General features: G+C 37.8%; 5 protein-coding genes across 5 annotated transcripts in view; 3 read left to right on the plus strand and 2 right to left on the minus strand.

The window, feature by feature from the left end:
• Positions 1 to 7,769: 7,769 nt before the first annotated feature.
• psmb5 (proteasome 20S subunit beta 5) lies at positions 7,770 to 19,355 on the minus strand. Its single transcript, XM_065267516.1, has 3 exons — positions 19,115 to 19,355; positions 16,257 to 16,563; positions 7,770 to 8,476 (listed from the first exon to the last, which is right to left on the minus strand). The coding sequence occupies exons 1-3, from the start codon at positions 19,328 to 19,330 to the stop codon at positions 8,190 to 8,192; spliced, it is 810 nt and encodes a 269-aa protein (XP_065123588.1). The 5' UTR covers positions 19,331 to 19,355; the 3' UTR covers positions 7,770 to 8,189.
• A 476-nt stretch (positions 19,356 to 19,831) lies between these two features.
• Positions 19,832 to 20,986, minus strand: psmb11a (proteasome 20S subunit beta 11a). The gene has a single exon (XM_065265902.1). The coding sequence runs from the start codon at positions 20,984 to 20,986 to the stop codon at positions 19,841 to 19,843; it is 1,146 nt and encodes a 381-aa protein (XP_065121974.1). The 3' UTR covers positions 19,832 to 19,840.
• Positions 20,987 to 34,152: 13,166 nt separating this feature from the next.
• prmt5 (protein arginine methyltransferase 5) lies at positions 34,153 to 48,390 on the plus strand. Its single transcript, XM_065267527.1, has 16 exons — positions 34,153 to 34,311; positions 34,987 to 35,105; positions 35,283 to 35,368; positions 38,931 to 39,065; positions 39,525 to 39,637; positions 39,787 to 39,836; positions 44,588 to 44,751; positions 44,827 to 44,988; positions 45,076 to 45,153; positions 45,232 to 45,290; positions 45,400 to 45,522; positions 46,567 to 46,742; positions 46,825 to 47,028; positions 47,158 to 47,268; positions 47,356 to 47,420; positions 47,723 to 48,390. The coding sequence occupies exons 1-16, from the start codon at positions 34,214 to 34,216 to the stop codon at positions 47,873 to 47,875; spliced, it is 1,896 nt and encodes a 631-aa protein (XP_065123599.1). The 5' UTR covers positions 34,153 to 34,213; the 3' UTR covers positions 47,876 to 48,390.
• Positions 48,391 to 60,539: 12,149 nt separating this feature from the next.
• On the plus strand, positions 60,540 to 67,835 carry pik3r3a (phosphoinositide-3-kinase, regulatory subunit 3a (gamma)). The gene is made up of 8 exons (XM_065267528.2): positions 60,540 to 60,958; positions 62,089 to 62,176; positions 62,309 to 62,407; positions 62,497 to 62,677; positions 62,767 to 62,889; positions 62,993 to 63,114; positions 65,586 to 65,762; positions 66,738 to 67,835. Exons 1-8 carry the CDS (start codon positions 60,895 to 60,897, stop codon positions 66,937 to 66,939), a joined length of 1,056 nt encoding a protein of 351 aa, XP_065123600.1. The 5' UTR covers positions 60,540 to 60,894; the 3' UTR covers positions 66,940 to 67,835.
• A 2,752-nt stretch (positions 67,836 to 70,587) lies between these two features.
• LOC135747872 (NACHT, LRR and PYD domains-containing protein 3-like) overlaps positions 70,588 to 72,089 on the plus strand; it is a 13,488-nt gene continuing 11,986 nt past the window's right edge. Inside the window, exons 1-4 of the mRNA XM_073815105.1 lie at positions 70,588 to 70,652; positions 70,756 to 70,940; positions 71,248 to 71,355; positions 71,439 to 72,089. The exon at positions 71,439 to 72,089 is cut by the window's right edge and continues 1,065 nt beyond it. Coding sequence (XP_073671206.1) covers positions 70,795 to 70,940; positions 71,248 to 71,355; positions 71,439 to 72,089 — 905 coding nt within the window. The 5' untranslated portion in view covers positions 70,588 to 70,652; positions 70,756 to 70,794. The remainder of the gene's footprint in view (positions 70,653 to 70,755; positions 70,941 to 71,247; positions 71,356 to 71,438) is intronic.

The raw sequence follows: 72,089 nt of genomic DNA on the forward strand, positions 1-72,089 counted from the left end.
GCACTACCACAAAAGGAAAGTGACCACAGCCGCAAACATCAGTCTTAAACGCTGCCTCTCTGACAACAGTGCTGCCTGATGCCATGTTCCCTCCGCACACTTTAAATAGAGACATGCTGACAACAAAACAAACAACACCTGTACAATAAAATGTCATGAAGGACATTAAAAGCTTGTGTCTTATTAGCCCCTAGGAAGACAGGTGATGCTAAATGGATATTTTGGCACCTCATCATGGTTTAAAACCTGCAGCATCTAAGACAATATCAAAGGCATTAAGCTTGGACAATGACAGCCATGTGTTTACTAATGTCTGCTAAAGTGCATGGTGTTACCAGAGGTCTGATTGTGAAAAATCAGCCCTTTACAAAACTGTAAGACGTGTTGTTCTATATCTGCATGTTTTGCTTTGATAGTTTAATCTTGATCAAATCTTATTTCTCTGATAGGTCCTTCAGGTTGTCATGGAGGGGCACGCTGTCCACAGCTCAACAGATGGTCACTGGGGTCCCTCAGGGATCAGTGCTTGGTCCACTCCTTTTTTCCGTCTACACTACATACTAAGGACCTATCATACAGGCACATGGCTTCTCTTACCACTGCTATGCTGAAGATCTCAAGTCTTTTAGCCTCCATCTCTGCTTGGACGAAGAAACATCACCTCCAGCTGAACCTCGCCAAGACAGAGCTGTTTGTATTTCCGGAATAACCCAAGATACAGCATGACCTATCCATTCAACTTGCCAACAAAACCACTACTCTTTCCAAAACTGCCAGAAATCTCAATGTAGTCTTTGATGACGAACTGTCCTTCACTTTGGAAAGACATTAAATTGCAAAGACAGTGCATTATACAAAATCTGAATGATACGGCCATTCCTTACAGAGCAAGCTGCACAACTCCTGATGCTGGTAATATCTAAGCTGGACTACTGCTATGCTCTCCTTGCTGGCTTTCCAGCACTGTCTATCAAACCACTCCAACTAGTTCAAAACGCAGCAGCTCGGCTCATCTTCCAGGTAACCCGCTCTTCATCTCTCTCCACTGGCTAATGATTGAAGTCTGTATCAGGTATAAGTCACTACTGCTCACCTACAGAACTTTTGATGGCACTGCACCGGCATACGTTCACACTTTCCTGCATTCCTACTTTATGTTCAGCAAATGAGCGGCACCTCTTCATACTTTCAAAAAAAAAAGGACACTAAATCACATTCCTGCTCATTTTTCTTCCCTATTCCCTGTTGGTGGAATGATCTTCCTATAGGAGTCCGGTCAGCCACATCTCTTGCAACATTAAAAAAACAACTAAAAACTCATTTATTTCAGAATTACTTAAAAAATCGATGGGGACTGCATTCCCACCTCTTCTATCTTGAATAAAAGAAAAAATGCTAACTTTCTTTGTCAACAGGTATTGTTCCGGAACAGTAAAAACTTGAAACTTGATATAAGCACTTTTTGTATTATTGCCTCCCTATGACAAATCGCTTTGTTTCCTAATCTTTGTAAGTCGCTTTGGATAAAAGTGTCTGATAAATGCCTGTAATGTAAATGTTAAAGACACACTAAAATTTCTTATCGCACAGCTTTGTTTGATGCATCACAGTAACTTCAACTCAAATGGGAGGTCAGGGTTAAGGATTCTGGGTAGAGGGAATACAGCTACGACCAAATCTCGCAAGATGTTGGGTTTAGAGTTAGGTTTGGGCATTTGCAGCCGGTGACTTTTTTTTGGAGGGCGCACAATGTGACGCTCATCAAAACATGCATTTAGCCCGCCTTGTGTGGCTTTTCATGTCTAAAATGTGTGTTCAATAAAACACAGAGATACTGTGTTTTAAAGGGCACCTATATGGGCTGATGTTTTTGGTGTGTAAGTGTGTATTAGTACATGTTAACAATATGCAGAAGGTACATACACTAAAGTCAATGATGACGCGAGTTATCGTTAACATAAATCTTATTTCTTGCACTACAACAAACACACGGATTGTACGCAACAGTTTTATTCCTGGGATTGGTGATGTAAAGAAGACGGATATTATCATAATTCCCCACACTGTGGACTCAGCCTGTAAGTTAACTCCTTTTAGCATTGCATTGTGAGCAAATCTTTTAAACATGGTAAGGAGCGTCATATGTCCGGCTGACATCAGAGGTATTCAGGCCAATCACAACGTACAGATTAGCTGGCCAATCAGGGACACAAAATTAGTGTGTTTAAGGAAGAGAGTGAAATCTGGAGCTACATAAATGTACGGTATGTGGAAAATAATGTGTTTTTTTACCATAAACCACGCAAACACATTATATTATACCAACCAAATACAGAAAATAATGTTGTTTTAGCAATGAAATAGGTGCACTTTAAATACTTATCTTTTAAATGCTAATTTTGTTCATGTTTTAAAGCTCATGCATATCTATAAGTCCAACAAGAAGCTAAAAAATAACACATTTTAATTTCATGGGGACTTTAAAATGTACAGCTGATAGTCAGTTGACGAATATTGGACTTAGCCAGATTAGGTATGTTTGTAATTTCACACCCATTTAGAGAGGAACAGAGAAGTGCAGCGTGCGTCTGCAATGCGTTCTGATTGGCTAAACAAAGAATCCCACTTTCCCTGCGGTCTATTTTTTTTAAGTTTGTAGCCTTGTGTTGCTGCTACAGAGGCAGGACACCTAAATCTGTGATATCCTCCAGGTAAAAGAATCATTTCTGCATGCCATTTCATTGAAATTAATTAAAGATATGACCATTCCTGACTGCAAAAAAAAATTGGATTAAACCTCTTGCATTGCCAACGTTGCGTTTGTCAGGTTTGGGGTGACATCCAAAACTGTTGAGTGTTGAGGATTGTCCTATAACAAGGTTGAAAACAGAAACAGGTACTCGGAGGATGGCATGCGACGGACACAATCTTCTCATTCGCGTGCAGGTAAACCCAGCGAGAGGCTGACAGCCATCGACATTTACCGCCCAGAAAGTGCGAAGGACGCGCGCGCTCATGGACTGTGAAACATACGGAGCCTTTAGATAAACAGTTGGCTCGTGGACTGCTTTCTTATAATAATCTGACTCGTTTGCTTTTGTTCTGACAACATCAGCCGAAATGGAAAAACCGATTTTATTCTCTTGTATTCAAACGCGACCACAGGCTTCCAACACGCGCCTGTATTTATTTACCCCTTTGATCTGTGCTTACATCTTACAAAAGGAACAAAGAGGATCTCGAAACAAATTATTTCGTGAGAGACAGCCCTGACTATAATGTGACATTTATATTCAAATCAGACAAGAGTAAAGCAAGAGTTTTATCGTGTATGCCGTGGCCACCTGACAGATGGTTGCACGTGGGTGCATATATGGGTTATTTTTTGACATTGTGAAAATCATCTCGCTGGCACCTAACAAACGAACCAGCTGGCCTCTCTCACAATCCTATTCTTCAGTTAGTTTTGGCCACGATATAGTCTCACTATCCAAATTACTACAGACGTAGACTTTATTACGTTTTTCTATCACAGAAAATAGTTACGATAATGCATAAATACCACGGTCAAGCAATCACCTCCCTTTGTGTTAAAACTTCAAGCTGCCCACTTTTTTAGATGTTGATGTGGTTTACTTGTGAGACACAAATGGTCAGTAAGGGTCACCTCGTGCTTCTCCTAAAACATTTTGCTTTAATTCATGGATTAATGTTACCAATTGCATTTCCAAAAGCTAACATAATAATGAAGGTTAATAGTATTCAACGATCTTTCACAATTTCACAAATATTTGTTTTATGCTGCGGGTTATTTGGGACCAAATTACTTAAAAAACAATTAGCAAATTTGATTTGTATCGATGTTGTTAGCAACTCTCATCTCTTCATCTTATCCGAGCAAAGTAATGGAGTAGAACCCCTCATTTACGTTTATTGAAATCCCATTAACTTTCCATCTGCTAACTAGCCACCTGTAAAACTAGTTTTAACAATCACTGGGCCCGGGCCACTGCATCGTCCAGCAGCCTTTATGAGAGTTTATACTCTGCAATAAAACTACCGAGAAGGCCACAACAGAGACTTACATTGTAAAACAAAGTGACAGAGCATGGCATCACTTTTGGGGTTGGAAAACTAGGTGCATTGAAATAAAAATAAGAAATAAATTCTCCCTCTAATTAAAAAAAAAGAAACCAAGGACTGAGTTCAGGAACCAAGGAAGCCTGAGGACAGTTGCAGAACAGCACAAAAATACTATTACAATTTTCCATGTCAGTTTTAAGGTGTTAGACATCGTTGTTTAGTTCGCTCCAGCAAGCACGGGCACTTATAGCTTGCAAGACAGATGCAGACAGAGATACAATGCACTGTTTGCATCTTAAAAGACTATTATGAAGCAGTAAGAGCAAGAGGAACGAAAATATAAGGCACTCAATTCAAGGCCGCGGGGGAAATTGATAAAGAAAATATTCAGAGTTTTTGTGCTAATGGAGACAAATGGGCAAGATGGCTAAAAAGAATCCCATTAAGAATAGTAGGAATATAAAAAATTGCTGTCAAAATTGATACAGTGGACCCAAGAAAGTATTTGAACGCTGCAGATACACACAAGATGTGAATGACTATGTATTAACAATATCAACTCAGGTGGCTTTTTTTTAATAAAAGTGAGCAAACTTTTCACAAAAAGATGATTTTACTTGTTTGCAGTTAAAACCTCAAAAAGTGCTAAACACTCAGGTTTTTCCAACTACAAAGAACAGCTAAGATTACCCAATTTTAACTACTTGGTGAATACATCTATGAACTGCAATGGTGCAAGTAAACTTGACCAACTCGTCACATAGTTGGCAAAAATAGTCAAAAATATTAATGTCCAGCATAAATGTGAAAATCCAGTTAAATTTACTGTTCTTTAAATAAAATTATCCTAAATAATGTAAAAAACATTTAGTGAAAATATATAATTATCTTTAAAGGGGACAGAGCATGAAAAACCATTTTTATCTTGTCTTTGTTGAATAAGGGTAGTCTACCCGCATTCACAAACATACAAAAAGTGCTAGACATGCTAAACATCTCAGTCTCATAGAAATTCCTCTTTTAGAAATGTCAGCCAGAAAACGGCCCAATCTGAAAAACTGATGCTTATGACATCACAGGCATCTCACTGCATAGATATGTATATAAAGGCTAGATGGCTCAAGGCGGAGTCAGCTGTGTCGTCACATGGCGGCCATCTTAGGTCAGTGCTGCCATAGTGCTGCTCCCTGCTGCTGTGGACGGAAGGTGAGTGACATACGCAAACTAAAATGCTCGTAACTTGCTGAATTCTTGACGGATTTACAAACGGTTTGGTTTTTTACAAACGTTATTAACGTGGCTATAATTCTGGATGCTTTAACATGTTTCATGAATTTTTTATTTATTTTTAGTATACGTATTCAGTGTCATAGGTACATCTTTGACGTTTATAACAAACCAATCCGTTTGAAAATCGGTAAAAAATTAAGCAAGTTATGGTCATTTAAAAGTACCTGCATCATTAAAACTCAATGCTACGAGTGAGCGAGCGCCCTGTCGTAAGATGGCCGCCAAAATGCGGACGTTCCACTCAATTGGCCATCAGCGCGGACGAGCCATCTAGCCTTTATATACATATCTATGTCTAACTGCCCCTCCACTTTAAAATAATTGGCTACATTTTTTGAGTGGCAGCAAAGTCAGCCAATCAGTAATGAGATTGCAAGTTAAGCCAGTAGGGGGAGCCAAATAGGTGCAAAACCACTTGTTTAAAATCCCCCCCATAATAGAGCTGTCTGAGAGAGGTTTTTAGGAAGCTTCTAAGGCATTACAGACCCAAACAAAAAAAAATGTGTCTACATGTAACATCACAGAACAAGGATAAATACCCCATTCAATCATTCTATGTCACCTTTAATATTGACTGAGTAAGGCCAAAAAATTTAAATCAAAGTGACATCAATGACTCCCATCCACTGCTCCCATCTCATAATTCGATTGAGACTTTAGCCTGGATTTCATACATAATTTATTTCTAGATGCCACATAGCTTGATTTTTTGTTACCTAATGGAAAACAATGACATTTAAACTTTATATGTCTCAAATCCATAAATATACTGCAAAAAATGACTTTCTTTCTTAGTATTTTTGTCTTGTTTTCAGTAGAGATATCTGAAAATTCTTAAATCAGGATCTATTTTCTTGCAGAGCAAAATGACCTAAGAAAATAAGTCTAGTTTTAAGACAAAACATAAACAATTTAAGTACATTTATGCTTAAAACAAGCAAAACTATCTGCCATTGGGGTAAGAAAACTTTGATTAAATTAAGAGGTTAAGAAAAAAACTTATTTTAAGATTTCTTTCTTACCCCAATGGCAGATATTTTTGCTTGCTTTAAACACAAATTCACTGAAATTGTATACTTTTTGTCTATAAACTAGACTTATTTTCTTAGGTCATTTTGCTTATCAAGAAAAAGCATCTTAATTTAAGAATTTTTAGATATTTCTAAAAATATCTGACATTGGGGTGAGAAAATTTAGCTTGAATTAAGTGTTTAAGAAAGCTTATTTTAAGATTTTTTTCTCACCACATTGTCAGATATTTTTGTTTGTTTTCAGAACAAATTTACTGAAATTGTATATGTTTTTTCCAAAAACTAGACTTATTTTCTTAGGTCATTTAGCTAGATATATGGTTATCTATTTGAAAACAATGACATTTAAACTTTATACATGTTTCGAATCCATAAATACACTGCAAAAAAAATGACTTGGTATTTTGTCTTCTTTTCAGTTGAAATATCTAAATATTCTTAAATCAAGATATATTTTGCAAAATGACCTAAGAAAATAAGTCTACTTTTTAGACAAAAAAAAACAATTCAAGTAAATTTATGAGTAAAACAAGCAAAAATATCTGCCATTGGGGTATGAAAACATTGCTTTAATTAAGGGGTTAAGAAAAAAAGAAAACTTATTTTAAGATTTTTTTTCTCACCCCATTGGCAGATATTTTTGCTTGCTTTAAACACAAATTCACTGCAATTGTATACTTTTTGTCTATAAACTAGACTTAATAAGTTATTTTCTTAGGTCATTTTTCAAGAAAAAGCATCTTAATTGAAGAGTTTTTAGATATTTCTACTGAAAACAAGACAAAAATACTAAGAAAGTCATTTTTTGCAGTGTAATTTGATTGAGACTTAAGGGTCACAATTTATTTCTAGATGCAACACACCTCTACATATGGTTATCTAATGGAAAACAATGACATTTAAACTTTATATATGTCTCAAATCCATAAATACGCTGCAAAAAATGACTTTTTGTATTTTTGTCTTGTTTTTAGTAGAAATATCTAAATATTCTTAAATCAAGTTGTGTTTTCTTGGTGAGAAAAATGACATATGCAAATAAGTTTAGTTTTTAAAAATAAACCATCTAAGTAAATTTATGCTTAAAACAAGCAAAAATATCTGCCATTGGGATGAGAAACTTTTGCTTAAATTAAGGAACCCCATTGGCAGATATTTTTTTCTATAAAATAGACTTATTTTCTTAGGTCCTTTTGCTCATCAAGAAAAAGCATTTTAATTTAAGAATTTTTAGATATCTCTACTGAAAACAAGACAAAAATACTAAGAAAGTCATTTTTTGCAGTGCATCATGCATGCAATGACATTCAGGTCTCTGAATTACCACTTGCTACATAAGGATTAAAAAAATACAAGACAAACCGCTTAGCAAAAATCCAAGGTTTATTGAGAGTAGGTTTAGTGTGCAGATACATGTGTGATGAGAACAGAAGCCCACTCCCACTCAACAAGAGCCGGCCAACTGGAGTTTTGGCCCGTCACGTGTCCACTGGGATACAGCGCCCCCTTACTTTCACAAAGAATTTCTTACATTTCAGACCAATGGCTACAACTGTAATACTATTGAAACTGTGGTTGATAACTAACAAATAACATACATGAGGAAAAATAACAGAAACTGATCTATTCTGTTATGTAACAGAGTAAAAATGAACCAGCTTTCACACAAAAGCTTTCCATAACTTCCACTGGAGGTCGTTATTCTGCCAATTTGATGTTTGAGAAGTGCCTTTAACCCCTCTCTACTCTTATCAAACCCCAACCCTATTTACTCAGCTCCTCCCTTTATGCCTTCTCGCTCTGATATTTATGGTGCAGTAGAAGCACGTCGTCCTGAGAGACCCTCTTCCATCCATCACTATGGACGTGGTACAGGTTGACTTGGCCTCCGCTGTAGGCGTCACGATAGGTGGCTTGGTAGATGGCGCGGCGGCCCAGGTCGCAAGCTTCCTCTACGGTCATGTCGTAGCGAAGGCCGCTGTCAACCACGCCATAGGCGTACATGGAGCCCGAGCCCACCGCAAAGAGATCTCCGCACACACGGTTACCCTCGGAGTCCACATAGTAGAGCCCTGCAATGAGAAAACAACACAATCAGCAGTGCTTTATGTCCTGTTGTGTTAAAAAGAGTTGGTGCCGCCAAGAACGATGAAGGCATTTAAAAAAAGCAAAACCCTTAAGAGAGAATTCAGTAGATGGATCGATGTTATGACCACAAGGTTGTAAATAATGATCTAACAATACAAGCTTGATCCTTCTCCAAGGGTACATGTGTGAAAAGGGATCATGGGAAACATTCAGTAGTCTATTTTTTCCTGACACCCAGATATTCAATAGCTGAAGCTTGATCTGGGGTCACCTGAGGGCTGCGGCATGAAAGGCAAAAAAGGAAAAATGAAAGGAAGCCGTTACTACCACCTTGCCCATATTAAGCAAGCTAAATGTAAGCCTGCATTGAACGCGGCATTCACCCCGAGACGGTGCTCCAGGCGCTATTGATTGCTCCAAAAACATCCAAATTAATTATTGATCTACACCTGAAGTCCTGACCTCTCACCCAAACATGATGGATGACGTAGCTCAAATTCAGTGGACTGCAGGGCTACTGCCTGCTCCAGCAATGGATCACCTTTGCCAGACACGTTTCAAAAGTGTGTGCCATGGGGTGGGGTATGACGAAACACCCCTACCGTAAGTATAACCCAATAGCGGTGACTAGGTCCCATCTGCACTCCGGCAAAACCAGGCTGCAGACGGACCCTAAAGAGTGAGTGGGTCAGACCAATCCAGATTCACGAAGATCATCACTCCTACAAACTGATACACACTTTTTATCATCCTGGAGTTAGACTGCTTGAAAACTTTTACTTAAAGTTCAAGGACCCTAAATTGGCTCACAGAGACATTTTAAGGACAGTCTATCTGAAACTAAGGCTAGGAACGTACGATCGTTTCCACAAGTAAATTACATCCTCTGTACGCGTCATTAGCTCGACCTGATAATCGTTGCTGCTCCCTGAATATGCAGGGTAATTTGGCATTTTTAGAGTCAAGTGCAAAGACTAAAAACAGGGTGAAATGCAGCATCGAGTCTCATTCACCCCAAATGCATCGGTTCTCATTGAGAGCTTTGGGTTTTTATTTTTTTTACACACAACACCTGGATTTGCCATGATGATAACAGACACGGGTGAAAAGGGAAAAGAAGGTGACACCAAAAGGAAACGAGGCACTTGAATTTCCGAGACCTCGTAAAGCCGAGGCGACGATGCAGTTGCGATCCCGCAAAACGTTACGATCGCACTCCATCACAAAGGTGACAGGCAGTTAGACGTGACAGACTAAAAGTGTGACTGCCTGCACGTGAACGCTAACATCAAGAAATACACACAGGTGATTGGCTGACTGCTCTTCTGATTGTCACCCAGCTATGCTTGGTTACGAGTGCCATTGATGAGCGCGGCTGCTCGGAAAGCAAAGCATCTCGGTGTGTCGACTCGTGTCTGAGTCTTCTATGCATTCATGCACACGAATATAGGAAACAGCAGTTGAAAGAGTCATCATCATATGTTGTGAAGTTAGTAGCCCAACTGTGCCGCTGACATGTGCAGTTCCTGACAGCACAGAAGTTGTCTACACTTTCACAGCAAGCTTTTAGTATTACTTCCTGTAATTAACATTACAATAAAGCCTGGAGTGGTATAGTCTGTTTTTACATGTGTGCAAATGTACGCACACAATCGGACACAAAGCCTTGCAAAGTATTGTTTTTTTTTTACGTTAGCAGACGTTTGACGCATGTGCATTGCGACAAAATGCAATGCATCTCCTGGCCTACATACTACACTCTAGGGATGTGTTAATTGTTTTGTGTTATCCTATTTAACACATTATGTGTCATTTCGTGTTGATTTTGATTTCAAATAAATAAAAGTGACAACAGAGCTAGGGCTGGGCAAAAAAAATAGATTTTTGTATTAATCATTGTTATTTTTGTACGTGATCGATTCAAAATCGATTCTCAAAGGCCACAAATCGATTTTTTTTTTATGAAATAGCCTGATCCTGTTTGATCAAGGAAAGCGACTGTTGTGACTTTTTTCAGCATACAGTTTTCATCTTGCATCAAAATTGTATTATATGTAACATAATTGTATGCTTTTGAAAATTAGAGATGGGTTCTGTTTTAATGTACCCAAGTGTACCTAAAATTTCTAAAAAAAATCCAGATAATTTACTCACCACCATGTCATCCAAAATGTTGATGTCTTTCTTTGTTCAGTCGTGAAGAATTTATGTTTTTTAAGTAAAACATTCCAGGATTTTTCTCATTTTAATGGACTTTAATAGACCCCAACACTCAACACTTAACTCAACACTTAACAGTTTTTTCAACGGAGTTTCAAAGGACTCTAAATGGTCCCAAACGAGGCATAAGGGTCTTATCTAGTGGAACGATTGTCATTTTTGACATTAAAAATAAAAAATATGCACTTTTAAACCACAACATGTCATCTATGTTCGGTCCTGTGACGCCACAGCGCGACCTCACGTAATTACGTAGTGACATAGAAAGGTCACGTGTTACATATCTGAAACGCACATTTGCGGACCATTTTAAACAATAAACTGACACAAAGACATTAATTAGTATCATTTGACATACAACAACGTCGGAACGGTCCTCTTTCTCCACACTTGTAAACACTGGGGCGTAGTTTCGCATACATCATCCGTGACCTCTTGACGTGATGACGTTTTGCGTGAGGTCGCACTGGCGCATCACAGGACCAGATATAGATGAGAAGTTGTGGTTTAAAAGTTGATATTTTTATTTTTCGTGTCAAAAATGACAATCATTTCGCTAGATAAGACCCTTATGCCTCGTGTGAAATCGTTTAGAGTCCTTTGAAACTCCGTTGAAAAAAAGTGTTGCGTTAAGTGTTAAGTGTTGGGGTCCATTAAAGTCCATTAAAATGAGAAAAATCCTGGAATGTTTTCATCAAAAAACATAATTTCCTCTGGACTGAACAAAGAAAGACATCAACATTTTGGATGACATGGTGGTAAGTAAATTATCTGGATTTTGTTAAGAAAATGGACTAATCCTTTAATATACAGGTTTGTGGCTCTTAATTTCTTTTTATTAATTACCCACTTGTAACCTTATGTCCACTGTTATTTTTTATAAATATAGTGTTTGTATTAAATATATATTTACTAAGTTGAATTGAGAATCGAGTATAAAAATCGCTTTGAGAATCGGAATCGAATTGATAGATAAATTGAATCAATCTTGAACATCTGAATTGATACCCAGCCTTATCCTTAACTGGACACGTATGTTTTCTTGTACACACATCGTTACAAAAAACTGGCAACCCTCGCCTATGCATAAAAACGGGACTATACTTCTAGCTTAAGTTAAAGCAATGTTAGTTACTAGATACTACACTTTAAAAAAAGGTTAAAAGCTGTCAAATGGGCAGCGCTTTTTTTAAAAGTACACATTTGTATCTAAAGAGTGTACCTCAATTGCATATTTTGGTACACCAAAGGTAACACATCTGTACCTTAATGGTACAGTGCAAATTGTTTTTGACAGTGTATCTGACTGCATTACTACATGATCTGCCCTTAAATTAAAATAAATCAGAAAAATATATTTTCATGTCTACAGTAACTTATTTTAGCATCTTGATGCCATCGTAGGCTGGCTTTGATGTATCGATCCAAAGTTCAGAAATGCAATTCAAATCGACACTAGGGATGTCAAAAGTAGATGGCATGATGAAAAAGATGTCAAAGATGTCGATGCTATAATTAAAAAGATGCCTTTCTGCAGCATCAGCATTGCCAACTTAAAGTCAAAAATAAAAATTGTCATTTTTAATCACCCTCAAGTTGTTCAAACCACTACGGCTTTCCTTGTTCCTAAAAACCAAAATGCTTATTTTTCAAAAAAGCCATAGGGGATTTGAACTAGGACTGCATAACAACAACTAATCACAACTTTTTGCAAAAGTTTTTGTTTACATCATATGTGTATTGTGTATAATAATTATGTATATATAAATACACACATGATGCATGTACATATTTAAGAAATATTTACATGTGTTTATACATTTTTATATTCACATATAATTTATATTATTCATAAATATGAATGCTTAATATATACAAATATTTTTTTCTTAACATTTTACATGCATATGTGTGTATTTATATATACACAATTATTATGCACAGTACACACACATATATATATATATGATGTAAACAAAAATTTTATTCTGCAAGCGATTAGTTGTTATGCAGCCCTAATTTGAACAATTTGAGGGTATGCAAAAAAATGGGAATTTTTTTTTAGGATGAACTAATACTTTCTGTTTGATCGACAGACGGGCTGCTTTATCTTTGTGTATGGACTATTACAATGCAGTGCTGTGTTTTAAATTTTCAAATTGGGCAATGGCTCCAAAACCAACATCCCATCGATGAAAAGGGTTTCAATGAGATCTCAAATAGGTCACTTTTACTCTTCAGACAGCCTGAACCAGACATGGCAGTAACAGATTCATAAAACAAATACAACAACAATACAAACACTAAAGCTCTAGGGTCCCTACAGTCTCTCTAAAAGCAGTTGCACTGCATAAAATTTTATTATCCCCATCTTTGCCTATACCTCAGTACAGTCCTTTATTAAATTTATCCTTTGCAGCAAAAAGGCACTTCATCACAGATATAAGTGTGCCAAATATTGCTCGGCTTATTTGCACAACATTTACCTCTCTATTAAATCAAACGCATTGTAATACCCGACACTGCTATTAAACTTTTAACAGCAGTCATTATTCACAAATTAACTGTGAAATTTCCCATCTCATTTTGTTTGCCATCTACGCAAAGGTTTTTTGGGGGCCATGCTACCTTGTGTCATTCTCTGCATAAACGCCAGATGACTGAACTGATGGGATTTTGCATGCGACTCGATCGCCCTGGCTGAGCGCAGCAGCGTCTATCATAGTGTTGCTCTCTCTTGGCCCACAGTCACCAGCATATTGATTTTCCATTACTGTGTCACTGCGCAGGTCCTCTTTAAACACATCGGGCGTGATGTAGAGCCCGTTACAGCACCTCAGTGTCTGAAATTGAGGGATGCGGCACTCACAGATAGTCTCATAGCACTTGCGCCATCTGGTGGATGTGTGGTGAATTAACTCAACCTAAAGCAAATTTTGCAGTGGCAATTTTTCTTTTAGAAGCTTCAGCTGGGCTTTATTTAAAATTGTGCTCTGTGTTGGAGTGATACAAAATGAACTGTAAATGGGCAAACGCTTGCCATTAAGACAATTAGATTAAAAGCCTCTTAGACATCTGAACGCATAGCCCAATTAACAAAAATGGACATCAATCACGGCCTAGAAAAGCAAAGGTCCTGAAAGTCCATTAACGTGCAGTTTGTGGTTCATCTCCAAGACAAAGTTATGGTGCTGCATATTAAAATAACATTCCCACTGGTGGAGACTGGCAGGAAATTATGGTGATAGAGCTATTTTTACAAAGCTATTTCAGCAGAAAGCCTGGGTCAAATCAGCACAGAAAGTAATCGCCTAATTTGTCCCCATGCCAACTGCAGCAATCACTCAAAACATAAATGGGAAAATTCTGGTCCCTTCAGACAATCTTTTACATCGCAATGCTATTTCAGATAGCAAACAGATCACAGCTGTTAGGTTTCTGCTTAACGCCTTTGATGAGAGCACTGCAGCAAACCACCTTGAATTTAAATACATTGCTATAACAAATCTATAATTTTATCAAATTCCTCAGTCCTAGTGCACAAAAGATAATATTATATAAGAATACTTCATATATCTGATGTACAAACTTTCCGATTAAATTATCTCACTTAAAATCTCAAATCATTTGTTTCAGTAGCGATAACAATATAAATGTGTAATTACTGCAGTTTTTCAATATAAATAATATATCAAGAACATGTTTGTAATTAGTGCTAGCAACAGTATAACATTTTCAGTATCGACTAGTCAGAGGTTAGTCAATAAATCAAGTAGTCAACTAATCATTAGAAAATGTAATACTACATTTTATACAATTGGTTTCCGGTTTACAAGATCCCAATCAACAATGTTGCCTTGGGGTGGGGATTTATTATACCAAAAAATATTGCTGCTTTTAGAAACAAACTACTAGTAATAACATTGAGGGGAATACAGTGTTCTGGAGACAAGTTTTTGAGTGTTTGGCTATTTTTAAGATGATGCACTGTCTAAAAACAACGCAGCGCAAGACAGCCAAAGATGTCCATCTGAAGACGTATGGCTGTGGCTGCAGCGCCTTAAAAGTAATAAAGCAAGACACATTTTTGCTGAACACAGTCAGAAAGCCAATATATAATCTCCAGAATAGCTGAACTACAAAATGTCATAAAACATCTGAAATCACTAGAACATCATAACCCACCCCAAGTAGAAGGGGTGGGCGGGGCAAAAACTAACGTGGGGTTAGATGTAACACGGACGGTTTACATTGTTGCACAAGGTTGAGCGTTTTGTTTTTGCTGTATTTTTTTCACGCTGCCAAAAGACGATCTCCCGCAAATTATTGGAAATGTATAACGTTTTCCCAGAGAGTTATTGATGAACGAGTGTTTTAGGTGGCATGTAAGTCAATTTTTCATCACATGTATATTTCGGTTTCTAAGATGGGTGTGTAAGATACCAAATCCAATGCTAAGTCATATTAATCAGTGTCTTGTTGACTACAACACAGTATCGTTTTGAAATATGTCTGCAGCTCTTGGCAACTTTTTTAGTGGCTTTGAAAATATTTTGATCCTGCGGGGTTAATTGTTACGCTGTGTTACAACTAACCCCTCAGCACTTACGATATGAAAACCGCTAATGTTAGCGTAATTCTTGCCGTTGTTTTAAATAGACTATGCATGAATGATTGCTGGCTGCCAAACAAAATAAATGTGCCTGTCTTATAAAAAATCGTGTGTCAAATGTATTTTTGTTCGTATCTGTAATATTGATTGAATAAGGTCACAAAGATTGAAATCATAATGAAACAAATGGCTAAAATCAGACTTTGATGCTCATTATCTCAGAATTTGATTTTGAAACTATAGTATGGTTATTATAGACTGGGTCACGTATAAAAAAAATGTTTTGTAATAATTGTGCTGATTTTGCTCACATATTTAGACATTTGTATCCATTTATAATTGAACTACTGTTAGACAAGGGCTGGATGAATAAATACAGTGTGGATACCCGTCTATTATAGACAGATATATAAACAATATCCACTTCAAGTATATAGACAAAATAGTATTGAAAGATTTGCTCGCAAACTTAATTTTTGGTAAGTGTTACAACTAACCCCCTGCCTGTTACAATTAACCCCACCTATGGGGTAAGTTGTAACGTTTGCACTTCTGTCACGTTTGGTGTAATTGTCCAAGAATGGTAAGTACTAGAAACAAACTTCAAATGTTAATTTGTAGCAGAGATGTGTGTGTTGCTTTTGTAAAAATATAATTAATCAAACTCAATTATTTTTTGAATGATTGAGCCAAAACCAAAAAGCGTTAGGTTGTGCCCCGCTCTCCCCTACTTACCTAATAAAACAAGCAATTACAAAAAGTGTAGCTGAATCAAATAAGCACTTACTAGCATTGCTTGTTACATAAAAAGGCCAGGAAGACCCAATAGATATTTTTTGCGTAAAAGTCAAACCTTTAATGTACTGAAATGCATTAGATATTCACAAACAGCTAAAACTAGTTGTTATTCAAGAAATGCATGTGATATTTACCTGGCCCTCTCTTGTCCCAGCCGCACACCATTGTCCCCATACTGAGGCCCATTCCTTTGTACTGATAGACCATGTTGGCCAATAACTTGGATGCAGCTGCCACTGAAATGCGCTCTTTGTTGCGCAGCTCGTAGATGCGGCACTGCCTGGCCAGCAGTCGCTCCCAGAAACTGCAGTCTGCGGCTCCACCTGCCATTGTGCCAAGCAGGTACGGGTTGATCTCAATTACCTTCTTTACCGTCTGCGATGCGATGTAGGAGCCGGCGGTCGCTCTGGAATCCACAGCCACAATAACGCCATGCTCAAACTGAAGAGACAAAAGACATGTTACAGTATATTATAGTATACATTATAGTCAACATTTGACGTGGATCATTAACTCTTTCACCGCCAGCGTTTTAAAAAAAAGTTGCCAGCCAGCGCCAGCGTTTTTCATGATTTTCACCAAAGTTTAATGCCTTCCAGAAAATGTTCTTCTTTAAATATATAAACATACAATATACCAAATGAAAGAACAGACCCTCTGCTTTCAAACAAAAAAAAAACATTTCATCCTATCTTTAGTGGTTCTTTTGCAATCAGCTTTTGAATATGGATAATAGCGGTATTGCGGAAAGACTGAAAATCTCGTCATTGGCGGGGAAGCGTTTTCTCTTAATTGACGAGATATCTCGTCAATGGCGGGGAAAGAGTTAAAGCTCAAAGTTGCCCTAAGACAAAGAACAGGTATTGTTCAAAATTTTAAGACGGCTTTCATGAAAGAGTTTGATCCACTTCAAATGTTGACTGGTGTATATTAAACATACTATACACAGACAAAGAAAGGTACTTTTTTAGAACAAAGTATATATTGATCTAGAAAAACTGATTTGTTCAAGATGATTAAACAAGATTTTATAAAGAAAATACAAAACTTTTTCACATATTTTGAAACTAAATGTAATGTTAAAAGTAAACAACGTATGCAAGATGTTTCTACTTTGTTGTTTTAATAAAAAAAGAAAGCTTCATATACAAGTATTATGCAATCTAAGAAAAAGAATAAAAGCAATCCTCTTAAAATGTTTCAAGTATCTAACAGGCTAAAATTATCTTAAAGGGATAGTTGTTCACCCAAAAATAAATATTCATAATTTTCTCATCCTCATGTTCTTCTTAACCTGTATGAGTTTTTTTATTTGTTGAACACAAAAGAAGATATTTTGATAAATGATGGTAAGCAGCACACAGCTGACTGTATTCATTGACTTCCATAGTAGGAAAAACAAATAAAATGGAATTCAATGGGTACCATCAACTGTGTGTTTACCATCATTTATCAAAATATCTTCTTCAACATTTATCACAACACTTCCATTATATTTGTTTTCCTTCTATTGAAGTCAATGGTTACAGCCGCTGTGTGCTTACAATCATTTATCAAAATATCTTTTTTCGTGTTCATCAGAAAAAAAAATATTTATACAGGTTTATACAGCAATTTTTGCGTGAGCATATCAGTGAACACCCCTGACCACTCGGTGAGTTTCACGTCTTTGTAAAAGAAAGTTTAATGCATTTTAGGAAGGATTGTTCCAGTGCACCTATGCACCCATTGTAGAAGTGGGAGGTGAAACAACAAACACCCGAAAATTCTCGGGGCAGCCGCGAAATTTCAGTCAAAACCACTCTATTTCATCATAAACACTCTGAAAACAGGGCTTTAAGTGTAAAATACCGAACTTGTCCTTTAAGTGCAGAATGATGTAATAAAAAAATCACAGATTTATACTGGTTTATGTGGGAGACTCTTAGTTAAGTTTAATCCTAAATAAAAATTTTCTTAAATGTTTTAAAGCACAATGGTTTACATATTCATACTAAAAGCCAAAAGAGTCAATTTTGATGTAAATGTTGTCAGCTACTTACGGGTGAGGTTTCCTAGACCGGGCTTATCCTAGTCCCAGACTAAAATGCATGTCTTAACATATATCAGTGACATTGTTTTGTCTCAAGATGCATAACAGTAGTGATTTTTGGTAGGCATGTTGTGAAAACTACTTAAATGTCCTAAGCATACAGATGCTTCATAAGCTTATAGTGGTACTGTATATTAAAAGTTGGCTTTTCTGTATGTAATGATTAATATAACTAAAGCCTAGTCCTGGATTAACTTAAACCATGTCTGGGAAACTGCCCCAAAATGTATTACTTTACTCTTTAAGCTTCATAAGCCTATAGTGGTACTGTATATTAAAGTTGGCGTTTCTGATTAGACAAACCACCGTAGGCCACAATGAACACGCACATAAGATGCTGCGTCATCTTGCGTCACATGTATTATAACTTTACGGTTATTGATATATTTTTCCTTCTTATTAACTATTAAAAAAATGTATAGCCAATTTAATCACGCATTTAAAATGTGAAATTGCAGCAAGCGAGCTTAGAATAAAAACAAAGTTATAGATAGGCAGGTGTTGTGGACGCTGGGCCTTTATTGAGGCTGAAAAAATAAAAGGGGGCGCTGTTTGTGACAAATTGGAAATTATAGACAAACTGAACCTCGACCATATTTATAAACACGTGTGCATATTATTTTACATAATTTACAGAGGTTAAACAGTAACAACCAAGTACAACAAGCAAAAACAAAAAATAGTCTAGTTTGACACTGGTCTACTTAACTGTTTAAAATGAACAGGCTTCTGTTTTAGTCAGTCTAGTGCATTTGTTAATATGTGCAATAAATTCAGGCCACGGGATCAAGTCGATTTAAATACTGGTTTAAAAAAATAATTTGTTAAGTTCTAGATGATCAGTGGCCGTATATAGGTTTCAAACAAGACAGATGCTCTACTGTAGGCTAATGAACTCACTTTGAAAGCTAAGGTGGTCGTTCCGTGAAGAAACTCAATCTTTCTCTCCACTTCATCCTCTCCACCCAGCGGCTTCACGGCGAAGTTAGCGCTGTCTCCAAGCGCGGCTCCAAAGCCGAGATCCGTCTGACCGAGCCCGCAGCTGTGAGCGAAAGGCCGGTCAAACTGATCAGAGAAATTCGCAGACTCACTCCTCAATACACTAGACAGCGCCATGTTTTAGTTAATGATGCTACAGAAGCGCCCTACTTCCTTCCTTTAGTGAAATGTTTAGAATGGAGGATTATATAGCGCCATCTACTGCGCCGGATGACCGCTTAAACTAGCAATGGACTGGCTTTTACGTATTCACATATTTATTTTTATGTATCTTTTTTTCTTAAATTATTACTGGCACAAACACCTTCTCAAAGGAGACAACATGGCATTCGCACAGGCAAATGGATCAAAATTTCTGGACTCATAATTTGTTCACCTTGAATCCTATATGTATACTTAAAATACACAAAGATGTTTTTATTATTTATGACATGTTTTACATCAAATGAAAAGCATGTGCATTAAATTTGAGTGAATAATGAAATAAATAATTAGCATGGCTTTTATATATAATTTTAATTAATTAGTCTTAAATTTGTCCTCTCAGTGTCCTCTTATAATGGTTCTTTCTGTCATTAAGTTAATGACAGAATCCTTCTGCTGTTGAAAATATTAAGTAATTACTTTTCATTTTTGTGCCTCTTCTCTTCCTATTCTCGGTGTAATGATTTTATCATATCCATCTTCATCCAGCTCAACCTCATCTTTTTTCTGTCTCTCTTTCTCCCTCTCTTTGATTTTCTCCTTTATTCTCTCTTTCTCTCTGTAATACTCCTCCTTCAGGTCCTCTCTGTCTCTGCGCCTGCAGCCACGGGCAGTGATGTGGAAAAGATCCACATTATTCCCAGAGTAAGCATCCCAGCGTGTGGCTCTAAAAACAGCCTCCCGTGCCAGTGCCACAGCTTCATCCACACTCATTCCCCATCTCCAACCATCATCAAGGACAGCATATGCATATGGTGACCCAGAGCCCACTGAGATGATATCTCCTTTTAGTTGCAAGCCATCACTGCACACATAGCACACCCTGGGACCAAGCTGTCCTGCGGTAGTTGAAATCGTGCTTTCTGGATTTTGATCTGACACTGATGGATGTGGCACATTAGCATCTTTTAGGATCTCCTGCTGATTTGTTGTGGACATTGTCTCACTGTTTAGTCTATCAGCTGAAATAGATAAATGCCAGTTGTGTTTCTTAACATCTGCTTTCGTGCTGGTCTGAAGAGTTTCCGGTGTTATCTGGGCATCTTCTCCATCCCATCCACATAAAGTTGCCGCCACGCATACTTCAGTGCCTTTGAATGGATGAAGCATCATGGAGAGAAGCTTTGCAGCACCATTGACTGTTAATCTCCTGCGATGACGAAGCTGGTAGAGCCTCATTTCACGGGTGAGGATTCGCTCCCATAGCATGCAGTCTGCACCGCTACCTGAAGTTGTGACAACCAGGTGAGAATGGATGGGTAAAATTTTCTGACTTATTGGGCAGCAGATTAGTCCCTTACAGCTGGCACGCGTGTCCGCAGCAGCTATTACGCCACCTTGAAATGTAAAGCCCAGAGTGGTGGTGCCATGTGATAACTGGAAAGGTCGTTGATGGGGTGACAGAGATGGAACTCCGTGGGTTCTGCTGTTCTGTTGAGGGAGGAAAAGAAAATGAAAAGGAGTCTCAAACTCTGATTGTGGCATCCAATGAGTTCCCATCTCATTTGGAGTGCATGGGCTGATGTCATCAAAGGTGTCTGCAAAACCACACACATCCTGAAGAGCCATTTTCCCTCTAGGAACTAGTAAGTTGGAGCCACACTACCAAAAAGGTCCCCTTTGAAGGCAGGGATTTATATATGAGGTAAAGTGAAACATACACACATATCCTTGAGAGAATATGTGTTGTCTCAGCAAGAATCATAGTTTTTATATCTGATATTACGCTTGTGTGGTCGCCATTCAGGCACAACAGTGAAGCGACTCTTCAGCTCGTAACTTATGAAAAGTGCTGAGACTTTATAAGTTCCGCTTGGCTAACTCATTCACTTACCCCCATATTAGATAACATACACAGAGATTTACTTGATACAAGGTTTTCTGTTAGATTGCAGTTTAAAACAGACTAAAAATGCAAACCCCACAAAATATTCTCATCAAATATTGATGAACAATGGAAAAACCCTGCTGTGAATAAGGAAACTGAATTCAGTTGAAATGCTAATTACCCATGTAGTTGAATTGTGTGTGTTGATGGAAGTATTATGGCAAGAAACAATTTAACACTTTGATAGGTTGTGATTGTTTATATTGCTAAATTCTGAAACCATGGTTTTTTTCTATAATTGGTGTTTTACACTAATCACAAATAGGCTTTTTAATTAGCCTACCTTATAATAAACTGTAATGGTATGGTATCTTAATTATGTTGGCTTGACAAAGCCAACATACTGATATTGTATTTAAACTTATTATGTTGGCTTGAAAAAGCCAACATACTGTTATTGCTTTTAAACTTATTATGTTGGCTTGAAAAAGCCAATATATTGTTATTGCTATTAAACTTATATCTTATTATTCTACCCCAAAATTTCTGACACTAACTCGTCCTAGGGCTTTCAAGCTACATGCACCAAATTTTCCACAGACCTTCAGACTGGTCTGACTTAGTGTGCTATATCTTTTCTAACTGATGGGACCTTCCGAATTCCTAAACGGGGGTCTCGAACACCCCAAAATTTCCATTGACTTTACATTGAGACAAACTTTGACGGGTCATAGCTGTGAGTGAGAAACTTGTAGAAACTTGTGGCTTACCACATTTAAGGTGGCTGACAGGCTCTGTAAGAACATACATCACAATGGGGTGTAAGCTATACCCCTGGGGTGTAAGAGGCCCCCAAAATTTCCCATTGACTTATAATGGGGCAGGAAACATGCCCCTATAAGGGAATAAAAGCGTCCCAGATGGAATATCTTTACTTTAGAGTGTCGTAGAGACATGGGGGTGGGCTCATTTTACTCAGTCATCCAATCAGTCTCTTAGGATCGCCCCAAAGCTATTTAGCCACGCCCCTAGCAACAATTTTGGGTACCCTAGCAACATCTCCCATAGACTACCATTATAAAAAGCCCAGATGGATATCTTTACACCAGAGTGTCATAGAGACATAGGGGTGGGCTCATTTTACTCAGGCATCCAATCAGTCTCTTAGGATTCCTACTGAGGTATTAAACCACGCCCCTAGCAACCAATTTGAGCACCCTAGCAACATAATAAACAAAGCCTTATATCTCTGGATCTGAACATCTTAGAGACATGGGGGTTGGGTCTTTGGGTCATGTTAGCTTCATGCTAGCTCCATGCTAAGTCATACTAGCTTCATGCTAGTTTCATGCTAGCTTTATGCTAATTTCATAATAAATCTTGCTAACTTCATGCTAAATCATGCTAACTTCATGTTAAATCTTGTTAGCTGCACGCTAAATAGTGCTAGCTTAATGCTAATCATGCTAGCATCATGCTAATCATGCTAGCTTCACGTTAAATCATGCTAGCTTCATGCTAATCATGCTATTCTCATGCTAACTTCATGTTAATCATGCAAGCCTCGTGCTAGCTTCATGCTAGCTTCATGCTAATCTTGCTAGTTTCATGCTAGCTTCATGCTAATCATGCTAGCATCATGCTAGCTTCATGCTAATCATGCTAGAATCATGCTAGTTTCATGCTAATCATGCTAGCATCATGCTAGCTTCATGCTAATCATGCTAGCATCATGCTAGCTTCATGCTAATCATGCTAGCTTCATGCTAATCATGCTAGCTTCATGCTAGCTTCATGCTAGCTACATGCTAATCATGCTAACATCATGCTAGCTTCATGCTAATCATGCTAGCTTCATGCTAATCATGCTAGCATCATGCTAGCTTCATGCTAGCTTCATGCTAATCATGCTAGCTTCATGCTAATCATGCTAGCATCATGCTAGCTTCATGCTAATCATGCTAGCATCATGCTAGCTTCATGCTAGCTACATGCTAATCATGCTAGCATCATGCTAGCTTCATGCTAATCATGCTAGCATCATGCTAGCTTCATGCTAATCATGCTAGCATCATGCTAGCTTCATGCTAACATCATGCTAGCTTCATGCTAATCATGCTAGCTTCATGCTAGCTACATGCTAATCATGCTAGCATCATGCTAGCTACATGCTAATCATGCTAGCTTCATGCTAATCATGCTAGCATCATGCTAGCTTCATGCTAATCATGCTAACATCATGCTAGCTTCATGCTAGCTACATACTAATCATGCTAGCATCATGCTAGCTTCATGCTAATCATGCTAGCATCATGCCAATCATGCTAGCATCATGCTAGCTTCATGCTAATCATGCTAGCTTCATGCTAGCATCATGGTAGCTTCATGCTAATCATGCTAGCATCATGGTAGCTTCATGCTAATCATGCTAGCATCATGCTAACTTCATGCTAATCATGCTAGCATCATGCTAGCTTCATGCTAATCATGCTAGCATCATGCTAGCTTCATGCTAATCATGTTAGCTTCATGCTAGCTTCATGCTAATCATGTTAGCTTCATACTTAAACATACTAACTGCCAGATAGCCTACTAAACTAAACTTCTGTCAATCCGTTTTAAACGTTCAGGCTACGCTTTTTCAAGCCAACATAAAGTTTGTCTTCAAACTTTAATATCTAGTTATTATTATTCTTCTTAGCACCCCAAAATTTCTGACACTAACTCGTCCTAGAGCTTTCAAGCTACATGCACCAAATTTTCCACGGACCTTAAGACTGGTCTGACTTAGTGTGCTATATCTTTTCTAACTGATGGGACCTTCCAAATTCCTAAACGGGGCGCTCAAAGTCCCCAAAACTCCCATTTACTTAACATGGAGACAAACTTTGACGGGTCATAGCTGCGAGTGAGAAACTTGTAGAAACTTGTGGCTTACCACATTTAAGGAGGCGGACAGGCTCTGTAAGAACATACATCAAAATGGGGTGTAAGATGTACCCCTGGGGTGTAAGAGGCCCCCAAAATTTCCCATTGACTTATAATGGGGCAGGAAACATGCCCATATAAAGGAATAAAAGCGTCCCAGATGGAATATCTTAACTTTAGAGTGTCGTAGAGACATGGGGGTTGGACCGTTTTACTTGTGGCTTGAAGGTTGATCATTATGGGATGCCATTTCTCTCCCTAGCAACCAAACTTAGTACCCTAGCAACGGAATAAACAAAGCCTTATTTCTCCGCTTCAGAACATCATAGAGACACGGGGGTTGGACCGTTTTACTTGTGGCTTGAAGGTTGATCATTATGGGATGCCATTTTTCTCCCTAGCAACCAAACTTAGTACCCTAGCAACGGAATAAACAAAGCCTTATTTCTCCGCTTCAGAACATCATAGAGACACGGGGGTTGGACCGTTTTACTTGTGGCTTGAAGGTTGATCATTATGGGATGCCATTTTTCTCCCTAGCAACCAAACTTAGTACCCTAGCAACGGAATAAACAAAGCCTTATTTCTCCGCTTCAGAACATCTTAGAGACACGGGGGTTGGACCGTTTTACTTGTGGCTTGAAGGTTGATTATTATGGGATGCCAATTTCCTCCCTAGCAACCAAACTTAGTACCCTAGCAACGGAATAAACAAAGCCTTATATCTCCGCTTCAGAACATCATAGAGACACGGGGGTTGGACCGTTTTACTTGTGGCTTGAAGGTTGATCATTATGGGATGCCATTTTTCTCCCTAGCAACCAAACTTAGTACCCTAGCAACGGAATAAACAAAGCCTTATTTCTCCGCTTCAGAACATCTTAGAGACACGGGGGTTGGACCGTTTTACTTGTGGCTTGAAGGTTGATTATTATGGGATGCCAATTTCCTCCCTAGCAACCAAACTTAGTACCCTAGCAACGGAATAAACAAAGCCTTATATCTCAGCATCAGAACATTGTAGAGACACGGGGGTTGGACCGTTTTACTTGTGGTTTGAAGGTTGATCATTATGGGATGCCAATTTTCTCCCTAGCAACCAAACTTAGTACCCTAGCAACGGAATAAACAAAGCCTTATATCTCCGCTTCAGAACATCATAGAGACATGGGGGTTGGACCGTTTTACTTGTGGCTTGAAGGTTGATCATTATGGGATGCCATTTTTCTCCCTAGCAACCAAACTTAGTACCCTAGCAACGGAATAAACAAAGCCTTATTTCTCCGCTTCAGAACATCTTAGAGACACGGGGTTGGACCGTTTTACTTGTGGCTTGAAGGTTGATTATTATGGGATGCCAATTTCCTCCCTAGCAACCAAACTTAGTACCCTAGCAACGGAATAAACAAAGCCTTATATCTCAGCATCAGAACATTGTAGAGACATGGGGGTTGGACCGTTTTACTTGTGGCTTGAAGGTTGATCATTATGGGATGCCAATTTTCTCCCTAGCAACCAAACTTAGTACCCTAGCAACGGAATAAACAAAGCCTTATATCTCTGCTTCAGAACATCATAGAGACATGGGGGTTGGACCGTTTTACTTGTGGCTTGAAGGTTGATCATTATGGGATGCCAATTTTCTCCCTAGCAACCAAACTTAGTACCCTAGCAACGGAATAAACAAAGCCTTTTATCTCCGCTTCAGAACATCTTAGAGACACGGGGGTTTGACCGTTTTACTTGTGGCTTGAAGGTTGATCATTATGGGATGCCAATTTTCTCCCTAGCAACCAAACTTAGTACCCTAGCAACGGAATAAACAAAGCCTTATATCTCCGCTTCAGAACATCATAGAGACACGGGGGTTGGACCGTTTTACTTGTGGCTTGAAGGTTGATCATTATGGGATGCCAATTTTCTCCCTAGCAACCAAAGTTAGTACCCTAGCAACGGAATAAACAAAGCCTTATATCTTCGCTTCAGAACATCATAGAGACATGGGGGTTGGACCGTTTTATTTGTGGCTTGAAGGTTGATCATTATGGGATGCCAATTTTCTCCCTAGCAACCAAACTTAGTACCCTAGCAACGGAATAAACAAAGCCTTATATCTCCGCTTCAGAACATCATACAGACACGGGGGTTGGACCGTTTTACTTGTGGCTTGAAGGTTGATCATTATGGGATGCCAATTTTCTCCCTAACAACCAAACTTAGTACCCTAGCAACGGAATAAATGTTAGCTTCATTCTAGCTTCATGCTAATCATGTTAGCTTCATGCTAGCTTCATACTGATCATGCTAACATCATGCTAGCTTCATGCTAATCATGCTAGCTTCATGCTAATCATGCTAACTTCATGCTAATAATGCTAACAGCCAGATAGCCTACTAAAATAAACTTCTGTCAAACCATTTTAAATGTTCAGGCTACGCTTTTCAAGCCAACATAAAGTTTGTCCTCAAACTTTAATATCTAGTTATTATTATTCTTTCTTCTCCTCCCAAAATTTCTGACACTAACTCGTCCTAGAGCTTTCAAGCTACATGCACCAAATTTTCCACAGACCTTCAGACTGGTCTGACTTAGTGTGCTATATCTTTTCTAACTGATGGGACCTTCCGAATTCCTAAACGGGGGGCTCGAACACCCCAAAATTTCCATTGACTTAACATTGAGACAAACTTTGACGGGTCATAGCTGTGAGTGAGAAACTTGTAGAAACTTGTGGCTTACCACATTTAAGGTGGCTGACAGGCTCTGTAAGAACATACATCACAATGGGGTGTAAGCTATACCCCTGGGGTGTAAGAGGCCCCCAAAATTTCCCATTGACTTATAATGGGGCAGGAAACATGCCCATATAAGGGAATAAAAGCGTCCCAGATGGAATATCTTTACTTTAGAGTGTCGTAGAGACATGGGGGTGGGCTCATTTTACTCAGTCATCCAATCAGTCTCTTAGGATCGCCCCAAAGCTATTTAGCCACGCCCCTAGCAACAATTTTGGGTACCCTAGCAACATCTCCCATAGACTACCATTATAAAAAGCCCAGATGGATATCTTTGCACCAGAGTGTCATAGAGACATAGGGGTGGGCTCATTTTACTCAGGCATCCAATCAGTCTTAATAGGATTCTTATTGAGGTGTTAAGCCACGCCCCTAGCAACCAAATATGAGCACCCTAGCAACATAATAAACAAAGCCTTATATCTTTGGATCTGAACATCATAGAGACATGGGGGTTGGGTCTTCGGGTCATGTTAGCTTCATGCTAGCTCCATGCTAAGTCATACTAGCTTCATGCTAGTTTCATGCTAGCTTTATGCTAATTTCATAATATAGCTTGCTAACTTCATGCTAAATCATGCTAGCTTCATGTTAAATCTTGTTAGCTTCACGCTAAATAGTGCTAGCTTCATGCTAATCATGCTAGCATCATGCTAATCATGCTAGCTTCACGTTAAATCATGCTAGCTTTATGCTAATCATGCTAACCTCATGTTTTCTTCATGCTAATCATGCTAGCCTCATGCTAGTTTCATGCTAATCATACTAGCATCATGCTAGCTTCATGCTAATCATGCTAACATCATGGTAGCTTCATGCTAATCATGCAAGAATCATGCTAGCTTCATGCTAATCATGCTAGCATCATGCTAGCTTCATGCTAATCATGCTAGCATCATGCTAGCATCATGCTAGCTTCATGCTAATCATGCTAGCATCATGCTAGCTTAATGCTAATCATGCTAGCATCATGCTAGCTTCATGCTAATCATGCTAGCATCATGCTAGCTTCATGCTAATCATGCTAGCATTATGCTAGCTTCATGCTAATCATGCTAGCTTCATGCTAGCTTCATGCTAATCATGCTAGCTTCATGCTAGCTTCATGCTAATCATGCTAGCTTCATGCTAGCTTCATGCTAATCATGGTAGCTTCATGCTAGCTTCATGCTAATCAATGCTAGCATCATGCTAGCTTCATGCTAATTTCATGCTAATCAATGCTAACATCATGCTAGCTTCATGCTAATCATGCTAACATCATGCTAGCTTTATGCTAATCATGCTAGCATCATGCTAGCTTCATGCTAATCATGCTAACATCATGGTAGCTTCATGCTAATCATGCTAACTTCATGCTAGCTTCATGTTAATCATGCTAGCATCATGCTAGCTTCATGCTAATCATGCTAACATCATGCTAGCTTCATGCTAATCATGCTAGCTTCATGCTAGCTTCATGCTAATCATGCTAGCTTCATGCTAATCAATGCTAGCATCATGCTAGCTTCATGCTAATCAATGCTAGCATCATGCTAGCTTCATGCTAATCAATGCTAACATCATGCTAGCTTCATGCTAATCATGCTAGGATCATGCTAGCTTCATGCTAATCATGCTAGCATCATGCTAGCTTCATGCTACGCTTTTTCAAGCCAACATAAAGTTTGTCTTCAAACTTTAATATCTAGTTATTATGTTGGCTTTGAAAAAGCCAATATATTGTTATTGCTATTAAACTTATATCTTATTATTCTACCCCAAAATTTCTGACACTAACTCGTCCTAGGGCTTTCAAGCTACATGCACCAAATTTTCCACAGACCTTCAGACTGGTCTGACTTAGTGTGCTATATCTTTTCTAACTGATGGGACCTTCCGAATTCCTAAACGGGGGTCTCGAACACCCCAAAATTTCCATTGACTTAACATTGAGACAAACTTTGACGGGTCATAGCTGTGAGTGAGAAACTTGTAGAAACTTGTGGCTTACCACATTTAAGGTGGCTGACAGGCTCTGTAAGAACATACATCACAATGGGGTGTAAGCTATACCCCTGGGGTGTAAGAGGCCCCCAAAATTTCCCATTGACTTATAATGGGGCAGGAAACATGCCCATATAAGGGAATAAAAGCGTCCCAGATGGAATATCTTTACTTTAGAGTGTCGTAGAGACATGGGGGTGGGCTCATTTTACTCAGTCATCCAATCAGTCTCTTAGGATCGCCCCAAAGCTATTTAGCCACGCCCCTAGCAACAATTTTGGGTACCCTAGCAACATCTCCCATAGACTACCATTATAAAAAGCCCAGATGGATATCTTTACACCAGAGTGTCATAGAGACATAGGGGTGGGCTCATTTTACTCAGGCATCCAATCAGTCTCTTAGGATTCCTACTGAGGTATTAAACCACGCCCCTAGCAACCAATTTGAGCACCCTAGCAACATAATAAACAAAGCCTTATATCTCTGGATCTGAACATCTTAGAGACATGGGGGTTGGGTCTTTGGGTCATGTTAGCTTCATGCTAGCTCCATGCTAAGTCATACTAGCTTCATGCTAGTTTCATGCTAGCTTTATGCTAATTTCATAATAAATCTTGCTAACTTCATGCTAAATCATGCTAACTTCATGTTAAATCTTGTTAGCTGCACGCTAAATAGTGCTAGCTTAATGCTAATCATGCTAGCATCATGCTAATCATGCTAGCTTCACGTTAAATCATGCTAGCTTCATGCTAATCATGCTATTCTCATGCTAACTTCATGTTAATCATGCAAGCCTCGTGCTAGCTTCATGCTAGCTTCATGCTAATCTTGCTAGTTTCATGCTAGCTTCATGCTAATCATGCTAGCATCATGCTAGCTTCATGCTAATCATGCTAGAATCATGCTAGTTTCATGCTAATCATGCTAGCATCATGCTAGCTTCATGCTAATCATGCTAGCATCATGCTAGCTTCATGCTAATCATGCTAGCTTCATGCTAATCATGCTAGCTTCATGCTAGCTTCATGCTAGCTACATGCTAATCATGCTAACATCATGCTAGCTTCATGCTAATCATGCTAGCTTCATGCTAATCATGCTAGCATCATGCTAGCTTCATGCTAATCATGCTAGCATCATGCTAGCTTCATGCTAGCTTCATGCTAATCATGCTAGCTTCATGCTAATCATGCTAGCATCATGCTAGCTTCATGCTAATCATGCTAGCATCATGCTAGCTTCATGCTAGCTACATGCTAATCATGCTAGCATCATGCTAGCTTCATGCTAATCATGCTAGCATCATGCTAGCTTCATGCTAATCATGCTAGCATCATGTTAGCTTCATGCTAACATCATGCTAGCTTCATGCTAATCATGCTAGCTTCATGCTAGCTACATGCTAATCATGCTAGCATCATGCTAGCTACATGCTAATCATGCTAGCTTCATGCTAATCATGCTAGCATCATGCTAGCTTCATGCTAATCATGCTAACATCATGCTAGCTTCATGCTAGCTACATACTAATCATGCTAGCATCATGCTAGCTTCATGCTAATCATGCTAGCATCATGCCAATCATGCTAGCATCATGCTAGCTTCATGCTAATCATGCTAGCTTCATGCTAGCATCATGGTAGCTTCATGCTAATCATGCTAGCATCATGCTAACTTCATGCTAATCATGCTAGCATCATGCTAGCTTCATGCTAATCATGCTAGCATCATGCTAGCTTCATGCTAATCATGTTAGCTTCATGCTAGCTTCATGCTAATCATGTTAGCTTCATACTTAAACATACTAACTGCCAGATAGCCTACTAAACTAAACTTCTGTCAATCCGTTTTAAACGTTCAGGCTACGCTTTTTCAAGCCAACATAAAGTTTGTCTTCAAACTTTAATATCTAGTTATTATTATTCTTTTTCTTCTTCTGAGACTAAAATTTCTGCGGCTAACTCGTCCGACAGCTTTCAAGCTACATCCACGAAATTTTCCACGGACATTCTGACTGGTCTAAAGAAGTGTGCTATATCTTTTTGACGGGATCCGACTTACAGAATTCCTAAAACGGGACATTAAACTTCGGAAAAGTCCCATTTACTTAACATTGCGACAAACTTTGACGGGTCATAGCTGCAAGCGCGAAATTTGTAGAAACTTGTGGGTTACCACTTTTCAAGAGGCTGGCAGGCACTGTGAGAACATACCTCACATTGGGGTGTAAGCTGTACCCCTTGGGTGTAAGAGGACCCCAAAATTCCCCATTGACTTATAACGGGGCAGGAACCATGCCCATATAAGGGAATAAAAGCGTCCCAGATGGAATATCTTCGCTTTACAGTGTCATAGAGACATGGGGGTGGACTCATTTTACTCAAGCATCCAATCAGTCTCTCAGGATCGCCCCATAGCTATTAAGCCACGCCCCTAGCAACCATTTTTGGGCACCCTAGCAACATATCCCATAGACTGCCATTATAAAATGCCCAGATGGATATCTTTGCAGCACAGTGTCACAGAGACATGGGGGTTGGCTCATTTTACTCAGGCATCCAATCAGTCTCGGAGGATTCTTATTGAGGTATTAAGCCACGCCCCTAGCAACCAAATATGAGCACCCTAGCAACATAATAAACAAAGCCTTATATCTCTGGATTCGAAAATCATAGAGACATGGGGGTTGGGTCTTTTGGTCATGTTAGCCTTATGCTAGCTCCATGCTAAGTCATACTAGCTTCATGCTAGTTTAGTGCTAGCTTTATGCTAATTTCATAATAAATCATGCTAGCTTCATGCTAATTCATGTTAGCTTCATGCTAGCTTCATGCTAATTCATGTTAGCATCGTGCTAGCTTCATGCTAATTCATGTTAGCATCGTGCTAGCTTCATGCTAATTCATGTTAGCATCGTGCTAGCTTCATGCTAATTCATGTTAGCATCGTGCTAGCTTCATGCTAATTCATGTTAGCATCATGTTAGCTTCATGCTAATTCATGTTAGCATCGTGCTAGCTTCATGCTAATTCATGTTAGCATCGTGCTAGCTTCATGCTATTTCATGTTAGCATCGTGCTAGCTTCATGCTAATTCATGTTAGCATCGTGCTAGCTTCATGCTAATTCATGTTGACATCGTGCTAGCTTCATGCTAATTCATGTTAGGATCGTGCTAGCTTCATGCTAATTCATGTTAGCGTCGTGCTAGCTTCATGCTAATTCATGTTAGCGTCGTGCTAGCTTCATGCTAATTCATGTTAGCGTCGTGCTAGCTTCATGCTAATTCATGTTATCGTCGTGCTAGCTTCATGCTAATTCATGTTAGCGTCGTGCTAGCTTCATGCTAATTCATGTTAGCTTCATGCTAATCATGCTAGCATCGTGCTAGCTTCATGCTAATCATGCTAGCATCATGTTAGCTTCATGCTAATCATGCTAGCATCATGCTAGCTTCATGCTAATTCATGTAAGCATCATGCTAGCTTCATGCTAATTCATGTTAGCATCATGCTAGCTTCATGCTAATTCATGTTAGCATCATGCTAGCTTCATGCTAATTCATGTTAGCATCATGCTAGCTTCATGCTAATTCATGTTAGCATCATGCTAGCTTCATGCTAATTCATGTTAACATCATGTTAGCTTCATGCTAATTCATGTAAGCACAATGCTAATTCATGTTAGCATCATGCTAGCTTCATGCTAATTCATGTTAACATCATGCTAGCTTCATGCTAATTCATGTTAGCATCATGCTAGCTTCATGCTTATTCATGTTAACATCATGCTAGCTTCATGCTAATTCATGTTAGCATCATGCTAGCTTCATGCTAATTCATGTTAACATCATGCTAGCTTCATGCTAATTCATGTTACCATCATGCTAGCTTCATGCTAATTCATGTTAGCATCATGCTAATTCATGTTAGCATCATGCTAGCTTCATGCTAATTCATGTTAGCATCATGCTAGCTTCATGCTAATTCATGTTAGCATCATGCTAGCTTCATGCTAATTCATGTTAGCATCATGCTAGCTTCATGCTAATTCATGTTAGCATCATGCTAGCTTCATGCTAATTCATGTTAACATCATGCTAGCTTCATGCTAATTCATGTTAGCACAATGCTAATTCATGTTAGCATCATGCTAGCTTCATGCTAATTCATGTTAACATCATGCTAGCTTCATGCTAATTCATGTTAGCATCATGCTAGCTTCATGCTAATTCATGTTAGCATCATGCTAGCTTCATGCTAATTCATGTTAGCATCATGCTAACTTCATGCTAATTTATGTTAGCATCATGCTAGCTTCATGCTAATTTATGTTAGCATCATGCTAGCTTCATGCTAATTCATGTTAGCATCATGCTAGCTTCATGCTAATTCATGTTAGCATCATGTTAGCTTCATGCTAATTCATGTTAGCATCATGCTAGCTTCATGCTAATTCATGTTTGCATCATGCTAGCTTCATGCTAATTCATGTTAGCATCATGCTAACTTAGTGCTAAACATGCTAACATGGTAACTTTTGGTATCATGTTTACGGAAAGTTATAATCCTAAACTAAACTTGTTTTAAATTTCTCTCAATCTGTTTTAAACGTTCAGGCTAGGCTTTGTCAAGCCAACATAAAGTTTGTCTTCAAACTTTTCTATCTAGTTGTAACATGATGTTTCACGCATCATGGTAGTTACATGGCATTTCTGAGGAAACTATAATACTTATGTAAACACATGGTGTAATTATACATGGCTAAAAATACCATGGGTATTACATGGTGAGAGGAGAGATGCTGGAAACATTAAAGACCTCATTTAATAGCCTACTTTTGGTATTTGTGCAGTTATAGCTTATAATTTGTTTGAAAGCTTAATATGGAAATCTACAAACATCTCAGTTACCTAATCTCTATTTTTCTCTTGCATAAATTAAGCTGATTATTACATAAACGATAAAATAAATTTATAAAATACAATAATTTAATATTTCAGATCATTATTAAAAAGACAATTTAAGCCATATTTCTCTCTCTCTCTCTAGCGTCTACCACCGTGTCTGATCTCGTTCCGAATCTCGCGAGATTCTGACAAGAGAAAGAAACTGCATTTTAACCCATCGCCATTTTGGATCTACTACCTAGATTTTACCGAACTGCGGACACTGTTGTTTTGAGCCAAAATGGCTTCAGTTTCTCCATAGCCTTGTGTCGGTATATTTGTCCCTCCCATACTGTCTCCTAACGATGGCGTCCGGCAGCGCAGGTAGCAGGGTCTCCTGCGGGAGAGATTTAAGTTGCGTTCCCGAAGTAGCGGATACTCTCGCCGCGGTAGCCAAATTAGGGTAAGCCGGCGGTGTGTCTGTGCTGTTACTGATGCAAATTATTTTAATACTGTGATTAAGGACAATGTAATATATCCAGTTTGAAGTTGGCTCTGCTAGGTCTCTGCACGTGATGTACATGAGCGTCTGCTAGCCGTATTAGCGGCTTGCTGCTTGCACGCGTGCAACTGAGATACAGTGTAACTAAAACGTAGATACGATTGCCAGAACATGTAACGTTGTTTTTATTGATTTGTATGTTCGTGAAGCTTCTATCTTTTCAGATGGTTAACCTTTTAGGATTTTATGATGTTAGTTTCTGAATGAACTCATTCAATCTTCTTGTAATTTTGGAGGTTTTTTACTGAATCCACACTGTGCATCTGATCAAATGATTTTCAGAATGACAGAACAATGCATATTTTGTATACATAATTTACACATATTAGTGACATTTTAAATTGCATTTATTTAAACAAACTATGAAACACCTAGGTGATGTAGTTAAATAAAATGTGTACTTTACATAATGAATGGACTCATTTTTTAAACTCTCTATAAGAAGGCCATTTATTGTTTTAAACTATCTTTCTCTCTTGATGCTTACTGTTTGATTCTTTCTAGAAGTATACAACTTCAGTTGCATGCTGGGTCATGTTGTGTACTCATGTTGTGTGTGTGCCTTTATGCTTGTAGCTTTGATTTCCTGTGCATGCCGGTGTTCCATCCACGGTTCAGAAGGGAATATGAACTGGACCCTGCTAAGTCCCGACCTGGAGCCCAAACGCGCTCTGACCTGCTACTGTGTGGCAGAGGTGAGATAGAAGCAATGTGCTTTAACTAAATATTACACACATTACTCACTTAAATAATGCTTTTCAGCTTTTCCAGTAGGAAACTCGCCAATAGACACAGTTAGGAATAACTGGAAATAAAATAAGTAATGTTTTTATATCATGTTGCTAATAAGATGTCCATCCTTTCTTCACTAGACTGGAACACACTTGTCGTGGGAAAGCTGTCACCCTGGATTGAGACAGACTCCGAGTTGACCACAGAGCGCAGGAATTCAGAAGCGGTATGTAAAACACACTGTGCTTTTTGTTTACCCCTTTATGTTCTGTTGAGAAGGATTATGTTTAAGTTTAAGTTATATTTTTGCTTTAAATTATTTTCATGCACAAATTCAAACTGCACAATGTAGGCATGCAGTTTATTATTTATTGTAATATTAGTGGGTTTTGTAGAGTTTTATTTGACTAATTTTCAGAATTTAGTTAATGCAAGTTAACCAATCTATTGGTATTTGCAGATATGATTCTAAATAATGGGCCATCGTTGTAAAATTGTTATTGTTGCATCTCTAGTTGCTAGTCAATGTAGGAATTGTTTTAATTAATACAGAATGTGCTATGCAAAGTATGAGTTCATACTTCATAGTCATTTATGCATTCGGTAGGAGTTTTTATCCAAAGTGACTTAAATGAAAACACCACCGTTTTTCAATATTTTACGTTCTTAAAATATGTTCTTACCCCAACAAGTGCGTGCACTTTTAATCTTTGTACAGCACCTCGTGAATGTGTTAGCATTAGGCTAGCCCCATTCATTTTTATGGCTCCAAACAGGTATGATTTTATAAGCCACCAAACACTTCCATGTTTTCCCCATCTAAAGACTGTTACATGAGTAGTTACACGAGTAAGTATGGTGGCACAAAATAAAACTTTTGTTTGGAGCCATAGGTAGAGTGATCATACGTGCCATTTGTCGACCGCATACGTTATAGAGGATTATTATTATTATTACAGAAAAGCAAGTGTTACATTTTAAGGTAAGAATGAAACTACTATTGTATGTAGGGGTGTGACGGTCATTATATAACCGTGAGACCGACGTTTATAGTTGAACACCGTCATTAGAACTCTATAACCAACAAAACCGTGTTATTAAAATATTTTTTTAAACATTTTTTATCATAAAGAATTTTTAAATAGTAATTAAAAACAATTGTTAACAGTCTGTGTTATACGCCCCCTCACGTTCTCATGCAGTGAAAAATACAGAGCGGAGCAGACACTGACAACGCGCTGACATACAGGACAGATCAGGTTACTTTTCGGTTACTTTTGAGATTAAACATATTAAACAAAGTCTCACCTTTCAAATCATCTCTTCCTTCTAGTTAATTTATAGCATCAAATAAACATGAATGACCATGAGAAGGAATGTTGTTTTAACCGCGGAAAGGCGTCAGTAAACTCCGCTTTTCAAGTTCAAATCCTCCCATGCTAATCTACTAACTCTCTTGAACGCACATTCACTGCTAGTTGTCTTGCTGTTAATTTTAAAGAAACGTAGAGCAAGTAGCTAATCAGTGTCTAGTTTATTCAAACGCCGGGTGAGCACTGTGCAGCGCGTCTGCGGAGAGCGTTTGCTGCGCGTGGCCATTGTGCTTTTACACCGGCTGCGTTTAATAACAACCTCAAGTTCATATTACTTTCTTTTACCTGCGCTTTTTTTTTAACAAAACCTCTTCAATACGCTTTTAATCCACATTGTTTTGTGCTGTTCTGGTCTGAGTAATGACAGATATAGACACAATTACAGACATAAAAAGCCCAATGCACAAATATGTTTCTCCGAAGATTATTAAAATAGATGATAGATAGAGGATTAATTTATGCTGGGCAGAGAGTGACAGCGCAGTCTTCTGGCAACAGTGTGTTTTTTTAAATATTTCATTGCTTTCTGTTAAATTGTTCAAAGTTATTACTGTTTAAAACACACTTGGCATCACATTCATGATTTTATGGTAAAATGACACTTTCCCGTCAATCCACGAGCATTTAAACGAGCAAAACGCCCCCCACTGACGGTTATGTGACGAACCGTCACATTTGACTCCCGTCATAACCGTCATCACCAATTCTGAAACCGGCACACCCCTAATTGTTTGTCTTAACTGTATGTTTTTAACTGAATGGCGTATACGGTCAACAAATAGACGCACCGAAATCCTGGCCAGGACTGTGTTGTTTTCCTTTAAGATCTTTGTCTGAAATTCTCGTCCAAAATTTTCGCATGGTAAAAATAAAAACAACCTTAGGTGCATCAATCATGTTTACTCACTGCCTCCGAAACGTTTGTTTATCATAAAATATTCAGACTGGGTAAAAAAAAATTCACATCTGTAGCAAGTGTTTTAAGAGGTGCTATGACAATACAGAGCCATCGTACAAGTGAACGCCAAAATCTAGAACAGCGGTTGACAAGTTAAGTCGGAATACAAAGAGATAGAATCTAAAGAGTTAAGGTGATGTGATTGTCAAGTATGGTAGCCCATACTCGAAATGTGACTTCTGCATTTAACCCATCTCAGTGAGTAGTGAGCACACAGACACTGAGAGCAGTGGACAGCTATTACTGCAGCGCCAAGGGAGCAATTGGGAAATAGATATGTTGCTCAGGGGCACCTCAGTCGCAACCTCCCGGCCATTAGACTCAAACTGGCGGACTTCGGGTACCAAAGAGGAAACGGTTTTGTGCTCTAGCCACAAGCTGTTGTTTAGTTAACTTATGTCATTCATCTATTTGTTGTGCTAACGTTACGAAGACTTAGTATGTGTGTACCCTGAGGATCGAACCCATAACTTATGTGTAAAATTAAACCGGGTGTGCCTCATACATCTTGAAAAGTGAAGCTGCTGGCTCTTTGATCGCCCCTGGTGGCTGGATGTGGTAAAAGTCATAAACCCCGCCCTTTCCATGCAAATGAACAGGACTCAGGTCAAAATAAAAAAATAACTAACACTATCAATAAAATTGTTCTTATTTTATAAAATATTCCTTACTTATTTTTGTGATAAGTTTCATTTAAGCTAGTAATTTGATGCTATAGAAATGGTGGCGTGTTGTTATGAATGACATTTGTGATTGACAGTCTCTGTAAGCGGACTGTCAGAGCTTTGAGGGAAGATTGAAGATATTACTAACTATTAATTTTCCATCTCTGTGTTATTTCACACACCGACACAATGAGTTGTATTTAACTTAGCTTATTTTAGCAAGGCAGTCAAGTGAGACGTTCAAGGGGTGTTGTTGAATTGAGCGCTTTGGCGGAAGTTTGATATCGCAGCTCCACCTCCAGGCTCCACGGACAATTCCTTCTGCGTATGCACTGGCTCCAAACTTCAGTTTTTACGTAACATGGCAGCGCCCATGGTTGAACATTTTGCCTTCAATTCATTACAATGGAAGGAAGCGTCCATATTTTTTTTTAAAGTCTGTATTAAACTGAACCAAAATTATTTGCATTATCCGAGTTACCGTGTGTTATTTGTTTCAGAAAATAACAAACAAACCTACAAAATGTTGCAACTGGCCAATCAGAATCAGGCATTCCAACAAGCCATTTAAAATAATCACTGATGCTGTTTGGTTTTTAGATTAGTCATCTTTATTTGAATAGCACTTTTCACAGTGCATATAGATACCCCACTGTGATTATCGCTAACTTTTTAATCAAGATTCCGACTCGGGGACATTTATTGGCGTTCTTCCCAGCAAAGATTCAGGAGATTAGGTTTGTTGTCGTTTCGATGCGATCTCTCCTAATGTCTTTTGCGTCCTTGCTACAGGCGCTGGTACAGGAGCTGAATTTCTGTGCTTATCTGGGATTGCCAGCTTTCATGATCCCCCTGAGGGGTCCTCACTGTGCCAACCTGGCTCGAATCCTGCTCAACCACATCCACACAGGACACCACTCCTGCATGGTAATGGCAATCTGTAGCATAGAATGATAACAAATATGCTCACAACACACCATTATTCATTTATGTATACACCCTGAGCGTATCATTTACACACAATATTCATCCCGCCTGCTTCGCTGATGTAAATTTAATTAGTTCATAGTAGACTGTTTATCATTTTTACTTGCTATCCATCTGCTCTTGAAAATAAGATTGCAGTTTGCATTATCCATACAGATTAAGCATTTAGATGTATTTGGAATATGTTTGATTTATAATCATAGTATAGTTAGCATTAATTCTGCACAGTATATAAAACAGTCAAACCTTCATTTACTATATCATAATAAGTGTCTTTGCGTTGATGTATAGTATACAAGCAAAAAGTCATGGTGTTTTACTTTGTTATTGGTTATAAATGCTGCTTTTTTAGTTTTAGGCAGAAATTAATTAGTTCAAACTCGATGTTTTCAATGACAGTTTTGGTTACGAGTTCCCCTAATGGCTTCAGATGACTTGCGTGAGGATCTAATTGAGAACGATCCAACTAAACCAATGGATGACGGCAGTGCTGATGAGAAGACCTGGGCATGGTGAGAAATATATAACACATCTGTTTAATTTAATACACATCTTATCTAATTAAAATGTGAGCAATTTTGTTCCAAGTTTTGTGTTGGCAGCTACTGTGTGATTAAACCATTCAAGTGTATTGAGACCAAATCTTATTTTTCCTCCTAAGGTGGCACTCGTTCAGAACGCTCTGTGACTATAACAAGAGGATTTGTCTCGGTAAGACCTAAATACTCAAATGTACAGTGCTTAAAATGGCCTTATTAATATTTTTTGGGGTGATTTGAAGAGTTTGGTTTCAAAACGCGATAAACGACATAAAAAAATAGTTAATGCCAAAATCAGTATTGTATCAGGTCAGTATTAAAAAATAAATTCTTTTTTTACGCAAAATCCGATATACGCTGTGTTATTCTGTGATCTTTTCTTCCTTTTTTCCAAACCGTGACAAACGCCACTCCTTTTCTGCAGAATGCAATAAATCCGCACAACCAATCACAGCACACCATTCCATGCATTGTAAACAATAATGGCGGTGCGATTAATAGACAGAATTCTAGTTTTCCTCATCTACTTTGTACTTCATGATCAACAAACAAACAAAAACAAAATAATACCTTTGTTGGCATTGATAAACCTGTGGTGGTTTTCTGTGGCGGGGAAGAAACGTAAGCCATCAAAATCGAATAATTTATTGAGAGGCACTCGGGCGAAGGAAAAATGACGGCTGTTGCTTGTTCTCCCGACAGCATCAAGCTTCTGTCATGCTAACACACTGACCACAGGAATCTTATTAAAAACTTTTCATTATTTTACTCAGTCAACGAAAATCGAGCAGGACCTAAACATTTTACAGCTGATCGCTGTCAAAAAAGTTCAGCAAAGGCGTCCCAAGTATAACGCAGCAATGACAGTGATCTTAATATGACAAAGTAAGTGTTTTGATTAATGCCATTAATGTTTTTTTTTAATCAGTGTATACCACTAGTCAACTAAATGAATATATCATGGCAAAGATTAATGCACATTTTTATATTGATTTAATAGATTTATATCATTTTGGGAAAAAACTGATCATGGATTAATTTTTATTTTATTTTATAATAAATCTTTAAAAAATTAAATTATGGATTAAACTTTTTAATGTTATTATAACCTTAAAGGTATAGCGGAAGATTTTCCCGAAATATTTAAAAGAACCGCCCCTCGATATTTTTTAAAAAATGCTCCCGAGAGGGAACGCCTGTTAAACGCGTGCATGAGACAGAGAGAGATCATGCAGGAGCTCAGTTCTTCTCTTCGCTCTGTTTACAAGTTTCTGTCGGCATGTTTACCGTGTCTGTGCGGTTCGTGACTTGTGCCAGGGCTAGCATCGCAAATCATAGCTTACATCAACTTTTACTAGCAGTGATTTTAAATGGATTTCTCCAAATAGCATGACAAAATGTACCTTTCCAGTAGAAACCTCGCGTGGGAAGCCCAACCTGTCCTTTTAGCTCACGCCAGCATGTGAAATAGTCTCCCATAAACATCCTGGTCTAGTTTCTTTATTTATAGTCCTTTCTCTTCTTGTCATACAATTCGTAGACACTTTGGGCCCTATTTTAACAATCCGAAACGCAAGTGCGAAGCGCAACGCGCAAGTGAGTTTGTGGGCGGATCTTGGGCGCTGTTGCTATTTTCCCGGCGTGAGAAATAACTCATGCGCCGGGCGCAAATCAATAAGGGGTTGGTCTGAAGTAGGTTCATTATTCATAGGTGTGGTTTGGGCGTAACGTCAAATAAACCAATCAGAACGCTATCCAACATTCCCTTTAAACGCAAGGGCGCAAGTTCCGTGGCGGGTTGCTATTATTATGACGGATTTACCAGGCGCACGCCAGGAGCGGTTTACAGCCGAGGAGACCGACGTTCTTGTAATAGAAGTCAAAGATAGAGAAGTTGTTTTGTGTGGGGATAGGAGAAACCCGCCCAAATCAGCGTAGGTTAAACAGGCGTGAGAGGAAATAGCCACAATTGTCTCATCAGCTGGCATCCCCATCGTTGCGCCAGCATTAATCGGGCACGCCGTGTAACGGGAGGTGGATCTGCCTCTACACAGACGCCAGCAGAGGACATCGCTGCGTCCACCCTCACCGCTGAAAGGGTTTGGGGGCTTTGAAATCGGACCCCAAAGTACTCTTACAAATCAAGTTCATATACATTAAGGTTTCTTATGAAAATTTTTTAATTATTATTTACATAAAACAAACGTAATACAGCCACACAACAAACTTATGAAAATATTTTAATCGTTATTTGCATGAGAATTTTTTAACGCAGCCACACAATAAATAAAAACTATCACCACAATGCTCACCACTATGATTCCCCTTATCTCGTGTATTAATATTTTTAAGTGTAACAATTTATGATTTGCAAAAATGACTGTTGCATCTGTGTAGATTAGATGCAAAGTGTATGCGCGTTGTGCACGCTATACATTATGGTCAAGCATGCGCCCTTAAAATAGCATAATGAACGACGCACAACGCGCCACTGACTTTAAACTTTTTTTTTTCTGGTCAGTGGCGCAATTGATTTTTGAAACTGCAAAATAGCATCAGGGATGGTTTGCGCCGGAACACGCCTCTTTTTTTGCGCTGAAACGCCCAGGGAGCGCAAGTTAATTCCCTAGTTTGCTGACGTGCGTCTGTGGAGGGAAAAACCCGCTGTGCGCCGGTTCAAAATACGAATGATACATGCGTCACTGACAAAGTCAATTGCGCTGGGTGCAAGATAGGGCCCTTTTTCTCTTGCGACCCTCAGGCATTTTAAAGGTCACGTATTTTTAGGCTTTCTAGAGTTTTATTTTAAGTTATGATGTCCTTAAGAATATATATTTGCTGTTTAAGTACCAAAAACAATCTCTATATATTTTTTACAGCTCCTCTTTCAGGAGCTCTGCTAAAAACAGGTCGTTTTGGCATGTAATAGTAATATTCATGAGCCTCTCTTCTGATAGGCCTGTTATTTTATGAGTGAAATACGCAGTTGAAATAAAGTTACCCATGGAATTACACTAAGTGTTAGTTTCTGGACACTAAATGTTAGGTTAGTAAACCAATAGACACAGAGACTAAGAGATTTTAACCTTACCATGTTTAACTCAATAAACAAACAGACACCAAAAGGGCTTGTGTCTGTAACTTAAGAAAACAAACAACGTCTGATTTCCAACAGATATTTTATCAAAACTGGTGGCTACCAAAGACTTTAACGTTACAAAACAACACTTTAGCATCTAGTTAGCAAACACGTTAGCGTTGCATAATTGTTTACAATATATCATTTCAGTTTTCTCTGGCTCCATAATGTAATTTAAAAGTTAGGACTGCTGATAATTCGCATGCGATTGTCTCGTGCATCCCTTCAGTAAAGCCGGTTCATTGATTAGTAGTAAATCACCATCAGCTGCTTTCAGAAGCGGCAACCGGCAGCCGGTTCTGAGAGCAGGTGATGCTGCTTTACTACTAACGACGAGATTCGCGTGACAATCGCGTGCAAGTTATCGTGCAGCCCTGCTTAATATGTGTTTACTTACGGGTTGTGGATTTAAGGTCGGATCCAACAAAGGACTGCAACATCTTTGATGAGTAGATTCCTGGACAAACCAGCACTGAACTGCCACACCGAAGCAGTCACTTGTGAAATGTTTAGATCAGACGGCTAAAGTTGAACTAATTATTGAGGAATTTCTAATTAAATGAATATTAGCCATTGTTCTCGTATATTAATGTTTTCAGAAGCCTTTGCAATGATTTAGTTTCCTGACATCCATCAATTGAACAGCATTTTCTCACGTGGTGTGATGGAGTTTGTTTAGCAACAAGGGGGTGGGGCAGTGGATGGTGGACAGTGCTCGGGGTGGAGACTGAAGGCGGCGACTGTCTCACGGTGACGTAGCAAATTCACGGAAGTACAAACGAACCGTTTTAACTCACAGCTACTTCAAGCAGGCTGTGTGAATTTGACTCTTAAATGACTGTTTTGAAACTTATATGGTACTTACATAGCCCCTAGACCTCAGTTATCATATAAAAAGCCACAAAATTTCACTTTTGACCATATGTGACCTTTAAAAAAACACAGTGAGAACGCGACCTTCAATGAATGGTTGAAACCGTAGCACAACACACATACATGTGGAAGTGCGCATGTGCAGAAAGCGAACGTAGAGGCGAGCACGTGCGACGGTTATACGTCAACATATAATCAGAATGATTGACATCTGGGATGACCAATAACAGTGGTGATCCACCCGGAAAACGAAAATCTTCCGCTATACCTTTAAGATGCTATGTGAAAGTTTGTAACAGAAAATTATGGTTTTCATTTTGTCACTTTCTTGGTATAGAAAACACATTTCTACCCAAATTGGTCAAAATAGATTTATTGCGTTTTGAAACCAAACTCTTCATTTGCTTTTTTTCTCCTTTATAGCTCAATGGTAAAGCATTGCATTAGCTCTGCAAAAGGTTATGAGTTCAAACCCAGTGAACATGCATATTGATAAAAAATGTATAACTTGTAATGCACTTTAAGTCACTACGGATAAAAGCATCTGCCAAAAGCGTAGATGTTTTCATGACCTTTAGAATTGAATAGTCTGTTTGTTTTGCCACTGCATCTTCAGGAAATGTCCTCTAAATATGCAGCTGTGATAATATAATAAACTATAATAATGAGGGCTATGCTTCGGTGCTCATATACCAGCTTGCAAGATTCTGTATTGTTTTTACTGCCCCGTCCTACTATTAAAACAAAGCTTACAAAGCAAAGCCCACATTACATTGTAACAGGATCACAAACCTGTTTTTATAGTACATTAAACTCTAATGTCAAAGACAGTATGATTCCTCGTAATATAATGAGTCCTTTAAAAAGGTTAAATGAGGCATATTCTAACAAAATGAACTTTATGTTTAAAGCCATCGAGATTGGAGCTGACCTGCCATCCGACACAGTGATTGACAAGTGGCTTGGAGAGCCGATCAAAGCGGCCATTCTGCCCACCAGCATATTTCTAACCAATAAAAAAGGCTTTCCTGTTCTTTCAAAAGCTCACCAGCGAATCATCTTTCGCCTCTTCAAGGTAAACTTTCCAGACATTATTACGTCACATTCGTTCAAGTCAATGTGATTGTCTGAAACGATGTGGTCTCCACAGCTGGAGGCTCAGTTTATTTTCACAGGTGCAAACAGACACGGTGACAAAGACTTGCGCTCCTACCTGCAGTATCTAGAGTACCTCAACCAAAACCGTCCGGCACCTAATGCTTATGAGATGTTTGCCAAAGGCTATGAAGATTATCTGCAGTCACCATTACAGGTCTGTTAATTTTGCATAATTACTCTTTGCAGACAAATTATTTTGGTTTTGTTGATGCTGATGTGATGCCACATTGTTTTTTATCAGCCTTTAATGGACAATTTGGAATCACAGACATATGAAGTTTTTGAAAAAGATCCAATCAAATATTCTCAGTACCAGCAGGTGAGTTAAACTTTCTACAAGCCTCAAAATTAAAATCTATAAAATCTCTTGTATTCATTTGAATGATATTTCCCACAGGCCGTATACAGATGTCTGCTGGACAGAGTTCCTGAAGAACAGATGGAAACCAATGTACAGTAAGTTACTTTACATCTCCAGAGTTTCCGTTGTCTATTCTTATTAAACTATGGTAAAATTAATTGCTGTGTGCTTGCCAGACAACTCAACGCTAAGTTTGCTTTTCAGGATATTAATGGTCCTAGGTGCAGGTCGTGGTCCACTGGTGAACGCCTCACTTCGTGCAGCAAAACAGGCTAAGAGGAAGCTGCGTGTATATGCCGTCGAGAAGAACCCCAATGCTGTCGTCACGTAAGGAACTTGCTATAAAAAAACAGTGTAAAGTCAAATAGGATTTGAAATGGGGGTGGCTCATTGGGTACCTGGTTTGAGCCCCGGCTAGGTCAGGAGGTCTTTGCATGTTCTCTCTCTGTCAGCGTGGGTTTACTCTGGGTACTCCGGTTTCCTCCCACAGGCTAAACAGTTAGAGGCTGTTTACATTGGCATTAACATGCGTTTTCGTCGATCGGATCACAAGTGGACGACGTTAATGCCAGGTGTAAACCGTGTTCAAAACGTTTTGAACGCGTCCACTTTCGACCACTTTCAACCACATCCAGAGGTAGTCGAAACCACTTTCGATCGGATCGCTTTGGAGTTGCGGAACGCAAATGTGGTTGAATGTGTTCGAACAGCCACGCGCGACCGCCTTCTCTCCGCCCATTTATCTAATCTGAGGTATTAAACACAAGTTTTACGTCTTTTTTTTACTTCTGGCGTGAACATACGGTGAACAGCTCTATTTTTAGCCTTTCATTGATAAAACTACTGCGGGTGTTCTCCGTAGTTTCGTTTTGAAAGCGTGAAAGTTGCGCGATCCTATTTCATCAATTGCGCTGAAAATTTAGAGAAAGCTCCAACATATAAACGTACAAAACACTGTGCAGCATGTATACTCGCTAAACAAGCAGCGGACTCCGACATAATATTAGTTTGCGTCCATATAAACTCATAATTACTCCCGCTCGCGTTTAAATGACAGCAGAGAGACTTGCTCACAGTATTCAGGACAGAAGCGGTCGAAAGTGGACAAAAGAGATGGATTTAAATACCAGGTGTAAACGTAATGTATCTCTCTCGTCCACTTGTGATCCGATCGATGAAAACACATCTTAATACCAAGTGTAAACAGCCCCATAGTTGCCAAATTGCCGCCCCCCAGTATGTGTATGGATTAACTTGTTCTAGCCATAAAAATAGACAAAGATGCCAGAATAGCGTGAAGAATAAACAAACAAACATCTCTATGAAAATGATCAGTTTGTTGATTTTCCCCTGTGTTTTTTTTCTTTCAAGATTGGAAAACTGGAAGTTTGAGGAGTGGGGTGATCAGGTGACTGTTGTGTCAAGTGACATGAGGGAATGGGTGGCTCCAGAAAAGGCAGACATCATTGTGAGCGAGCTCTTGGGCTCATTTGGAGACAACGAGCTTTCGCCCGAGTGCCTAGATGGGGCGCAGCACTTTCTCAAAGGTTCAGGATGATAACAGCTTTGTTGAAATTCCATGAGTCTGTATCTTTTAAGCAGCTTATGGACCCTCTCTTTTTGTTTCAGATGATGGAGTAAGCATTCCCTGCTCTTATACATCTTTCTTGGCTCCACTGTCATCTTCTAAACTGTATAATGAAGTCAGAGGCTGCCGGGAACGAGACAAAGATCCCGAGTGCCATTTTGAGACACCCTATGTTGTCCGATTGCACAACTTCCATCAACTCGCAGACCCCAAGCCCTGCTTCACCTTCGTACACCCGACCACAGGTAAAATGATTACACATGTGCACAAGAACTCAAATCAAAGTAATCACCTTACTGAATATATTGATATTTGGCTTGTTAAGCATGTATCTTTTTCTGTAAAGCTATTCATTTACTTTTTATCCCACACAGATATGAACAATAACCGGTATCAGTGTCTACGCTTTTCCATTGGCTGTAATTCAGTCCTTCATGGCTTTGCCGGATACTTCGAGACCACGCTGTATAAAGACGTCATGCTTAGTAAGTCATGCAAGGGTAACTGTGCTTTTGGTGAAGACTTGCATAATGTTGCGTTATGATTGCTAATTAGCTTTTACATTTTTGCAGGTATAAAACCTGAAACGCACTCTCCTGGAATGTTCTCATGGTTTCCCATCTTATTCCCTCTGAAAGTAAGTAATCAACTGCAGTTTGGGTCATTTTGCCAAGTGGATGGTGTCAGTACATCAGATCCTAAAAAAGTCACATTTGAATCTGGTTAATTTATCGGCCGATCACTTTTTTGTAAGATGTTGTCGCTGTAAGCACCTCTTTAAAAGGCTGTTTACACCTGGTAAGACCTTTTTGGTCGGAAAGTCTTACAAGAGTTAAGAACTTTGCAATTGCTGATTTCTTCTCTAACAAAGTGTGGGTGTTTATTGTCTTGTCAGATTAAGCATTAACACACCTTGTGCTTTCCCTTCTCCCCTCGCAGCAGCCGATTCCACTGTCCTGTGGTGATAACGTGAGCGTGAGATTCTGGAGGTGTAACAACGGCAAGAAGGTCTGGTACGAATGGGCAGTGACCGAACCTACGTGTTCTGCTATTCACAACCCGGCCGGGCGCTCTTACACTATTGGCCTGTAGGATATCGATACATATGCAGTTGCGCTGTTTTATTTCCAGTCGAGCAGCAGGTTTGATTACCTTGTTTCTGGGGCCATGTTTAAAGATGTCATACTTTGTTACAGAGATCTTTGGTTACTGTACAATATGTACTATTTTTTTTATTATGGCCATAAGCATGAAAATTAAAACAGCACTTACTATGTACCCTTTAAGGCAGTGCGGGATGTCCTGGTGCTCTTCCTCTGTTAAGCGACTGTTTCAAACAATAAAGCCAGATCTGTTGGGCTCTAAAAGCTGTATGTTTTATAGACTCTTTATTTCTTTGAACCCATTATGTAAGTCAGTTTATTTTGACAGTGTTAGAAAGACATCCAATGTTCCTCATTGTCTGTGCCCTGAAATGTAACATGGTTAGATCACTCATACGTAATATGATTTTCCCCAGGCCAGGATAGGAAATGTTCCATACTTTTATACCTTTCCTAATGAATATGTATTGTCATATAACATGAATAAAAAAAGGATAGAAAGTTCATGTTGTGGTTGTTTATTTTTAACCAAGTAATAAGAAAATGCTGTGATCGACTAGCAAATTATTCTTTTTTTTCTATCGTTTAAAGGTGCAATGTGAGACTTTTAGAAGGATCTCTTGACAGAAATGCAATATAATACACAACTATATTATCAGTGGTGTATAAAGATCTTATAAAATCAACTGTATTGTTTTTGTTACCTTAGGATGAGCCGTTTTATCTACCGTATTTTCTGGACTATAAGTTGAATCAGTCAAAAATGCCTTTTGAAGAGGAAAAAAACATATATAAGTCACAGTGGACTATATTTTGCGTTTATTTAGAAAATGATTTCACAAAATCCAAGCCGAAGAACAGGCAAGTTATTTAACTAAACAATAGCACAGAACAAGGCTGAATAGGTGTCCGTACATGTTAAAGTAACATAAACAGAACATACCTGAGAGGCTAAATAGGCTAAATAAACACGATACGCCAAATCCAGTTAAAAAATGTCCCGAAGTCGTTCCACATCACTGAATCCATCGAATTACATAAATACAGGAGCAGCATAGAGCGGACCCTCGCGGTTGTAGACGGTTATGGTTTCATTCATATGAAATAATTTTTATGTACGTTATAAGTCCTGACTACAGTAGTACGCCGTATACCCACTAGAAATTGTCAAGGATTTCCGTATACCCACTAAAAATAGCTTGAGCATGCGTAACAGCATGGTTTTCTAACATTTCAATCTTTTAGTCATAATTCAGATGTGAAGCACTGACCATTAGCATGCTACACTTGCTATTTTAGCGGTTGAACTGCATATATATATATTAGGCTATATATTTGGTGTGTTTGAATTCCTGCCGAACTGCGCGATCCGATTCACGTATGAAATCAAATTACCATAGCGGCGCGAAAGTGACTGGGGAGCAGACTGGTATGGCGCCAAAAGAACCCACAGTGACAGCAAAGTACTGCGAGAGCGATTGCATTTATCACATGGAGAAATCTGCTTTGAATCGCTCTCGCGGTACTTTGACATCACCAAGAGGTCTGCTTAGCCCCAAATGAAGTCGAACCTGCAGTGTAGCTGCTCACGCGACACGTAAACAAACAGTCCATGTGGAGAAGTGAACGAGTGCTGCAATATAAAATCCGGAGAGTTAACGACTCACATGTGAGTAAACAACATTTAAATCATCAGTCCAGTTTATTACTTTATCTGGAGGTAAGGCTCCAAATGCAATAAAATAAGGCGTAATTATATCCTGATGGTTTTAGCTTTCAGCATGTTTGCTTGTTCTTCACAGTGTTAAACTTTCCTTCAAGATGTATATGATCATAAACTTTTGTGAGGAAATTCATGTCTGCGTTAATGTTCAGTTCAGACTTGCAAATTAAAGATCATTTTCTTCACTTTGGTTTGGGTGTCTAATATTAGGCTACATGATGGTCTTGTAATAATAATTAAGTAAAAGCCTATTTTCATTTTTAGACACTGCTTGTATTATATGCATAAAATAAGCTTTTATTGTAATGACTATGCAAATTAGAGTTAATTCATGGTCATCTTAAATGTGTATTCATTAAAAACATTCACACCATTAAAATACACATGGTAATGTTATCACTAGGTGTTATATAATATCTATTGAAAGAGTGGATATTTTTTTCTCCTTTAATGCATGTGTTAGCCACGGATTGAAGATTGGAAACAGTTTATTTAATTTTAATTAACAGTTGAGTAACTTTTGGCCCTGAGTTAGATGTTGATTGACACTAAACCAATCTAAAAATCAGTCCAGTTTCCCACCTGTAAACCCATTGGCTGTTAAAGTCTTTTTTTCTTATAATAAACTGACATGTTGATAACACATTCAGTTTATGTGTTTATGAGTACACTTTCAGAATGCTCTCAATTACATGAAGATCCATACTGTATGCATCTGTAAGTGTGGTGGTGCTTATGGGGTGTCACGCTGGGACGATTGAGCATAAGGGTGAGAGGGAAAAATCACAGTATACTCACTACAAAAATCTAGACTACACCACTGCCTGACTATAAGTTCCAGGACCCACCAAACTGAAAACAGTGTGACTTTGACTTATAGTCCGGAAAATACGGTGTACTGCGGGTCCCTTACATGGAAGTCACCATTTTGCATCGCCATGCCTTTACAGCAGCCCTAAACACGGACAAACCGTTCTATATAGCTGGTTTTGTTAGTACGTTGTCTCAGGCGATGATGTGTTTGTCCTGTGTTGGCTACCGTAGTTTCACTATTATGCGTTTCAAAAAGGGGCAGTGAGCTGTGGTCTCGCCGCTATGCTGCTGCAATTTAAAGGTAATTGCAGATGGGAAGGCAAACTTAAAGGGATAGTTTATCCAAAAATCAAATTTCTGCCATCATTTACTCCCCCATGTTGACCAAAAACAATGATAATCTGATCAATGGTTAGCGCACAGTTGACAGTACACACTGACTTCCATAGTATTTGTTTATCCTACTATGGAATTCAGTGGTTACTGTCAACTGTGTGCTTACCATCATTTATCAAAACATCTTATTTTGTGTTCAACAGAATAAAGAAACGCATACAGGTTTAGAACAACATGAGTATGAGTAAATTAAGTTCATTTTTGGAGGAAAAATTAAGGGGGAACTGTCTCTTTATTTGAATGCATGTCAGAATGATAGAAAAAAGCATTCTGAAGAGACTGTCCTATAGATGCTGCTACTATTAAGGCCTCGAGGTCTGTTAGTCATTTAAGCAAACATTAAACTTAAGAGTTACAGCAAATAGTCTGGTTGATAGTCATAGTGAGGTATTCTAAAGCTTAGCAATTATAAGCAGAGGAAATAATCAGCAGCAGTGATGCTATTAGTTCACAAACTCATTAGAAGACCACAGTCTTTAACCAATAGAGGATTTGCTTAGTGTGTCTGCTAGGACATGCAAAAGCTATTTGCTTCCATCACACTGGGAATGTCTGCAAACGCCCTCTCAAGCAGAGAGCTTATTAAGTAACATATTGAATACTTCACAACCCTGATGCTTTCTAATTGCAATTTTCAAGTCTGATGTAATGCTGCTCTTTCTCTAAACTTTTCTCAGTTTTTGATGTCATTTTTATGTTTGGACAGTTTGTTTTATATTCTTCAGACCCAGAAACTTTTAAAGACCAATGATATTGGACCCACTCACTTTTTACGGTAATTTAGCGCAAATGTCTGTTCACTTGTCAGAGCACCGTTGGTTAAATCCATTTCACTTAAAGGTGCCAAAGAATGCATTGAAATGTTATGTTAAATTGTTCTCTGATATCTAGATAGAAGGTAGGTGGTTTTATTAAGTGCAAAAATTATCCAGAAACATTTTTACATGTCCATTTACAACCCTAGGATTTGCCTTTAGAATCAAATGGACTATTATTACCTTATTTGAACGGGTCATGAATAATAATGTTAAGCTCCGCTCTGATTGGCTGTTTCTCAGAGCAGTTCAGTTTAGTAGCTCTCTGTGTGTGTAAACAGACCTTATTTTTGAATCTGTAACACAGTGATTCCCAACCTTTTTCACTTCAAGGCCCCCTAGTTGCCCACAACAATATATGAAGGCCCCCTACTCACTTAATTTTTTCCACATAAAATTAAATCCAACTTGGAATGACTAGACAGATGTATATTCGCTACTAAAATGGCCAAAAAATAAGAAACATTTAGATTTTTGCTTGTTTTTGCTTATTTTAATGCTTATTTTGTCCAATTTTTAAATGATTATACAGTCAACTTGAGGCCCCCTTGAAAATCTGCTGAGTCCCACCTGTGGGCCCGGCCCTCTGGTTGGGAAACACTCCTGTAACAGACAAAGATATGTAATTTGAGGAATAAACAGTTGTTTGGAGATTGTTAATGGACGCTTCTGAGTGGTAAGTTTGTGGGGGGGTTCCAGCATGGATCTGCAAAATGCAGCTGTAACGTCAGTATATTTCAGTCTAAACGTTAGCACTAACTCTGCAGTCATAACTTTGTATTTAGCATTCTAACAACGCTACTTAATTTAATGTCTAATTTAATGTTGGGGCGTACATCTCGACTTTTACGTCCCAGCTGGTGTTATTTTGAGATTGGCCTGTTTTCCAGCGGCCTTTTGCATGCACAAGGTTTAGGGAAACAGTTGTGCTTGAGGCTCACGATATGTCTGTGACTTGGCTGGTTTAAATAAACACTTCTCTGAAACCACCCAGCGGACCTGTCTGACAAGCAAATCTTCCTACCGCTTGCGTAGGAATTTTGAGGTATTTCTGGACCGTACGATTTAAGTAAGGAGGTGTAAGGAATGCATAAACATGTTTTATTGGAGGCAGTATCACAATCATTAAACGCTGGATGTTACCTTCTGCGTGTCATAATGTATGTATGCTTCTAGAACAAAAGCACACACATTTACTAACATAACTAGTCTGACTATGTATCTCCCTAAAATAATGTTCAACATATAGTAGAGTAACTGTTAAGCCTGTACTGGAGCGCCCCCAGGTGTGTTAGATGAGCGAGACATCCAGAATGTGCAGTCCAGGGCGGTCTTTGGAAGATCTGATGTACAGTAATAAGACTTATTTCACATTTTAAAATAACAATGCCAAAAATCAGTAATCACTAACAATGTATTTTTTATTATTATTAATTTTGGAATTTTTTTGTTCTAAACAGTTCTGTATTCAGAATTAGGCTGAAGCATAAGCTGGTAGCTGGTTTTAGCTGGTTTAAGGTGGCATTAGCTGGTCTAAGCTGGTCCTCCCAGCCTGGCAAAGCTGGTGGGTCAGTTGGTCTTTCAGCATGACCAGCTAAGTCCAGCTAGACCAACTTAAAAAGTGACCAAAACACATCTAGACCAGCTTAAAAAGTGACCAAAACACAGCTAGACCAGCTTGCTACACCAGCAATACCAGCTAAAAGCAAGGTGGGAGACCAGCTTAGACCAGCTTAAACCAGCTCACCAGCTTATGCTGGTCTTAGCTTGGATTTTTCAGTAGGAATATGTTGTTATTCTCCCCATCTGATTTATGTCCTACCCCCTTTTACAGAAGTCCCACATGACAAAATACTATAGTCTATACATTAGTATTTATTATACCATGGGGCTGTTGAATGCTTTATTCTGATTGGTTGAGAAATGTTCTACAGGCATGCATTATTTTTTGATAAATGCACACCTGATCTATCAAATGTCTTAAAAAAACACAAGAGCAATGTCTTCAAAAAAAAACAAAAAAAACTCCTGGGTAATGAGGAGCCTTTATAGGCCATCAATTAGCACTAAAGCAGCTGATATCAATTTGTACTGATAGGGGGGCAGGGTTTCTCTCTCAATACTGACAGATTTCATGTGATCTCCTGGCTTTCTATGCCATTTTACACCTTTTTCTTTTCATGTGTTCAGTACTTATTCCCTGTGTCATTTCACTTTATTTATTATGACTCAACTCGTATACTTAAATGTTCTGATTTCTTTGTATAAATTCAATATTTGTCTTGATGGCTAAATCTTGATGGCTTAATTTTGTGTCAATAGCCCACTTAGAAATCCCTTTACTGATAAAAATGCTAATGTGTCAAATACTTATTTTCCCCGCTGTAGCAAACTAAATTGTATACTGTAGTTTATTATAGCAATGACTACACATTGTTAAATGTATACTATTGCATCATGTATTTTTAACTAGTGAATTGATAAACTGGTATATACTGTAATGTTAACCAATTCCCATGTTTACTATGGTAAGGTTTAACAACACTATAGTAAAGAAGTCTCGATAGATCCTACACTTTCAGAAAAAGGTACAAGAAGGTACAAACGTTGTCACTGGGGCGGTACCTTTTCAAAAAGTAAAAAAGTTTTTTTAGTTTTTGAAAATATACATACACAGATACAGGTCATTGAAAGTGCTTGAATTTATTTTATGCATAATCCATATTATTCCCTATGTAGTGTAGGATCATATCATACAAATCTAGACTTTTTAAGCACACGTGCAAAACTGTTCGCTTTAAATGCTTATATCTTCTCTGTATGCGAATGTTGATTCATACCAAAATATTTTTTGCATAGTTGTGTTTGACACATGAAAACGTTTTGGGATACGTATGTAACTGTTGTTTCCTGAAAAGGGAACGAGATGCTGCGTCTCCCTTGCAAAACTTCCTGCGCCCCTGTAACGCAGTCTTTGACAATATTTCAGATAGCGATATACTTCTTGGCGTCCGTGTCACCCTGTCTTTGTCATTAAGCCTCACCATTGGTTGAATTTGATATACACATTCAGACGCACCTACCCCTGGAGTCGTGCCCAAAGTGTCAACACAGTGACGCAGCGTGAGTTCCCTCGAAAGGGAACTGTAACAATGTATCTTAAAAGGTAACTCGATGTAACCTTGCTCTCACTTGAAATGTGTCCCCACATTTAGTCCTTGAATTTGAGGGTATTGGATCTGGAAAGTCCTTGAAAGGTCCTTGAATTTAAAGTTAAGGTGTGGGAACCCTGATGTGACTATTATATATAATTTATGATAGATATTTATAGCACTTCATCATCACCAGCACAACACCTTAATATTATGACATTCCAACAAATATACACATTGAGTGTTTTTATTATTGAGTAAATATTTTTGTTTTAAACAATTTAAATATTTTTCACAGCCTTCCTTGTTTGTAGTTATCAAGTACTGATTTAACACTGAAGCAGATAAAAAATAGCATAGATATTTAGAAAGATGGTGAAATAGCCATGTAGAAAAATTTGTAATATTGTGATAACTTAGGCACATCTTTTAAGTATTTATAAAAGTTAGGGATTAATTTTAATGCTTATCAAGAAACATTTTAAAAGATATTGTTTTAAAACCCTTTATATTTGTTTACTTGCTCCTTCTTTTGTATATGGATATGTAATATGGTACTCAAGGCTATGCTGTATTGTGGAGTGAGTCCTGGCCAGTGGCGTAGCGTCTGGGCATGCAGGGTATTCACATTCAAATGGGCCCGGGTCAATTGGGGCCCACCCCAGCTTTTAATAAAAATGTTTTTTTTTCAATTTAATTTTTATTTTTGGCCACAATAAATATTTTTGTATGCATATCATGTGTAGTGATTTCTTATTTCTCCGTAATGTCTAATTTCTCCGTCATTTCTTGGTTGCGTTATTTTTTATTATTATTTTTTGCACTCCGCAGCTGCCGTAGACTACTACGCCATAATTCTTTTACATGATGCATCGCCGCGCCATAAAACAAAACACAGTGTGATAGGTTACTATAGCGGCTATCTAAATGAACATTAAGGATGGACAAATATAAACATAAAAGTGGGGCCTTAAAGATAAAAGGGAAGGCGGAGAAGTTAGTCACGAGTCAAAAACTACCCAAAAGTTTTTCTTTATTTAAATCTACCTTTTAAAGTAAAAAAGTAAAGTAAAAATATTTGACTACCTTATTAAAAGTATATGTTGTTAACAGACCTGCGCGCCTCAGTTAACAGTGTCAACTGGCAAGGTTGGGAGGGGGCTTTGGCTTAAGGGGGCCCGTAATTTTTTTTTGCATATGGGCCAGGGACTGACTTGCTACGCCACTGGTCCTGGCTGAAGGACCTCACCCATGACTTCTTCACAATATACAGCACTAGCCTTATTGCTTTTATAAAACAGTTACCACACAATACAAATAATAAAGCATAAAGAAATAAAACCAAATAAACGTATCAACGCAACTTTCACAAAGTAATACTGTTGAAACTGAATGTTTATATGTTTACGTTGCTAAGGGTGGTTGCTCAGCAGTGACAGAATCGTGGGTGCAGCTGTCATACAGGTATCTTTATCATCATAAATAAAACACAGCTATCGACCAATCAGAATCAAGGAGTGGATCTAACCACTTTATAAAGTTATTTAAATTAATAGCGTGAGTAAAATGATGAAAGTTTGGCATTTCTATTATTTCTGAAATTTTAATGCTAATGCTCGTGAACAGTAGGCCTACTTTGTTTCTGATATGACAGAGTCTACAAAATAACTGTGCAAACTGAGTCGTCCAACATGGAAATGCTATTAAACCGCCCTCACACTAAATTAAAACAAATCATATAAAATGACAAAACCACAATTGTTATCATCCAGTAACTTGAAACAGTAATAAAAACTTAAATGCTACCAAAATAAGCTTGACTCGAGTGTATTTGAATCCAGTTTCAGAGAGCTCAACTCAAGGTGTGTTTAAGATCCTTGAGTAATTATCAGTAGAAAGTCAGTCACATGGTTTCCTAACAAAAGACCTCAATAGTCTCAACCTACGTCAGTATGAACCACAAACAAACACGCGTCCTCCATACAGTTATTATTTAAGCATTGTTTGTATTGGAATAGAGTGTTCTCATTTTCAGACTGCTTGGCCTGTGCAAGAGATGTTTCTTTTTACAGAATAACATTGCAATTGTTTACACCATCACAAATTTTCCATCTCTAATCGTAATTTTTAATGATCTGATTTTAAATATTGTGAAATAGTCGAAAACAGCTTAACGGAGGAATAATAAATGCCATTGTTCATAAAGGTGAGTGTTATGAGAGTTGATTCCTGTGTTAATTTCTGACATCTGGAGTATTACCATAAACTGAAGTGCACATTAAAGCTTGTGAATATAAAACGATGCAAAATCAATTTAGATCCCATCCAACCACACCACCAGAATGCAACAGCTGTTCAACACTACTCTGTATGCAGTAATAAGTAACATGAATGACTCTTTTATGATACTGTATGCATTTGAGGTGTTTGTATTCAATTGTGGAATCCTGTGGAGCAACCTTTGTATTGATTTTATATAACAGTAATTGCTACAGCAAACTATTGTATTGAATAGTTCAATTGGCAAACACTAAAGCTCACGGTATTGATTCTGGGGTAAAATATTACAACTGAAGCCTCACGCTTTTCAATGAAGTGAGCGTGACAATATAAAACTCTTGCAGATGTAGTGAAGTGCATCATAAAAAGTGGCACAGCTGGTTTTGATTATACTTGTTATACAGGTTACGCCTGGTTTGTCAGAGAACGATTGCTTCAACTGAAAAAGAGAAGAGAAACAATTATTGCATTCCAGGAAATAAAGTTTTACATTTGTTAGTGCCAGAAATAAACTAACATTGAGATAATCTGCTGAAAGTAATTATATGCAGATCTACAGAACATAAGATCATGAAAACTCATCACTTGACTTGGCTATGTATATAGGCCTATGTAGGTTTGTATAAGATTGAATTCGTAAAATAAAATTATTATAGATTGTATATATAAAAATACAAATCACTTTGTATAATATTGTACAATGCATGATCCGAAGCAAAAGTTATCTCATTAGCACTTGAACAGCGCATTGGACGTGAGAGCTGGTCATTGACTCCAGTAAAAGACAGTGATTCATATTTTCCAATCTTCATTTGTTTGCTAACATAGACGAAAGCCGGAAACACAATGGCCATGACTTTGTAGACGTGAGTCCTGATCTTGGCATAGTTTTTTTAATGTCAACTAAAATAGACACAGTATCATGTGTTTTCGGAAAAGTGTGTTTTGATGTCACTTTGGTCAAAACAAATGCCATTACATGATATTTTGTTCCATTTTTAGTCACTGTTATGTATTATAGATCATGAGATTTTACAGTTTACAATGGAAATAAATTGTTTTGACTGGTGTGTTATAAAAAATTAATGGGACACATGAAAAACTGTGTTGCCACTGCTCAAAAAGCAATTTATACCAGATTATTTAGAGTAGAGGTCTCCAACCTTTTTGTGAGCTACCACAATGGATAAAACAATCTGAAGGGCTACTTTTTGATATACAGAAGGCTACTTTGCAAAAGTCTTAGGCCACCACCACTACACTAGAAGTTTAAATGTCCATCCATGTTTATTTTCAATCTATTTTATACAAACAGAAAATACAGGAAATATGTACAAAATTAAAAAAAAAAACAATCAGGACTTAATGTCTTCTTTAGGCATCGTTTGTGTATGTGTGACCTCTTTTGGCACTAAACACATCTTGAGCGTTTTTGAGCAGAATGAAGTAAAAAGATTTCTTTCAAATTATAAATTAGGATTTAATTTTATTTAGGTTTAAGAGATCCTGCAGTTTCCTGCTATTGCTCAAGTGGAAGGGGACTTTACCCTTAAAATCTTGACACATCAGTTTACTATTTAATATAGTTTTTAATACTATATACACATTTTCTATATTTTCTGGATGTATTCTATTAAAGAGACTGAGAAACAATTATATAAGATCACTGGCCTAAGACTTTTGCACAGTACTGTAGCCTACTCAAAACATTTATTGTTTTACTTGATATGTTTTATCATTGTTTAAAATGTTAACATACATAAAAGAAGCCAAGCTAATATAAAAATATGTAATGAATAAATATTAAAATTGAGGGTATTTACCTCTCGACGCGCACTAGTTCGTGTGCAGGATCACGTCAGTTTTTTTAACGCTGCTAACAATATCTACATAGCCTACTGTCTACAAACATTAATAATATTAACATTACTTTACATCGTTTAAAAGGTCTACGGGTTTAGCATCAGTGTATGGTCTCTGTTTTGAGATACAGATGCTCTAGCATCATTAATGTAGTATTTTGTGACAGAAGTCCAAATGACAACATGCAAAATATGAACGTGACTTCTTACCTTTGTGTTGATATAACAATCGCAAGTCGAATGTGCTTTGGGGGTGTAACTCATAGACTCGCATGCACCATGTTGGAGACCAAACAAATCGAATATATTTTTGTACATAGGCTTTCTAATATAGATTTTTTTTTTTTTACTTTTTATTTATATTTGTTGTCTTTCCCACAACAAAAACATTAAAAAAATAATACAGATTATTTTTAAAGAAACAGAATATCACATATTTTAGTCTGTAGTGTAACATTAAGTACTTATGGTGGCCTTATATTTATGGGCAATTATGGCAACTTTTTAATATAGAGTAAACTAATAACTATAAAATCAATTAAAAATAAAAAGTGAATGTTAGCAGAGGATGTTTTACAGTAATTAATTTAATTAAAGGCAAGCCTGTAGCTCATTTGGAAGAGCACTGCGTATGCACTGCAAAGGTCATGGGTTACACAAAAAATGTGTAGCCTGAATGCACTTTAAGTCGCTTTGCATAAAATCATCTGTCCTATATATTTAAGAATTATTTTGTTCTGCACTTACACTTCTGCATAGCACTGAAATATTTTAGGTACTCAGTTGAAACTGGTTATAGAAGCACAATATAAATGATGTATGCTTGTATTATCACATGATGCTATACGGCTGTAGTTAATGGGGTAAAACAATTTTTTAGGGTCCAGGGGCCCCACATATTTTTTTAAGTGTTATTTGTAAAATGCCAGTATAATATACAGTTTTGAAATAAATGTGTCTGCTAAATGTCAAAAATTTTAAGTGACATGTCCACATTTCACAAACTTGTCTGCACCTTAATACTGGTTATTAAAGTATTAGTAAAGCATGCTGATTTGCAAGCCCAACCCATCAGGCAGTTGAACACCATCAAAAAAGTAAAACTTTCTCCATGTCTTAAGGTAGACAATGGTAACAGTACACAATGTTCCCGGACTGGAGGAACAGCCCCTTTGTGCAGCTGACAGAAAAAACACAAAACTCTTTATTCGTTTTAATTTAGTTACTTACATGTTATGAAAATGTACATTTTTTGTGCGTATTAAAGACATGTTTTAGGCTTGCAACTAGCATAGCGTTAAAAAATGTAAGAAATAGCACAATGCATTAGTGCAGGACAAGAACTAGACCATACCATGATTACGGGGGGAGAGAGGGTGACAATTCTATACATCAACATTACAATGTCATTTACATACGTGCATATGATTAATACAGAGTTCTGAAACTTTTTGGATATATGCTGATAAAGTTAAGGCTACATAGTAATATAAAGTATTAGAGTGATAATACAGTTTACTTAAAACAACACAACTAAAGGCTCTTGCTTAAATAGTGTCCCCTACGTAGGTCTATGGTATCGTCCAAAGACACTTATAACGTCCCAAGCTTTGTAAGAGTTTGGTACATTCACAAGATTGTTCGGTATGGATATGTAGTTTAATTCAGGGTGATATAAGCAAGCTAAACTATTTAGAAAAGTGATGATGTATATTTCTCTTACCTGTGATCATTGACTTTAGTGTTACGTTGTTTTTTTTACCGACTGTCTGACGGATTTTTACGACTGGACACTTGGATTAAGACGGAACATACGGAGTTTTAACATTTTGAACGTTGCCCTGCCGTTTTTTTCTGCGTTACTTACATAAATACTTTTGGGATTCGTTTGTTTTTGTTTTACGATTAGGTTTGCAGTATTTGTACGCTTTAATTTAGTTGTCCAACACAATCCATTGTTTGAAAATATGTCATCGTCTTCAGAGCCGTTTTCTTATATCGAAATGAGTCGAGTCAACACGACCGGCACAGGTACGTAACTTTTATTCTTTTCATATTTCCTTCTTTAACATTTACACGAGCTATTTCTTCAGTTTCAATCGCACTGTCTTTGTTCTGGGTCGAGCACAGGGTTTGTGTCATACTTGCAGTTAAACTAGCTAACAACAACCTACAATCAATATTCGGTGATGGTAACATTTGTGAAAGTTATTATAAAAGTAAGTTGACATAGTCTAGGGTTTTTTTTATATTCGTTGACTTCTGCATGTCTCAACATGTCATCGCTGAGTTCACCGAGGTCACCAGTACGGGCCACGAAATTGCCAATCCTACTATGGGAAAGTTGCAGCTCATGAATATTAAATAGGCAATCGTGACGTCGCTTGGTAACAGCCATAAGCTTCCAGTAGCGTAAGATGATTAATATTCGTGTCCTACGTAGCCGCTTACTTTCAGCCAATGCCGTCTGACTGCTAGTGGTAACGTCACGGTATTTAAATGGTATTCATGAGGAGCGGTGTCTCCATAGTAGGATTCGTTAAACCGCAAACGGGAATACCGGGGAAATCCTAAGCGTTTCTAGTCTACAGCTGTCACCCATTGCAGTCTGCACATTGCTCCAGACAGACGTCTTTATAGAAACGTATCATGTTTAGCACTAATGTTGGCTGGTGAAGTGTGAATAGTTTAAATGTTGGGAATTGAAGTTTCTGTGTCTGCTGGCCATCTGCTTTTCATTACAGGAACGGTGCCTCGCGTTTCTCCATTCATTTCCTTTCACATGCACATTTAGATTTCTCAAGTAGATTACTAATGTTTGTTTATAATGTAGATGCCAATTCTACCAGTTGTTTTTATTTTATAAGGGAACCAGTTTAGGGTTATGTTGTGTAAACTGACATTTGAGCCAATGAAAAATAAGCTGAAGGTAAATAAATGTTAAGGCCTAATTCAATTTACTGGGTCAACATAATAAAATGCATAATCATGCATAATACTTCAAAAATAATACAATATATACATATGTTTTTTAAAAAACATGACATTTCTAGTTTGTGATGTTAAATTGCCAACAACATTTAAGAAAGGTTTGCGTAGATTAAGCAATTGTTGAACTATTTAATAATAAATTGTGTGTTATTTTTTGTTACCGTATTCAGAGATCAGTAATGATGATCCTCTACTGGGAGAGGTGGACCCAAATGCTTTGTTACAGGATGCCGAGTGGTACTGGGGTGACGTATCACGGTGAGAATTTTTTTTTATAAATTATTTTAAATATTAACCATTTTATTATATAACTTACTTAGTTTTATACCGTTTGAAGAATGTTAAAAATGTAATCATTAAAACAACTTGCATTAAATCTTTGACTATTAGAGAGCAAGTGAATGAAATACTCTACGGCTTGCCCGACGGTGCTTTCCTGGTTCGAAATGCTTCCTCCAAGGTGCAGGGCGAATATACGTTAACAGTACGGTAAGCACCAGATATTTGTTTTGGCGAAAACAGAATTGTCATGTGTATTGAACAACAGTGACCGACTAATCGTTTATACATTTGTACAGGAACAATTCATCAAACAAACTCATTAGGATCCATCATCAGGATGGGAAGTATGGATTTTCCGAGCCTCTCACCTTCAGCTCCGTGCCAGAGTTGATATCTTACTACAGGACCAGAAGCTTAGCCCAATACAACACTGCCCTGGATGTCACATTGGCGTATCCAGTGTGCCACCGTAGTCCGGTTAGTATTTACTTGATGATTGTCGATTTTAAAATGTTTCATTTCTTTCATTCGAGTATTTGTATTCATAAAGCATTTTGGGTTTTCAGGAATTGCCTGTGAAGGATGAGTATTTGAGTGCAACCAGAGAAAAACTCCAAGAATATTTAAGACTATTTCAAAAGGCAACAGAGTATGACCAGCTATATGATGCATATGCTACGTTATTACAGGTAAATCTTGAAAAATGATCGAATGGAAGCTAACATAACTCTTGGAAAACATGAACAATGTATGTAAATTCTTTAAGATTTTTTCCGTATTGTTTTTTTACAGGAAATCCAAAGGAGAAAAACTCTTGATGCCGTAAATATATCAGATATCTCCGAAGAACAGTGTCATCCCCAAGAGATTACATTTAAAGACTTTGATGAGAGAATCTACAGTAATCTGAATGAGTGAGTGTCCATTTGATCCGCTACATGCTATCCCGGTCTCACAGACATGGCTTTAGCCGAGTCCCAGACTAACAGACGTGTTTGATGTCGTAATCTTAAAATATGCCAGTGCCATTTGATTTGTCTCGAGATACACACCAGTAAAATCCTTTTTTAAGGCATGTTTGTTTATTAAAGATGCTTAAACATCCTAATTTAACTAATGCCTAGTCCTGGCTTTAGCTAAGCCTAGGGATGCACCGATAGGATTTTTTTGGGCCGATACCGATGCAGATTTAAACAGACAACTTCTGGCCAATACCGATATTAAACACTTGTACTAAACAGTTGGTCTATTAGCTAGTTTATTTCTGCATCAAATTATTTTTACTGAACATGGATTGGATCTAATTAACATTCAACTGACCAACATAATAAGAGAGGCACAAATTAAGCTAAAACAAATATAATAGCATGACAACCTTAAAAGGTGGTTTTTGCTATTCAGCATTTATTTTATTAACAACATTAACTCATTTTTTACATATATTGGATTTCTTTATGCAGTTAATTAATAAACAATCGGTATCGGCCTTTCTCGTGCTATTGCCGATATGCCGATGGTTTAAAATTCATCAAAAATCGGCCGATAAATATCGGCGGCCGATACATCGGTGCATCACTAGCTAAGCCTTATCTTTGAAACCAGGCAAATATGTACTGATCACATCAGAGGTCCTTAATGAGCACTAGTGTTTCTTATGCTATGTACACCCCAAACGCGGGACATCGCGTTACTCGTTCTAAATTACTTGCGGGATTTAACTTCAAACATTTTCAACTTGTGCGACGATGCGTTTTAGGCGAATAGCGAGTGTTTTCGCGGCAAACGCGCTGCCCATATCGCGGCATTCACATCGCCCCATGCGAGGACGCGTCTAATCGCGTCTTTGTATTGACTTTGTATGTAATCTATTCGCGCTAATCGTTGAACTCGCATCTGGTGTGAACCCACAGCTAAGGGTTGTATTGTAAGACTCTTGCTTCGTATTTGAAAGCATAAGCACTTTTATCGCAGACACAAATAATAAAAATGTTTTTTTTTTTTGTGAAAAATAAAGAAATGGGGATGGATATTATGCAAATCAAGGTACCGAGATGCTAGGGGTGGTTGCTGTGGTGTCCAGGAGTCTTACTTATAAAGCGTGTGTATGCACAAAACCTGGCTAGAAACATGCAAACACCACTTTCCACGCAAAGGTTGCGATCTAAAAAAAAAAACTTGACACGAGAATGGGCTTGCAAGGTGGGATCTAAGGATGATTCATGTATGCACACTTGCGGGTGATCTGTGATTTATAAAGGGAACATTGCTTTGCCTTTGTTTTATAAGTCTTAATATTTTTTTGACATATGCAATTTTTGGCTTTTGTGCACGTAGACGTTCAGTAAGGATCCTACGCACAGTTTTATAAATGAGACCCCTGAACATTTTTAATGTGTTTGTATACTTTTGCTAGATGGTTGTTATTTCGCTCTGGTTTCGCTATGGGTGTTTCCAAGGGAAAATAATTAAGCTGCAATAATATCCTTGTCCCTAGCTCTGGTTTCCGCTTTTAGTGCAAGTCTATAGGATTGTATGCAAACAGTTTTCGAAAATTATTCACTTCAAATTATTTCAGATATTAAGAATATTTTATTCAATCTTGTATAGTTTTTTTTTTTAAATAATAGCAAGACTTGAACAAATGAATTTCCCATTGTTGACCAAGTCATGGGCAGCCAGTGTAGACATGTCTGATTGCTTTGTCTGATGCAATAGCACTGTAAGGTCTGTTGGAGACATGGCTGGTCATGTGAATGGACATTTAGAGGAACAGCTGTGATACTGCATGCAGACCTAGATCTGTTTTATCGGTCACATCTAGGGATGCACCGATAGGATTTTTTCGGGCTAATGCCGATACCGATTTAAACAGACAACTTCTGGCCGATACCGATATTAAACACTTGTGTACAATACTATACAGTTGGTCTATTAGCTAGTTTATTTCTGCATCAAATTATTTTTACTGAACATGGATTTGATCTAATTAACATTCAACTGACCAACATAATAAGAGAGGCACAAATTAAGCTAAAACAAATATAATAAGACAGCATGACAACCTTCAAAGGTGGTATTTGCTATTCAGCATTTATTTTATTAAAAACATTAACTCATTTTTTACATATAGTGGATTTATTTATGCGGTTAATTAATAAACAATCGGTATCTGCCTTTCTCATGCTATTGCCGATATGCTGATGGTTTCAAATTCATCAAAAATCGGCCGATAAATATCGGCGGCCGATACATCGGTGCATCACTAGTCACATCATAATGCGGATGTATAACAAAATTATTGTGAACCAAACAAAGGGTTCAATAAACATGATTATATATATTTTTTTAGAAATCTTTGTGATTTTAAGAGTGATTGCTTTCTCAGATGTCCTTGTGGGGTGAAAGATGAGCAAGAGAAGAGTGTGGAGAACCTAGAGGAAGCCAGCTGGTTCGTGGGAGATCTCAGTCGAACTGAGGCAGAGGAGCTGCTTTATGGGAAACCATCTGGAGCTTTCCTCATTCGCAACAGCAGCACGAAGGATTGCTATGCCTGCTCTGTAATGTAAGTAATTAAACAGCATCACTGATATTAAATAATAACAGTGGCGGCCGGTGACTTCTTTTTTTTTTTGAGGGAACTCGATGCGAAGTTTGTCACATGTATGTAGCCCGTCATGTGTGTGGTTCGTAATTTCCCAATACGTGATCTGCACGTCGAGTGATCCTATGTGCATCACGTGTCTTGTCATAATAAGTGCCTGCTGCAGATGCGTCTAAAGGGTTTATGATAAGAGACGCTCATAATCTCATGCGTAATCAGAGTTTAATGTTAAGGGAGTGTCTTGCGTGAATTTTGTGAACGTGAGCGTCTCTTATCATAAACTGTTTTGACAAACACGTGATGCACATGGTTCACATGATGCAACAAACACATATTTTGTTGAAAAGAAAGAAATTGGACACCCCCTTCTATTTATCATGTTTGTCTTTTTCAGCTGCATATTATTATGTAAGATCAAGCTTACAATTTTGCAATCTTCTTAGATAAACAATATATTGCAGAATGGGGCATACAGAATAGATTTGTGGTTTTCATTGTGTCGATGTCAAAGAGGATTCCACATGTAAAATAGTTTTCTTAGTCTTGTGCATGGCCTTCACAAAGCTTGGACTTAGCAACCCCTAATAATGAAAGCCACTGTCTGGCTGCATTGACATTTTTGGATAGGTGCAAATCCATAGAAAAAAAGAAAGCTTTTATGTCCGTAAAGGGAAGAGCAACGCTCTTTCATGCCAATGGTTATTTAAAATACAAGTATTTAAAATAAACACAGGTGTGGCGGTCAGGTGTCCGTTTATTTTTGGCCATAACAAGAACAAGTAAACTTAAAAGACTTAAAAGACTTGTGCAAAACGTGTGCAACTTTGATTTCCAGAAATTATATAATGGCAACCAATCCGATCGAATCTTGCTGTTTTTAAGTACTAGTAATTTTTGAGAATAAAATGCCTAATCCCATCATCTCTATATCCACAGGGTTGGCAATCAGGTGAGGCACTGTGTGATTCGCCAAACCGAGCACGGTTGCGGTTTTGTTGAACCGTTTAATCTGCACAAGTCTTTGAAGGACCTTGTTATGCACTACCATCACACCTCCCTGGCACAGCACAACCAGGCTTTGGACGTCCGGCTCATGTATCCAGTCCACATGTCACCCGCTCCTGCCGTTCACAGCTGAGTTTGCTTGGCTTGACCGCAGACGACTTCTTGATGAAGATCACCAAGTGCACTAAGACTGAGCAAGACTGCGCCAGAGTTGGCACATCGCTTTGTATAACAATGTGCACAGCGTGCATTGTGGGAAGGATGGAACCAACCGTTAAGGCTGTTGAATATATTGCACTTTCCAAAGGATAATGCATTCCACATGGTCATAATGATACACACCAGTACTTGAACAATATTTGATGAGCCCACTGTAGACATGTTTACAACATTAACAATATGAACAACAGGATTTGTAAGTGGAAGGTTTTAGCGGTGAGGAATGCATTTGATTTTTCCTTTAAATTCAATCATCTTTGGAAGCATTTAAAAATGTATTATGTGAATGTAGCACTATGGGGTGCATTGCATTTATTGAAAGCCAAACTTTCAAATCTTGCTTTATTTCAAAGGCAAGAGACATTATGTGCAGTTCATGTTTCTTTATGCACCCAAGTAAGGATTTTATGTTGACGCAGGGTATATTTGTTCCAGAGTTACTGTCTTCAAAAAGCGTTTTTAAAGGTCAGATACAGTCTGATAGAAGAAAACTTGAATATTTGGAGCCCAGTTAAAAGGAACACAAAATGTACTTGTTGAATTTAAGTTTGTGGCATATTTCTAATGTTTACTATTTTTACTATGCTTTTTAGGAAAGCCAGTTTAATTGTCTTATGGGCTGAACAGCCTACTTTATTGACTTCATGAATGCGTTGAGTTTAACAAATGAGTGAGTCTGGTGAATGACACGATGCCAAACTGCTCATTCTTAAAATGAGCAAATCTTTTTTTAAATGGTATTTTATTTTACTTTTTGCTACAGAGTTTAATCTTGCATGCTTCTTTAAAAAATAAAAAGATTGAGAATAAGTTCAGAGTCTGTGACTGATTTGTTTTGTATATCAAGAAAATATTTAGGAAATAACATACATTTTTGACAGTATAGCTCAACGGCTACAACATTGCACTAGTAATTACAAGGTCAATAGGTTTGACTCCCAACAAATGCACATACATTACTCTGAAAAACTGATTGCTTAACCACTAAAATTTTTGCTGAATTGGGCATTCCTGTATTTAAAAGAGTCATCATACTTGGGAGTTAATAAAAATTGTTATTTTAGAGACATATTTTGTCGTTAAGTTGCTTCGAAAAGACTCATCTACCAAATGCATAAATGTAAACAAAGATACAAGTTTACTTGCTTCTGTTACTGTATTTTTCTGGCATATATTTTGATGCTCACATTGGCCTCAAGCTCAGTCCAACTGTATTATGGGAAAACATCGGAATGATCAGTTATTCCTGATAAAAAAGAAAACAAATACTGATCATGGCATATTGTAAAAAAGGATTGTGGTGCAAAAGTATTTGCAATTTTTTTGTTTTATTTGCTTAGTTTGTTATGAAAACATAGTGTAAATTATTGCAAGGTAAATACAATAATTGCGTTATGCTATCAAAATTTACTTTAATAAAAATCACATATTCCAAACTTGCTGGAACAAGGTTGAAATAATGTAAAACTTTAGGTTTATTTTTATAGAGTTACTAGTATGGGTACTTTGCAATGCACTAACCACATATCTAAATTTATATTCACAAATGACACTGGGAATTACTCAGTATACCTAGCGTGACACTGTTTACAGGAATTTGTTTTTGCAATGCTAGTAATACCTTTGCTACAGTGTATTAAGTGGGCACATTAGAACAAGGATGTTCTTGGGGATATCCCTCATGAGAACTGTGTTAAGGATTAGCCCTCACTCTCTGTGTCAGCAGTGCAGATGGGCTTTAAGAGCTTTGTGAACGTGTGGCAGTGTGTCAAGTGCACTTTCCAAGTTACATCATGCAAGAACAGCTTGTGTGCTAGTAAACCATGATTTATTTATGTGTATGTTTTTATACAGCTAAAACAAAACTCTTTATCTCAAACAGAGATAGCATTTACATGTGCTTCTTCAAATAAAATGTTGTTTGCAATTTTTTTTTATTAACTGTTAATTCACATAGCTATTACGTAACCCAGAAAGGTTTAAGAAAGATCACACTTTAAAAAAAATATACGCAAATTTTTCATTATATTTATTTATAAGGACGGCAATCTAAATTATCATTAAATACGTATAATAAATAAGAAATTACGACTGTCTGTCAAGATCCGATCCTGTTCTGTGTTTCCCGGTCTTGTACTTTTATTTTGAAGTTCCGTTTTCTTTGCACCTCTAGTTGCAGTTTGCCGTTGCAGACTCCGGAGGTCGCATATGCAGGCTCCAAACGTCATCAAACCTGGGTTATTTAAGTTAACTGAGCATTACATTTGCAAGTCATAAGCATATTACAACTATTTACGATTAACTTACAATAATAGTCAATTTTATAATTGTTAATATTCTGAAATAACACTGCCTTGACGTATGCAGCCTGCAAATGCGACTTCCAGAGGCTGCAGCCTTCGGTTTGAGAAATGGCCTTTTCCTGTCTGTCGTCCATGTTTGTAGTTCTTTTGTTCATTGGTTCTCGTTTGATTGTGGTCAGTTGTTTTGTCACTCGTTGTTTGTTTATTAAATGGCTTCATGTCTTCGTTTGAGGTTTCTTTGAATTCTTGTTTTATGTTTAAATAAACCAGCTGCATTTGCATCCGCTGCCTTTTCTCCATCAGTGCCACGACTTAATATTTTGGTGCTTAAGGCATTAGAAATATTTGTATTCATAGTCTCACTTATACTGAAGGTACATTCTGTAAATTTTTAAATCTGTGAAGGCCTATTTTATAATATTTCAAAAATATCATTTAAATAAATACATTGTATGAAGAAAAATGCTGAAGTCAGAGTCCGGTGAGGATCTGGCCCAGAGTTGTTTGCTGTCTGGAAAGTCTTTATTCGCATGAGAAAAAGCGCAGTGTTGGGTAAGTTACTCAAAAAAAGTAATTAATTACTAGTTACATATTCAATCATGTAATTAGATTACTTTACAAATTACTCTCTCCAAATAGTATTTAATTACTTATTACTAATTACTTTCTAAATCCTATTTAGTACATGATACAAGGATAGGCTTGAAATGTCTCGAAGAAATAATATATAAAAGTACATCAATTATTCTGGTCTCACTTTAGGGTCCGATTCTCTCTATTAATTAACTATTAACTACGTTTGCCTCAATATACTCCAACTCCTGCTTATTAATACTAAAGAAGTTGTTCATTTAAAGTAGTGGTAGAAATGGGGAGTGTAAAGGACGTAGAATAAGGTTTTGCAGAATCAGGCATATGTGCTATTAAGTATTAATGAACAGCCAGCCTCTCATTAATATTAATGCTAATAATCAACCAGTTAATAGTGAGATTTGTAAACTTAAACCATGTTAAATCCACTATTATATTATAGTATACATAATTGTTTTAGAGTCCGTACAGTATTTAGTTACATCAGAAGTAACTGTAATTAGATTACAAGAAAAATAAGAGTAATCCCTTACTTTACTTTTTCAAGGGAAAAGTAATTTAATTACAGTAACTAATTACTAAGTAACGTGTTACACCCAACACTGAAAAAGAGGAACGTATATATTACAGGAACAGAAAGCAAAGTTTAAAAACAAACAGATCACAAGAGCAGCATAAGACAACAACGAAGAGGGAAGCACACAAAACAAAGCGAAATAAGCACAAAGTTAAGGTATTAGGGGGTTAAATGTTTTGTGACTTTATTAAATAATTTTACTTTTAAGTTGCACTTTTTTAAATTAACTTTACATGACATTGAATCTGATATTACTTAGTTTTATATTAATGTACAGCTCAACCGCTTCTATAAAGCTATGGAAGGAGAAGAGAAAAGTGCTTTTGAGGATCTCAAACAGACAATGACATCTCCAGAATTCAGCAGCTGTGTGTCTATGAAGTCTAACAACTCCATATCCACCCCTCCTGTATTCAGTAATGGATCAGTGATCTCTAACTCCAGGTAAACCAGGACATTCTGATAAGCTTTGATTGATCTCAAAAAGTTATTTTCTTATAGCCTTATAGTGCATTAAAAAAAGTATTCAGACCCCCATTCACTAATTTTGTTACAGTCAGAGGTGGAAAGTAGTTGTAATGTGTTGTCCAAAGATGAAAACAGTGAAGCAAGATCCAAGTGCAGACAGTTGTAATTTAATAATTCAAAAATGAAAGACAAACCATAACATGACATGACATGACATGACTCAGTCAGAGTGACCTTTGGGTTCTTGGTCACCTTACCTATTGATTATTGATTTATTTTTCAGCATACAGACAGCAACAAGTCCAGAACTTAGCTATGTGTCTATGAGATCAAATAACTCCATATCAACTCCTCCTGTATTTAGTGAAGGAACAGTGACCCCAGACATCAGGTACAGCACAAAAAGTTACGATAATTCAACTACTCATCTATTAATTTAATCTCACTTTTGCTTTTCTTTGCTGATCTCCGCAGTGTGTGTGATGATCTGATCCAGTTTCACTTCAATTGTGGTGTATGTAAGCAGTATTTTAGAAATGCAGTCTCTGTCAGCTGTGGACACATGCAGTGCATTAGGTTACACTGTCAATCCGGTCATTCCGGAGACTTTGATTGTCCCTATAGAACCTGTCCTGTACTAAACCCACATGACGTTACAGGAGGGTCCAGTTCTGTCGATACTCTGGCTGTGGTCAAAGAAAGATACAAAACCAGCATGAAGAACAAGTATGAGAACCTATCTGAGATCATCAAATCACAAGAGAATCAAACTCTTTTGAACCAGATTTACACACAGCTGTATTTCATAGAGGGTGAAAGTCAAGGTGTGAACGAAGAACATGAGATTTTACAGATGGAAAAAAATTACAAGACACTCCAAGACACTGCAATCAACTGCAATGATATATTTGATCCCTTAATTGAACCAAGATCAGGTAACAATCAAAAGCCAAAGAAAAGTTTAAAGACCGTCCTTACTAAAGGCATCGCTGGAATAGGAAAAACCGTCTCTGTGCAGAAGTTTATTCTGGACTGGGCTGAAGAAAAAGCCAACCGAGATGTGGATTTCATGTTTGTGTTTCCGTTTCGAGAGCTGAACTTGATCAAAAATGAACAGTACAGTCT

The sequence above is a fragment of the Paramisgurnus dabryanus genome, chromosome 6 (assembly GCF_030506205.2).
Source record: "Paramisgurnus dabryanus chromosome 6, PD_genome_1.1, whole genome shotgun sequence".
NCBI lineage: Eukaryota > Metazoa > Chordata > Actinopteri > Cypriniformes > Cobitidae > Paramisgurnus > Paramisgurnus dabryanus.

Bases quoted from the DNA above. Each gene is read 5' to 3' on its own strand.
- psmb5 (XM_065267516.1), bottom strand. From the start codon at position 19,330: ATGGCGCTGTCTAGTGTATTGAGGAGTGAGTCTGCGAATTTCTCTGAT. The intron at 16,564-19,114 runs GTGAGTTCATTA...TTGTCTCTTCAG, and splicing joins CGACCACCTTAGCTTTCAAA to TTTGAGCATGGCGTTATTGT. The intron at 8,477-16,256 runs GTAAATATCACA...TTCTCATTGCAG, and splicing joins CTGGGACAAGAGAGGGCCAG to GGCTCTACTATGTGGACTCC.
- psmb11a (XM_065265902.1), bottom strand. From the start codon at position 20,986: ATGGCTCTTCAGGATGTGTGTGGTTTTGCAGACACCTTTGATGACATC.
- prmt5 (XM_065267527.1), top strand. From the start codon at position 34,214: ATGGCGTCCGGCAGCGCAGGTAGCAGGGTCTCCTGCGGGAGAGATTTA. The intron at 39,837-44,587 runs GTAAGACCTAAA...TTATGTTTAAAG, and splicing joins TAACAAGAGGATTTGTCTCG to CCATCGAGATTGGAGCTGAC. The intron at 47,421-47,722 runs GTAAGTAATCAA...CTCCCCTCGCAG, and splicing joins CCATCTTATTCCCTCTGAAA to CAGCCGATTCCACTGTCCTG.
- pik3r3a (XM_065267528.2), top strand. From the start codon at position 60,895: ATGTCATCGTCTTCAGAGCCGTTTTCTTATATCGAAATGAGTCGAGTC. The intron at 60,959-62,088 runs GTACGTAACTTT...TACCGTATTCAG, and splicing joins AGTCAACACGACCGGCACAG to AGATCAGTAATGATGATCCT. The intron at 62,408-62,496 runs GTAAGCACCAGA...ACATTTGTACAG, and splicing joins GAATATACGTTAACAGTACG to GAACAATTCATCAAACAAAC.